Below are 72,089 nucleotides of genomic sequence, written 5' to 3' on the forward strand. Positions count from 1 at the left end.
GAATGTCTGCTTGGGATAGCTCAATTGGCAATGACTGTGAAAATGAAGTCTCACCGAACCTGAAGTCTTGGGTTCAAATCTTGTGCTATCCCTCGATCAAGGTGAGAAGTTGGACATGATGAAGATGTAGTCTTACCAAGCTTACAAAAAAAATAACCAAGGGAATAACATTAAACCCTAGGATTAATATTAAATCCTAAGAACATAGATCCCAAGATTAATAAACCCAGGGGATTAATGTTATAAACCCAAAGGATTATAAACTATAGGGATTAATATTAAACCCTAACATTAATATTATAAACCCCTTTAAAATCACCTGAATACATGGAGTGAAATAGCTTAAACATGCAATTCAAACAAATATTTCTCCATTCAAAATTAACCCTTAATAAAAGGGTCAAAATGTAAAATAATGATACCTTAAACGAGTAGTTGTTAAGTTTGACTTTTTGGAAAGTTTTCCAGTTTATTTTACGATCTAATTTGTCTAGAATTCGGTAGAGATTCATTGAAATCTATCTCACAAGGTTCATCGAACTTTGACCTTGAGGTTTGAATGAATATATATATATATATATATATATATATATAATATATATATATATATATATATATATATATATATATGAACCTATTGGCAAATCTCATCTGAACCTCAATAAAAAATTCGAACTCAAACCAAACCTAATCATTGTCGAACCCGAACTCAAACTCGAACCATGTGACATTGATGGAAATCATAAGTTTGACAGATTAACTCTTCAAATTGAAGTGCCTCAGGGTTTTTGAGGGTGTTGAATCCATATATGTAGTAAAAAAAACTAGTTTAAACAACACAAATCAAGATTTATATATATATGAACCTATTGGCAAATCTCATCCGAACCTCAATAAAAAAATTCGAACTCAAACCAAACCTAATCATTGTCGAACCCGAACTCAAACTCGAACCATGTGACATTGATGGAAATCATAAGTTTGACAGATTAACTCTTCAAGTTGAAGTGCCTTAGGGTTTTTGAGGGTGTTGAATCCATATATGTAGTAAAAAAAACTAGTTTAAACAACACAAATCAAGATTTGGCCACAATTTTGTTCCCTAGATTATGGCCAGAAATCCGTTGAAAACCGCAAAAAGTGGCACTTAAAGCCTACTCCTGCTTATAATGATACAATAATATGAATTTAATTTTTTCAATTACTTTAGACATATTATTATTATTATTATTATTATTTTAAACCATATATAATATGTAAATTGTTCATATTGGAATAATTTAGTTAACATGAATATTGATATATTTTATTTGTGGACTACATTGTCCACATTAATTTTTTTAAAGATATTTTTAAATACATTTCAATACTAATTAATCTTATATATTGAAATATTTGATCTATAATGCACTTTAATTTTTTTAATTACTATTAATATTTTTTAAGTACCACATATTAATTTTATAGTAAGAATTGAATTAATTACACAAAGAATTAAATCTTTTTACTTTCATTTATGTATTCTCTTTGCACATTGCACTATTTTATTGCGGTTCATATATATATATATATATATATATATATATTCTAAAGTTAATATTAAAATAAAGAGATATTAAAGGATTTATTTACATATCCGATTGAAATATGAAAATATAAATAATGAGTTGTCTTTAGTGAGAATTTTTGGGAGCTTTTCCGGTCTAATTTCTCTAAAATCCAATAAAAATTTATTGTAATCATAAGCCTGATGAGTAACCCCTGCACAATCAAAGTGCCCTAGGGGTTTCTGAGGATGCTTAATCCATATATACAGTCAAAAAACCAGTTTAAATAACACAAATCGAGATTTCACCTCAATTTTTTTCACTAGAATCTGGTACCGGAAAGTCCAAAAAGTTGTACTAAAGACAACTCCTATAAATAAGATCAACTTTATTTGTTTTTTGTTTTAATTAGGTGAGTTTTTTTTGGGATTTATTTTCTTTGTTTGTTTATCTATATATGTATTGGCGTCATTTTTATAATATCTGTTGTTGATTTATTCTTCATTATAGTTTATTTTCTTGATCTTTCGTGTTTTTATGTATTTTATCATCGTATTCGTTCTTAACTCCTTTTAGTATTTTTGTTATTTGTTTAGTGAGCCCAACCCCATATTTTATTGTTGACCCTATTTTATTTATTGATTACTTTTCTTTGAATATATATATATATATATATATATATATATTTCTTTTGACTTGTGTAATTTTTGTTTTATTTTATTTATTTTCCATTAATTATTTTTAATTTAGTTTATTTTATTTCCATGATTTATTTTATTTATTAAATGATGTTGTCTTGATTATCATAATTTAAATATTATTGTTCAAATATAGTCGTTACTTGAAATTATGTCTCTACATTTCTCTCTATTTAAGCCTTTGCCATGGTCTGCCTCTTCATCTGGTGATAATGATGAACCACACTTGTTGGTTCGAAACGCGTCGGCCAAAAATTTCTCTTATGTGATTTCTACTGAAAGACTTTGCTTAATTCATTATGGATCAAAGAACCCTAAATACAAAAAATAAAATTATCTTATTTCATAGCAGTGTGAAATGAAAGGAAAAGGGCACGTTGGTACGATGGTAAAACAATTATTGTAGTGTTTGGGCCTCCATGCAAAACAGAGCAGCAAGCTGACAGTAAAGAAAAAATGGAGAACTCGATGATAGGGAGGAAAACAACAAGATCAACATGGATGAATAGTGGTGAAGACTCAAATTTGAGTCTTTTGTGCCAAACTGCATAACAGTCAAATCCTACCCAGGTCTACCTAAGTTTAGTTTGTTGGAATTGTAGAGGTTACTCTTGGAGGAGGGGACCTGGGTTAGGGCCTATTGCGGAAGGTAGAGACACAATTTGTCTCACAGAAACTCATGAACATGATGGTTGCAAAACTCCTGTGTTTGACGATTATTTGAAGTTAGCAGTTTGGAACAAGGTAGCAGAAAACGGCAAAGGGTATGGGGGAATACTAGTTTTAGTGAAAGAAAAAGAAGGTCGTCGCATTCAGTTAATTAAAGAAGATGCAAATAAAAAATATTTATGGTTCAAAATATCAAAGAATGAGAATCACATAAGAATTGTAGCATGTTATTTTGCCCCTCAAGTCTCAAAAACTTACAAAAATAAGGGGCTAGACAACAAGGATCCTTATGCAGCTTTAAAGCAGGATATTGTCGTGTACTCTCAGCAGGGAGAAGTTCTTTTAGTGAGAGATTTCAATGCTAGAACATCAAATCATCAAGCTAGTATTCTTTGCTGTAAAGAGGATCAAAATCCTATTTGGCTCACTGAAGAGGAGAATCCCAAATGGATGAGGTGTTCAAAAGATGAAAAAGTTAGCAATCATTTTGGAGAGGAGTTACTTACACTGTGTTGGACTTTCAACTTAATTATTTGCAATGGTATAAATAGATGGAAAAGGTTTGGGAACTTCATTTGCAACACATACAATGGGGCAAGTGTCATTGACTATGTGATGTGTTCACAGAGCTTGATAGAAAAGGTAGATGAATTTAAGATTGGAAAGCATATTTGGGACTTAAAATCAGACCATGACCTAATTTATATAAAGTTATCATGGTTAGAAGAAAGACAGAATGGGAGAAAAACCCAATTCTCTCGGCAATCATTATCAAGGGGCAAAATTCTTCTAACACAAGAAAATTGTACTATCTTCAAGAAAATGTTAGAGAGATTAATTCAGAAGGAGAAAACTGGTTTCAAAAGCTTCAATAGTGATGAGTTAACAAATATAATCCAAAGTGCACTTGAGAAGTGAAAAAGAGCAAAAAATAGGAATTCGGAATCAAATTGTTTTCCTGTAAATGCTTGGTTTGGTGAGGAATGCAAAATGGAAAGGAGAACCTTGAAAAAGGTAGACAAGGAGAAGATGAATGTAAAAGTTATATAAGCAGATACTAAAAAGGAAAAAAGATGAGTTCACGCAAACATGGTGAGAAGAGTTAATATATCTAAGTAAGAATAACCCAAAGCTTTTATTGCAGGAAATTCAACCAAGGAAGAAGCAAATCGAAAATAATATTACAGCCAATCAATGTTTTGAATATGCAAAGCAACTCTATGAGAAAGAATCAGAGGCAGAGCCTCCCTCCAATATTAACACAACTACAAAGCTCTTCACGTTACAGGAGGCGAAGATTGGAATTAAGAAGCTGAAAACAGGAAAGGAAAAGGACTTGGTTGAGCTTCAAGCAGAGTATCTAAAATGGGTAATGAACACTCTTGCACCGCAAATCATGGAAATATTTAACAACATCATTCAGCAAGGATTCCCAAGGCACTGGACAACTAGCCTAGCAATACCCCTTTTTAAAAGTGGAGACATTAATAATCCTTATAGAACCATTATGATCAATCATTTGTTTGCAAAGCTTTTCAGCAGCATGGTAGAAAATAGAATCAGTAAATGGGCAAAAGTAAAAGAAAAGAGGGCAAGAGGACAAGCAGGTTTTAGGCCGAATCATTCTACAATGGATCATGGTATCACGTTGAGACACATTGTTGAAAAGGTTTGGGAGGACAAAGAAGAAGCATTCTGCTACTTTGTTGACTTCAAAAGGGCATTTGACACAGTCCCTAGAGATAAGTTGTGGTGTGGAATGGAAGAACTTGAAATTCCTTTGCATTATAGAGCCATTGTCCATAGACTTTATTAAGAGGTGAAATTAAAAATTAGAACCTCAACAGGTATTTCAGAAAGCTTTAGAAGTGACATTGGAGTCAAGCAAGGTTTCCCTCTATCTCCTACTCTTTTTGGCTTATATATTGATAAACTGGAAGAGTGGATAAATCTACAAGGTGGAGATGGTGTTCGGTTGGGGGAGTTTGTGATAAAGATTCTTTTATATGCGGATGATCTTGTATTGATTTCTAAATCGGCCCATGGATTGCAAATGCACCTATATTCCCTTGAGCATTTTTGTAGAAAAATGGGGATGCAAGTCAATACTAGCAAGACCAAAATAATGATTTTCTCTAATAAAAGGAAGCAGAGCCAACATGCGTTCTTCTTTGAAGGCGACATTCTTGAAGAAGTAAATGAGTACAAGTACCTCAGTATTGATTTCAACAACAAACTTAATTGGGAGGACTGCAGAAAGAATAGAATTTTAGGAGGGTGGAAAGCATTATATGCTCTTCAAAACAGACGTAGAGAGGCAGAGTTATGGGATTGGAAAATGACTAAAATTCTTTTTGGACTCCTAGTTTGTCCAGTGATGCTATATGGGTGTGAATTGTGGGCTAGCAACACTCCTGTCTCAAAATGGAAACAAATTGAGAAAATCCAAAAACGCTTGATCATGAGCAAGTTCAAAATAAAAAATTCAGTATCTTATGAGATAATGTTGAGTGAAACAGGAGCAACTCCCATCGAAGCAATTGCTATGGTGCGGCTCATAAGATATCTAAAAAGAATTGAGAAAATGGGAGTAGGTAGATGACCTAATGTTATCTTCAATGAAGGCATGAGTGAAAGAAAGAAAACATGGATGAAACAAAACTACATATGGATGCAAAAATGGAATATCTACCTCAATTCTTGTCCCACAAATAAAAAGGAGCTAAAGGATTTTGTTATGAAGAAGTTTCGTAAACAGGTATGGGGAAAAGAGTTGGGTAGAAAGAAGAAGTGCTACATTGAGGAATTCAACCCTATGTGTGATTTACAACAAAAAGAGTTCATTGGAGCTAGCATTCCATGGAGGGAAAAGGTTCTTATTTCTCAATTAAGAACCAACTCACATCAACTTTGGTGCAAAACAGGATGGTGGAAAAGGCCTAAAGAAACTTGGGAAGAACGGGTGTGTACATTTTGCACGTCTGGGGAAGTGGAATCGGAAAAACATTTCATTTTGGAATGTGATGTATTCAAAGACATAAGAGAAAGTTATGGGAATATGTTAGCATCAGTTTATTGACATTGCCTTTTCAGTGAGGGGATTGTTGGAAATTTGCACCAGCTCTTCATCAATTTGAACAAGAAAATGATTGAATTGCAAAAGATGAAAAGCAGGGAACTAATAGTCCCATATAATATTTTAGTCTCGTGGACGTTAAAATATCATTTCATTTCATTTATGGACATGGAAATATTTTATTTATAAGTGAGAGTGAGTGAAATATTTTGACCACATCTCCTTTGTATTGGGTTGTGATATTAACAACCAATAAAGCAAGCACAACTACAAGGGGGACTAAGTTTTATAATTCTTTTAAGTAAAACTACGAAATAAGTATATTTGTTTTTTACTTGGATAATAACCAACATTATTTTTTAATTTAAAGAATTTTTTGTTTTTATTTTGAAAGGGACATGTGTAAACTCCAAGTTGAGCACCGACGAAATTACACATCGCCCTCATACTGGTTTGTAGAATGAGCCTCTCGGCTCAATTAAAAAATTATAACAAACTATTGTTTATAAATATTGTTAAGGTTGTTTTGGTAAAATTGAGGTCATAGAGTCAATTTACCATTGGCGATTTTTGGGCTCTAGGTTTTGACAACCCATAGTTTTTCTAATGATATTCTTATTTAATATAGCTTATTTTTGTTTTGGGTTTTTGGGCTCTAGGTTTTGACAACCCATAGTTTTTCCAACGATATTCTTATTTAATAGCTTATTTTTATTTTTTATAAGCTTTGTGGGACTACATCTTCATCATGTCCAACTTCTCACCCCGATCAGGGGGATAACATAATATTTGAACCCAAGACTTTCAGTTCAGTGAGACTTCATTTCCACAACCATTGCCAATCGAGCTACCCCAAGCAGACTATTTAATATAGCTTATTTAAAGATAAATTATAATTTAAAACTTTAATAAAAATAAGGTAAATTATCATTTTATATGTTATCAGCCTAGATCCATCTTAACTCAGGATCTATCAAGTAGTAAGAGGGATCAAATCTCTTAAGGTGCATTTTTTTCTTCAAGTTTTGCACTCAACAAAGAGGTTTGCACCTTGAGAAATCTGATCCTCCTCAATGCTCAATAGATCCAGAGTTAAGATTTGCACATTGAGAGATTTGATCCCTCTCAATGCTTGATAGATCTAGAGTTAAGATGGATCTAGACTGGTAGATTTTTAAAAGTAGAGTTTTCATTTGATTTAGTTATAATTTACTAAATAAAAATAGCTTTGGATTAAACAAAATTGTTAATTTTATAAAAAGTTATATTTCTATTTCTTTGATAAGAATTTCAATGTTATTGATAAAAATTTTGACCATGAAACTTTGTATTTAGGGATTTTGTTCCATTTTAAAGTAACTTAGATTATTAAAATTGTGAAAAACATAAGTTGATCAAGGAAGAGTTTTGCCTCGTTGCAAAAAAAAAAAATTGTTAGGAAATGTTGAGTTTGCCCACTTGTTAAATCACTCTATGGGGTGGCAAGGGAGGGCGGGTGGGAGGGGGGCATTGCTTCATTTACAATATCAAGGAGTTATTTAATTTGACTTATAATTGGGGGTTGGAAGTAAACACCTATAAGCACATGGAAGTATTAGCCCTATATCAAGGGATAAAAATTCCCAAAGCCAAATAGATCAAGCAGATTTGAGTGATTAGGAACTCAAGGATTATCACACATCACATGAAAAACTTGATATCATTTATTTAATCACGCCTTTCTAGAATGATCTCTAGAATTCAAATATTAATGAAGTATTTTGATTTAGTGGAGCACTCCCGGATCCTCTAATATTTTAATAAAGAAGTCAATTCAATGGAAAATACAAGAATAATCTTGAACCAAAGAATTTTATAACAAAATGGGAAAGCTCTTATTATTAATTTTCTCCCATGAACATTCACATCTTGATCATTAGACATTACATGCACTGTGAATTGCAAGACAAGTGGTGAAACTCATTATGCCATACGAGTTGTTTAAGTTCTCATAGCTCCCTTGTACTACTTTGATGTTTGCATGTTTGGGCAATGCTCTAAATGTATGGTTTTTGAAATGAGTTTTCATGGTGAAGGTGAGATAACTTGGCTTGCCTAAGGTATCCCAACATTTTGGTGATTCTTCCTTGAGCTAAAGTGGTTGTGTTGAGGTCTGTAGATTGTTATCTTGCTTAACATATAAGGGAAACTTTGGTTGTATTTGCATTATGGAGGATTTATTAGATGAGGCTATGTAATCTAGTTTTAAAGATAACAACTAAATTTAGATTTGGTTGTCATCTATTTAGACTTCTCTTCATTCAAAGGTTTCTTGAGAAATCTAAGGAAATAATGATTAAGAGATTTCTCTTCTTGATAATTGTTTGTGATATGCTTTTATTTCTTGTATTATGATCTTATCTTTGTTATATTATCAATGTGTTCTTTTCTTCAAGACAATTACCAAATAAACAATAGAAGACAAGAGACACAACATGTAGGCTTTTCAGCCAGGGCCAAAACCTTTCACTCTTTGAGAGGAAAACCCAATCATAAATTCTTCTTATAGTTCTTTAATTGATGAATACCAAGACCATGACAAAGACCCTTGACTCTAGAATCCTCCAAGACCATTGTCACTAACTCTTGATGTTCTACCTCTTCCCTTTCTCGGCTTCCTTCTACTCTTGAATTTCTCATCTCGGCTTACTCTAGAGAATTTTGGTCTCTATCCTACCACACTGCTCTTCTCAGTTCCCTCTAGAGAATCTTGGTATCTACTGCTCTTCTTGTTGAAGAATCTAGGGCAAATCAAGTTAATATGATTCTTCTTACCATGATAACTATTTGTGAGGTACTTTAACTTTTTTCTTATTAGCACAATCTTCTCTTGATATTATTAGAGTGTGTCTTTCTAGTTCATCAAATAGCTACCAAAACAAAAGAGACAAGGACAAAAGATATTGGCCTTCTGCCAGAGCCAAAACCTCTCACTCTTTGAGAGGAAAACCCTCATAAAATTATCCTTATATAAATTTCAATTGACAAATACCAATACCATGACCCTTGACCTATTAGGCCACTCCAAGACCAAGACACCAATACTCTTCTTTGTCACTGCTGAGTTCATCATCATCACTGCTGCTTCACGGAGGTCATCATTATTGCACCACGGTTGCACCATTGTTGTACCTTCACCTAGATCATTGATGCATTCTCACTGAGATCATCATCATGTCAACGAGGTGTCTATACTAGCCTTGTCTTCATTGAGATCTTCATCATGACCTTGACTCCATGTCTCCATCAATGCACTGAGATCTTCATCATGGCCTTGTCTTCATTAAGATTATGATCGAGACCATGATTTCCATTATGCCGAGATCATGACTCTTTGTAGTATGCCGAGATTGTATTACTGGGGGATCACAATTATGTCGAGATAGTGATCAATGCCTAGAGGGTATGCCAAGAGTGTGTCACCTCAATTTTCTTCATCACACATAAGCTGCGACAATGATCAACACTGAGATCTTCACCATCAATACTATACCGAGACAGTGACTGCTTTATTTTCTTGCACCAAGATCATCATCATAGATATTTTGAGATTGTCACCACCGAGGAGATTGAGACTGTAATTACTTGTTGTAATTTACACATGAAATTGTAGAGGCATCCGAGATTGTACCCTGTTGTGCCCATCCGAAAGTTACAAAGATGTCTGAGATTTGTACTCATCCGAAGTTGCAGAGATGTCCGAATTGTATGCTCCTATAATGCGGATCTTACATGCCTATTTATAGTGGTTAGTCACCATAATAAGATGACATGAGATAGTGAATTGTCGTGTCTCCTTATATGAACCGACATGGCTACTCTTTATTCATTTTGGAGGCCGATATGATGAAGAGGATTGTGCTTGTCATTTGGAGGCCGATATGATGAAGAGGATTGTGCTTGTCATTTGGAGGCCGATATGATGCAGAGGATTGTGCTTGTTATTTGGAGGGCTTCTTGACGTTTATATAGACTTGTATACATTAAACATAGGCTCAAGAAGAGATTCTTCATACATGACATTGACTCTTTGACTTAATAATAAATCATAAGGCTCTCAATGGGAGCCATCTATGCATAAACTTTCTTGCTCATGAAACCCATGAAGCAAACAAAATAATAAATTCATTTTCTTATTTACAAAATCATAATTACAATGTCTTTATGAAGACCGAACCTAGTTACCCTTTCTTAAACACTCCCTCTTAACTAGGGAGATATTCATAATGGTACTTGGTCATTCTCAATCTGAAGAATTTCTCCTAAGAAGAATCAGACTAGTAATCCATATGTATAACATCCTAGTAACAAACATTGTTTCCACAACAAGGCCTTGAATGGAAACTCTATCTCTCATCATATCAGAGCACAATGTTGGTGAGACCAATGATTATAGACACCTTCATCATTGTCTCTCAAGGTACATACCCACCCGGGTATTCATTGAGTATGACCCTCTAGGACTATTCTTATCTTGGGTTCCCAACCCTCAAATAATATCGGTCCTCTAACCTAATCTTGTCTTAGATGCCCTGCACATTCTAAAAGAGCATCAGATGCTACATGATTACCCAATCCTCCATTCTTTCTTCCTAAGTGAAGACAAGAATGTTGTGTCTATCTCTCCCTCTCAATTAGGGAAGATATGCCCATTCCTGTAAAGGAATGTACACAAGTTCCTTCTGAGTAGGAACTTGCCCAAGATCCCTCTCAATTAGGGACTTGTCAGAGCTCCCTCGTAACTAGGGACTCTCCTTTTCATCAACAACTTCTTCTTCATGGGTCCTTCATCTACTTGATCAAATTATTTCCTTGATGTCATGAAATTCAGTTGAGCTTCTTCCTTGTAGGGAATTAACCATCCATCACTTTCCTTCTTGGTTTGTCATCCCATTCCTTTCTTCATGGAAAGTGGCCTTCTTGATACATATATGGAACCTTCATCACATGGCTACTTCTTTCTCGTTATGTTTCTTTTAGGAATTTCCATCCACCACATGAATGCTAGTTGTACTTGTACTTACAACTCTTGTTCCAGTAGCCTTGCATGAACTCATCCAGATATTATTCAAGAAATCAAAACATAACATTAGATCAAATTGTACCTTTCGAGATAACTCTTCATCATGAAATATTCCTGTAGGTATCAACATCTCGCATACATGTTGACACATTTCCCAAAGATATCCATTGTCAACGGTCTCCATCTTTTTCAGACTTTCATCAGAGCCTTCATATCTTTCCGAGAGATTTCCTAGTCAAATATTCTTGGTCCTTTGGATGTTGATTGCCTTCATCATGGTTGCATATCTCACGATCTCTTCCTTCCTCACACATTCCTTTCCCAGGAGCTTCCAATTAGAGTATATTAATTGTAGTCAACCACCTCATACTTCATATGAGGACATATTATGTTGATTTCATCTAGTGTGACTTATGCCTTCCTGCATCCTTTCAGAGGAGGGGATTTTTTTTTCTATTGATCATGCTTCTCACGATAGAAGTAATGATCCTTGTTACCTGCAACCATACAACATGACATTATAATATTAAACACAAGCATACATACCTCATTTTACCTTTAGGTTATCTAGGCTTCTTCCAACAACTTCCTTGATTGAAAATATCTTCAATCCATTAATCTGCTTCATGTCATCATACCATCATCCCATGAATTCCATAAGTTGGAGTTCCTGATGAAACACTTGCTTCCTCTCTAGATTAGTGAACCCTCCGATGAGGATTCCATCAGAGAACCTTGAGGATCTTGTATATCCCCATCAGGCAGATGTTTCCTTTTTGCCTTGATGTATGATGAGCCTTGTCCTAGATGACATTTTCCTTCAATGTTCAATGAGGCTCCCAAGAGCTATATCCTTCTTGTTTGTCTGCCATGGATTTTTTGTTTCTTCTATCCTTCATGATTCCCATGGTGATGTCACGAGCTCTTGTTTCTAATGATTCCATGATGCCACGATGCATCTTATTATCATGGTCATATCTATAACAAAATATTTATGAGCTTATGATATGACCCTTTTGTGAGGGATACCATCTCAATCATAGTGGAGATCCATTACTCCCTCTTTCCTTTGTCCTTTTCTTCAACTTCATCCATCTTTCAGACGATATGAGATTTCTTTTCATAATCTTTCCATAGAATTGTTCTGTCTTGTTTGAGGACCCTTTCCTTTCCTTTATACACCTATTTGAGTCCTTTAACCTTCAACACTTTTGGCTTCTAGTTAACATAGATATCACAAGTTTTCGAATGAGGTAACCTTCTTTTTCATGGACATTTGTTACCTTGTTTCTCAGTTATATTAATGATGATTATGTGCTTATCATCTTTCCCAGATCTCCCAATTGAGATCCCATGAATATATTCCTTCATTATCTGATACCTTCAATTAGGTCTAAGTGATATGACCTTCTTCACTTCATTTTAGAGAGTATATCTTCTAGCAGTTCATATATCTCTTGATGTCTCCTTTCTTGCTACATAGGGATGAGAGGACCTTTGATTGATGTCATAAGAATCCTATGAGTCCCTTGATCTTTTTTCATGCATTCAAACAATTCTTGATCTTCAGAGACTTTTCCATATACATCAATGACTTCTTTTTTGGGGACCATATCTATCCTCCTTTCTCATGCAAGGAATTTCAATGACCCAACACATTTTTAGATCTCCTTGCAAACACAAAGTCATTTAACCAAACTTGATTATAAAATTAAATATACGTACTTGAAAAGTGAAGACGAAATATTCTACTTGATCACTTTGATGATGGTTGAAGAAGATGTATTAGGGCTTCTTCTTGGATGTTCTTTTTTCAAATGAGAGAGCCTTTTCTCAATAGAAAAGGTTGTTCCTTTTGATGAGGATGATTTGCTACTTCCTTGGATGATCTTCTTCTAAGGAAAGGAGATGATCCTTTGAAGAGGTCCATGCCTTATTTCCTTCAATATGCTTTGCCTTCTTTTGTAGTGTAGATCAAGGCTGCTTCTAGGGTTGCAACCTTTTCAAGATGATGTGATCTTTGATTTTGAGGTCCTTTCAGCTTCATTTCTTTGTAGACATCTTGGCCTTTTGATGATGACTATGGAGACAAAAGTTCTTGTAGTTGTAGACTGCTTCTTTGATCTAGGGCTTGATCCTTCAATGTAGATCTTGATCCTTTTTCTTTGATATCCTTCAACCTACTTTGATGTCCTTCTTGAAGCTTGATCTTTGAATGTCTCTTTGTTGCCCTTCCTTTGACTTCAACACTTTAGCTTTGATACCATGTTGAAGAATCAAGGAAAATCAATTTAATAAGGTTCTTCTTACCATGATAACTATTTGTGAGGTATTTTTAACTTTTTTCTTATTAGCACAATCTTATATTGATATTATTAGAGTGTGTCTTCATAGTTAATCAAATAGGTACCAAAACAAAAGAGACAAGGACACAAGATATTGGCTTTCTGCCAGGGCCAAAACCTTTCACTCTTTTACAAGAAAATCGGCACAAAATTCTTCTTATAAAGATTCCAATTGATGAATACCATGACCATGACCCTTGAACTATTAGGCCACTCCAAGACCAAGACACCAATCATCTTCTTTGTCACTATTGAGTTCATCATCATCACTGCTGCTTCACCGAGGTCATCATTATTGCACCACAATTGCACCATTGTTGTACCTTCACCTAGATCATTGTTGCACTCTCACTAAGATCATCATCATGTCAACGAGGTCTCTATACTGACCTTGTCTTCATTTAGATCTTCATCAATGTACCGAGATCTTGATTCCATGTCTTCATCAATGCACCAAGATCTTCATCATGGCCTTGCCTTCATTAATATTATGACCGAGACCATGATTTCCATTATGCCAAGATCATAACTGTGTAGTATGCCAAGAGTGTATTACCGGGGGATCAAAATTATGCCGAGACATTGATCAATGTCTAGAGAGTATGCCGAGAGTGTATCACCTCAATTTTCTTCATCACAAATAAGTCGAGGCAATGATCAACATTGAGATCTTCATCATCAATAATATACCGAAATAATGACTGCATTATTTTCTTGCACCGAGATCACCATCATAGATATGCTGAGACTGTCACCACCGAGGAGATTGAGACTATAATTACCCACAAAATTACAGAGGCATCCGAGATTGTACCCTGTTGTACCCATCTGAAAGTTACAGAGGTGTCTGAGATGTATACTCATCCGAAGTTGCAGAGATGTCTGAATTGTATGCTCATGTAATGCGGATATTACATGCCTATTTATAGTGGTTAGTCACCATAATAAGCCGAAATGAGATAGTGAACTGCTGTGTCTCATTATTTGAGCTGACATGACTGCTTTTTATCCATTTTGCAAGCCGACATGGCGAAGAGGATTGTGCTTGTCGTTTAGAGGGATTCTTGACATTTCTATAGACTTGTATACATTAAACATAGGCTTAAGAAGAGCTTCTTCATACATGACATTGACTCTTTGACTTAATAATAAATCTAAGGCTCTCAATGGGAGCCATCTATACATAAACAATCTTGCTCATGAAACCCATGAAGCAAGAAAAATAATAAATTCATTTTCTTGTTTACAAAAATCATAATTACAATGTCTTTATGAAGATCGAACCTAGTTACCCTTTCTTCAACACTTCTTGGCTTACCCATAGAAATTCGGTCTCCTAGATCATAAACCCTAGAATAGTGTTGCTTCTTGGCTTCCCTATTGCGAGATCTATGCCCAAACAAGGTCACAACAACAAGCTCTTCTTCGGTCTTCTCTTGATGCCTTCAGTCCTTTTGTGTTCACACGTGGGAGAGTATATGACCCAAGAAAAGAACCCTAGAAGAATCTTTCCTTTGCTATCCATTCTTCACACTTTTGCTTGTAGGCTCTTCTTCACACTTCTCTTGTAGGCTCTTCTTCGCACTTCTCTTCACCAAATTGATTTCTCCTAAGTGAGGCCGAGTGTGGATATTTATACACACTGTCTCATGTCCCATGGGCCGACATGATCATTATGAGGAAGGCCGGCATCTTCTAGCAAGTTCTCCATTCATTGTAGGTCGTCTTGAAGAGGATAAGTGACAAGGTCTTGGAGGAATAATTTTCATAGACAAATGTGACACGACTTCATTACATGATAATGACTATTTTTTCCTTTATGAATAGATGACAAAATTCTTAGAGGCTCTCAATGGGAGCCTTGACTCAAAAATAAAATCTCTTGCTCATGAAACCCGTGATGTAAGCATTACAATATTTTATTTTTCTTCTTTACATCTCTTTACATAAAATCACAATTACATGTCATTATGAAGACCGAACCTAGTTACACTTTTCGACAAGGTCCAACCTATTAATTTGAGGTGTTTTCAAAATAGTTTTTCTAGTTTGATTTTCAAGTTGCTTGTCTTGTTGGGTAGAAATTATGAGTTCATGGGCCCCACATTCTAGTTGGATAATCTACACTCTAATGGATAGTCACATGTATGCTAGTCATGTACAAGGGGAAACTACATAAATTCATTGAAAAGTAAGAAAAATGGTGACCAAAATTAATGCTCTACAAATAATTGAGCCGAGAGGCTCATTCTACAACCCAGTGTAATGTGTAAGGATGTTCGTTTGTCATCAAAGTTGAAATTTTGCTTATGTCGGCTAAAACAAAAAATCTAAAAAATTAAAAAATTAAATAACTATACAAAACATTTAAATAATATCGGCTCATAAAAAAAATTACACAAAAAAATTGGATCCTTCTCGGATCAAGTTAGATCTATATTTAAAATAAATCTATACTAGTAATAAAACATCTCAATAATAACTTGCTTTTACAATTAAAAATTCACCATACTCAAAATGAAAAAATAGAAACTAAATTACTAATTCAAAGTAAACCACTTAAGAAACTTACTGCAACTTTAGAATTATCCAAGTGTACAAGTTCAAGGATTTCTCCTCATTGACCTTTAGTTGGCTTCACAAGGAAAATGGCTATGGAGGAGGACCTAATAAAAAAATGCTAGAGATAAAAATAATAATAAGCAACAACTCCACAATTCAAAGGAAAGGAATAGTTGGAAGTATGCGATGGAAAAGATTTCGAGTGCTTTTCCAGGTTTTATGTATTGCCACTTAATAATATTGCTAGGATAGTTTGTTAAAATATAAAGCAATAGAACATACAAGTTTGTGGAGAAAAGTGTATAGGTAATGTTGGTTGTAGTTGAAGATATGCCAAGTTTAGAAATATTGTATTTTTGGTATTATATTCTTAAGAAAACTATATTAAATCATTGTAAAATGAAATCACAACTGTCTTTTAATACAAACTCTACATTCTGTTTTTTTTTAATAATTTAAGAAGCTTACTCTTACATGTATGCACAAGTAGTGTTGTTATACGCGAGTCACGTTGACCACCACCTTTGTATGTTCTCATGACTACATTATTATGGTTGGTACATATACTAGCATTTGCACCAGATGTTGCAAAGGAAACGCCGTAAGGCATAAGTTCGAGAAGCATTCTGACATATAAAGAATCATTGAAGATGATAATTAGTAGGTGAAGGGTAAAGAGCTAGTACACAATTCACATTGAATTAAATAGGTCTTGTTTCTTTTGGAAACTTTTTGGCAATGACATATGACCAAAAAAACTTCCCATTTTTAGCAGGCTATGGAATGACTTCAACTAGAAGGAGAAAATACTAGATACTATTGCAGGTATTGAGGAGGAGCATAATGTTGATCTCGTTAGTAAGATGAATAAGGGAAACAAGAAAAGAGGAACTAAGAAGGGTTATCTACAGTCCTCCATTGTGGCCTTTTCCGGTAATCTTTTTGCTTCTCAATGTGTATGGTAAGTCTTCAACACTCTATCTTTGCTTCCAATGACTTCAATCTGTATATTCTTAAATGGAGTTTCTACTATTGTTTAAGCTAACATCCTCTTTTTGGTTGGATTTATTTCTATGAGCATGGTGGTATTCATTCTTTTGGCTCTCTTTAGTTCCCTTAGTTGTAAGTGCACAAAAATCTTGGACTAATATGACACTGAAATATTGATAATGGGAGTTAATAATCATGACAAATTTTTTGATGGAATTATTTGGGTTTTAATCATGACAATTCTTTTGGTTGAATTCTTTGGGTTTTATGTCATTTTATCTCCAAAATACACAAATAGTTTTGTTGGTTGGAACAAAGCTACAAGTTATAACAAGGAGCCACTGCCGTGGCGGTAGTCCCTGCCGGGGTCTGGAGGGACAAGTGCAAGTTAGCTAACAACAAATGGATTGCATGAAGTAGGAGCTGGACTGAATTGCAGAATTTGTATTAGGAAAAGTATTATGTATAAATTAGGTGATAAGATGAAATAATAATGATTTTTTATTTTTAATATTTAATTTACATAATAATGGTTAATAAAGATTAAAGTTGTTTTATAAGATTAGGAAAAGTATTATGTATAAATTAGGTGATAAGATGAAATTCAAACACATTTAAAAAAGAGTTTAATATTTTCAAGTTTAATATTTTTTTGAAAAGTATCACCATAATAAGATGGAGAGCAATGAAGAAACTAATGGGATTGTCATGCTGTCATTCATTGCGCTTTCACACTGTCATCATAATGCATAATGTGAACTAGATGTTCTGTACATATCATACCCACCAAAAGCATTTAGCGGATAATAAATATGTTTTTCTGTATTTATTGCGCGTTGAGATAAGTCTAACAATCAATTTGTGAAAGCATAAAACACGAGAATTATTTTTATTTTTTAACCTGGATTAAGTGCAGTCCAGGCAACCAAACCACGAACGAAAACCCATCAATTAAGAACATGAATTTCCGAATACTATGAAAGAGCCGATGAATCTGTTCATAAGTTTTATAAAAATAAAGGGAAAGTAATCTGAGTGTAATTTTATTGTATATTCTAAAATATTTTATAAAATTGAAGAAAATGAATCAAATTCTATTAACCCAGATTTCCTAAATATTCCATAATCTGAAATCTAAAGATGACAGGGAATTTTGAGCTTCTCTCCACGAGAGTTTTAGTCATTTAGCCAAAAAATAATGCGATTTAATTAAAAATTTGGTCGGATGTAATAGTTTCTGGATTATATGACTATGTATATTCTATGGTTAATTGTTTTGAACATCTAACTCATGCATACAAATTAAATAAACAACTAAAGTAGAAATACGTGATGCTTTATTCTTTTCTTTTCCCATACGTGTCTATAATAATTGTCGATAGGTATGTTGTATTTGGCTTGAAACCATTATCGAATTATTAACCATATTATTTCTTAAACCAAGATATAAACTAACTCTAACCTAAATTCAACTTAATGTTTTAAACATAAACATCATAACTTTATGAAAGCCCTATACTTCAAAACACTTCACAAAAATAGAATCTATCTAACTTGGATTTATTTTCAGATCTTCCCCGCAGGAAAGTGAGGTCAGTGCTAGTGCCAAGAGTAATAAAGTGATACAGTCTTACTATTAGAAAAAGTAACTAAATGGATAGTAAATTTGGATCATTCTCAGACCTGTGTGCAAAGCAAACCATGGATTTTATTGCCCAGTCTACAACATGTAGCTCATTGCAGTCAACTCGCTGAAAGCACCAGGCCTGTGTTTATACTAACGGAAAAGTAAACATACATACTGAAAACCAAAACTTGAATTAATAAATCCTGGTAGCAATAAAAAAGAGCCACTGCTAAAGAGATTATTGAAAATAAAACTCTCAGAGATAATTCTGATACGATAGGACATAATAACTAACTTGTGACAACAGAAGTCACTGCTATTTTGGATTCTTTGGGGTTATCGTACAAGGAATCCCTGGGGAGCTGAGTATGATTATACCATTTTCATACTCAGTTGTTGAAGGCGGAGTTGCTTCCAGGCGAAAATAGTTTGGAATACACTCAAAATTAACAGGATACATCCTATGATCAAAGTCAAGACTAGCCATCTCCTGGGCAAATACTTTTCCTTGACAACACCGTACATTATTCTGTAATCGTAACTGACGTAGAAGGTTGCAACCTCGTCAATAACGTTGTGGATTGCTTCATATTCACCTCTGTCCAGTCCTTCCCCAATTCCTTTCCAGACACTCGCCACTTCGTAGGGGCACGAGCCTTCGTCGATGATCACTATCTATGAGCACATCAACGTCCGCAGATGTGGTTATCAAGCATTCCATCAGGTCCATATAAGTCTTTAGCGGTTTTGTTTCCTCTTTCCGGGCCAGTGCCTCGAAAGCCACCAGATTCTCCATTAAAACCACTGTTCTCTTGTTTATTTCAGCTTTGGGCAAGTGAAACGTGCCAGTTCTGCTATCAAAACGAATTCTGTTGAGAAGCTTTACGTCTGCAACGAACGTCACTCCTTTCTTTTTGAGTTCTCCCGCCGATGGGAGAGTGATGCCGCAATTCATCTTCTTCTTCCTTCGATCGCATTTAGTACGATCTGTGGAATGAAAAGAGCAGATGATATTTTCATACAGAAATTCCAATAGATGTGAATTCTTTTTCAATGTTCCCCGGCTGATACATGCGAATCAGGGCTGTCACGCATATTTGGAAAAGGGCAGAGATTGTGCCAAGCCAGTCTTAGAGTTGAGTTGAGGTCTTGACCTGCACCTAAAACCCATTGCAGGAGATAGCATCGATTGATCTTGATGACTAGATATCGACTATTAAAGGTCTGGCTTTCAAGATCTTTTATGATTTCTTAATATAAATCTGAAAGTATAGCTAGCTCCCATTGAAGGATCCTCCATAGCGCAAATACAGGTATTTGATTTTCTAGCTTAATAATATCTTCCCGAACTGCAAATGCAAATAACTCTTGCAATTGCACATATTTTGGATCTGTATACCTGATAGCCAAGAACGTCAAGCGAGAGCCATACGCCCTGGAGAATTCCCTTAAAATGAACCAAAAAAAAATAAAGTTCTGGTGTTAACAGAGTTATGCTTTAAAAAAACAATTACAAGTAGATCTTCATGGTTGAAAAAAATAGAAAAGTATACATTGAATATGTAGCTACAGCAATTCTATCCTTGTAACACTAAATCAGAAATCAGAGATATAATGGATATATGTTACTTGTAATTTTTTAAAAGGGGGCTTGTTTGGCCTAACTTTAAAATTCCAGTGAAATTTCTACTGAAAAGAAGAACATACCTCAAGAATTACGGAAGAAATAAGTACTTTCTACTGAAAAGGAAACCATACCTTAAGAATTGCAGAAGAAAGAAGCCATCTGCAGCCATCATTTCACATAATAATTTGACTCCGGGAGATAGTGTAAGGTTCCAGGTTCCTTCTGCGAGAGCGAATTATTATTGAACCATGCGTTTATCTCATTGTTTATCTCGCCATTTCTTTCTCTGGACAGGCAACGACTGGCTCAACTATTGCAGAGAACAATGGGCTAACATGAGCATGGAGGGGCAAGAGGAATGAGCATGTATTGTTTATTGCGTGGAACGAATACAGGACAGGAGATATAGGAGGTGACAAGTGGCCCGAAGAACATGCAGGTGGCCGGCATGCAGCCAGTGGAGACTTAAAAAATTTGCATAAAAGATTTCAAACGCTGCGATATAAATAAATTGCAAAAACTTTGATGTAAAGAAATTGGCAACAGTATATAAAATGATAGAACTTTGGATAAAATGGTATTGCTTCTTGCAAAATGAAGGCACGAAAAAATCACTGCTGCAGGATGCCAGAAAACTTTTTATAAAACAAAGTTACCACAATATTTTTGTCTCGGGCCACGTGAAGGCCGCAATAAGAGGTACAATATTTTTCAAAGGAAAAATTTGTTTAAAATTTCAGTGAATCACATTGTCAGCATTAAACTTTGGTTAAAATATGTTTAGACGGAAAAAAAATCTGTCAAAATATGAATTAATGCGGAGTCAACGATCAATCGATCGCTATAGTCCAGGCAGGGACTAATAACAGAGTTCAACGTAGACATGTTGTAGATAAATGAACCCCAATTGTGTAGCCAACAAATAAACTTTTTTGGTTCAATCACCCTCTACTTATCCTTTTTTTATTCATTTCACTCTTTTCCAGGTATCAAAATGATTTGCATTCTAAATTTCAATTAAAAATTGTATTTCTAATTTCAATTAACAAATTGTATTTCTAAATCATATTCACTGAGTATTTATGGGAATACCAATTGTTTAAGTTCTTGTTTATAGAATCATAGGAATTACTATGGTAATGATGGTAAAAGTTGTAGTCTCACGTACCCAACTATCAAAGCGTATTTAAAAGAAAAAATAATATTAAATAATGTTTAGTTGAGAAACATTATAGAAGGAGACTTGAACGATGAATTCTCCTCCAAGGACTTCATGAAAGTTTATTCGAACACTTACCCAACTATGAAAGCACATTTAAAAGAAAGAATAATATTAAAGAATGTTTAGTTGAGAAACATTGTAGAACGAGACTTGAACGATGAATGAATTCTCCTCCGAGGACTTCATGAAAGTTTATTCAACACGTACCTAAATATCAAAGTACATTTAAAAGAAAGAATAATATTAAAGAATGTTTAACTTAGAAACATTGTCGAGACTTGAACTATGAACGAATTCTCCTCCGAGGACTTCATGAAAGTTTATTCAACTACCTCCGACCTGTGTTTCTAAAGACCCCCTCATGACTACCAACAACAACTCTATGAAATGTACAATAGGTCCTTTGATGAATACATAAATTTGATAGTTTTACAACCTTTAACAAAACAACAAGGTGAGTTCGTTTTAAGAGAACAAATATTAACAAATATTCTAGAATATTCATAGTAATATACACAAATCAAAGGTTAAGATTTATTTCCAAAGTAGTTATGTCATTTTTTCCTTTTTAATTAAAATGGTTAATTACAAGAATTCCATATCAATAAATGTTATATAAAGTGGTGAGTTTTAGTTTTTTTGGCACATGGTATTGATAAGCTATGGTATTGGCTCATGGTATTCTAACAAATCTTATTTACAAATTAAGAATCTCGATAATAAAATAGGGTAAATCTCTATAATTAAAAATCATGTTCCATGTTTTCATATATATATATATATATATATAATTTCTTAATAACAATAATTTTAAAATAACGCTATAATTTAATGATTTTAATGATTTTTATTTTAATAATGTGAAATAAATCGTTTAACAAATATACCTTAATATTTATTATGAATTAATGTCTATATATATATAACAAAATTATTACTTTTATTACTATTTTATTATTTATATTTTAATATTAGTTTTTAATATAATAATTCACCACGACATGTTCATAGTATATAATCTAAATGGAATTGATATTAATTTTTCTAAAACATGTCATTTAATAATCGTAAAGCATTTCCATATACAAAAAATTTACAACGTTGAAAAAAAATGAATCTACTCCATTTTAAATAAATCTAAATTTAAAATGAATACTAACCTATTAAATACCTAAAAATTACTAGACAAAACATATAAAAAAATTTGATCATTGAAATGAATACTAACATATTAAATACCTAAAAATTATTAGACAGAAAAACATTAAACAAAAATTCTAATCATTGAAACATCATCAATTAATTTAAGTTTATATATTATTGAGTACTTTTCCACTTGAAGCTTCCTTATATGTCTCAGAAGTACAAGTGCATATATGCCTCGTTTTTGTTGTTGGCCTTGTAATTTTCTTTCTTTTCCTGATTGTTTACCATTTTGTCTGTCAACTCATTTGTTTCTGTCAACTCAGTGTTCCTGTAAGGTATGCTGGGAAGTTCTGAACTCTTCATAGCAAAACAAATTAAAGGCAAAAAATTCAACCAAAAACACACTATTTATTTGTAAGTCTTTTCCTGATTGTTCTGAACTCTTCATAGCAAAACAAATTAAAGGCAAAAAATTCAACCAAAAACACATTATTTATATGTAAGTCTTTTCCTGATTGTTTACCATTTGTGTTTGTAAACTCATTATTCCTGTAAGGTATGTTGGGAAGTTCTGAACTCCTTAGAGAAAAACAAATTAAAGGAAAAAAATTCAACCAAAAACACATTATTTATATGTAAGCTCTCGATTAGCAATGATCGCGGAAGCAGAAATAGGACATAGGAGGGGCCATATACTTGAATTAACATGAGCTTGATCCAAAATCAATCCCTTGTTGATAATTTTGATCAAACTGGAACTCGAAACCATATCAACTATTGACATATTCCCTCAGATGACAAAGACCAGATCAGGGCCTTCTGCAAGAGATCCATGTCATTATTTTTCTGGTTTTGGACAAAGTGATAGAGATTTCAGTGAGATTTTGAAGATTCCGAGGACAACAATTGAAGAACAGAGGTGGAAAAGTAGTGCATTTGATATTTGTTGTACACAAGTGTAGCAAATGTAAGGGAGATGTATAACTCTGGTGCATTTGGTCCTTCAATCATATACTTGCATGGACAAAAGCAAGGACTGACTAAATGCATACTTTCTAGTGGCCCTAAGCCTCCAACCACATTCATATATTTTGCATCCTTCCAAATTGATTATGCTCGCTCTTTGAAGTATATTGTAAACAACCTGGATCCCTTAGAAGAGCTTGGAGCTAGATTAGGATGCTTGAGCAACTGCATTCACATTCATTCATGAGTATGATTTAATCCAAAATATTGACTAGCATAAATCCCTCTTAACCCCTAATTTATTAAGAGCCATAAAAAAAAGGTGCAAAACTCAGAGTGATTCACCAAAAATACTGAAAATTTCCTAGAAAAACAACATTTCCAACTTTAGAATTGAGGAAAGCCTAGTTTTCAGCTATCCAGCAAGCATAGCTATGACTGGTAACTTAGAGAAGTGCTTATGTTTGCTGATGTCCTTCTCTGCTTTTGATGATAGTAAGCGTGCCATATCCTAGAAGGATATATCATCCTTCACTCGGGTTCCCTGAAGTATTCTTTTTGTGTAGTTTCCCAGGACAGTTTCTCGTAGTGGAGACTAAAAGTGAGGTCCACAGTCCAGTGCTGTCATGTACACAAAAGATTTAGTCCATGCAATGGGTATTCACGTTGTGGAAATAAGATGTACAGGATTCAAAGTGCCCAAAAGAAGGGTGTGGTTGTGATGTTACCCTGTGAAGAAAAAGTGGTTCAGTTTCTTGTCTTCCATTTCCTGGATGTTAGTAGTTATTTGTAAGTATGCAGAAGAAAGGGCAGCAGCATGTGATGTATTCTCTCACTTGCATGCAGCAAAAGAAAGCACCATTTCCTATCATGGAGAGGCAATTCATCCTCGTTGAGTGCAAAATCAAGAATAGAAGGTGCAATAGAACTTCAAAGTTCACACGTGATAGAAAAAATACTCAAAATTTTAATATGGTAATGGAAGGCAAAGTTTCCAGCCAGCCAGGGGCCTTTTTTGGTATGGATTGCTCCTGAATACACCATTTTCTTTGTTACCTAAACTGAAAGAAATCCTTTGTGGGGACAAGTTGATGGTTTTGCAGGTATGAACTCATCAAATTGAAAGGAAATGCAAGTATGAACTCATCAGATTGAAAGGAAATGCATGGTTGATCCGTCACACTCCAAATTTTCTTTCAGAATGAATTAAATCCCATGCTAAAAAATTATCCTTGAACATGTTAATTTATTCTTGTTCCAACAAATCTTTATAGATATGATGCAATTTACATTTTCTAGATCTCATTCATTGCTCATTCATTTGATACTATCAATTAGTAGAAATTTTGAGGAAATTTGTAAACCTCATTTATTGCAGGTTTGGGAAGAGGACGTCAGAAGATACCTGTTAGAAGCATATTTAAACCTAAACAAATCCTCAAATTGACAAGCCAAGTAAGATGGAACCATTCGATTTGAACCATTGTTAGACAATTGGATTGTCTAGGTCCATTGATTTAATTACACCAATAGAAATATTTTTTATGTTTCCTTTGCGTAGATGTCATTGTCTTATACAAAGATGGGTTTCTAACTGATTTTAACAGCTTCTGGTGAAACAATGTGCAGAAGGAAGAGTCTTTATTTTTTCGCGAGAGTTTTGTTTCTTCTTTAGGGCCATGGATAATTGTTGTGATCAGAATTCACAGTAGTGCATGTGATAAGCACTCTTGTTCTGTTCTGTTATAGTGAAGCATTTTTTTAGTGCCCTGAATGCAGTTGTCAAAGGAAGAGAGCCAAAGTTTCCTGATGGCCCTAGAAGGCATGAAATTTTGTGTCCAATAGACGATATGATACCTAAAGGAAAAGCAGACAAGGGTTTTTTTCAAAAGGCCTTAATGCTTTAGGTTATGCTCTGGACTCTAGAAAGTACTCTCAGCTACCATTCAGTCTAAATTTCACCAAAATACCCATCAAGGCTTGGTACATGTTTGACTCTCTTACATACAAACTTGGAAAAGAAGGTAATCAATCCGTAACAATTTTCCTGCTTATTGTGTTCATCGCTTCTGTAACCAAGAGCCAGGGTTGAAGGCGGATTAATAGAATATTTTTCCTTAAGAATTAATGTAATTACCTATGGGAAAACATGGAATGGTGTGGCCCTCAATAATAGGTTGTTAGTTAAGGTTCGTTTCAACTGATGGAACCAAGACTTTAGAACCTTGGAAAATTGATGAAATCATAGAGTCAAGATCTCACAACTCTATGACCATGTCAATGTACTTTATCAAACCACTGACTAAGGTTAGTTTCAAATGATGAAACCAAGACTTTAAAACCTTTGAAAATTGATGAAATCATAGTGTCAAGATCTCACAACTCTATGACCATGTCAATGTACTTTATCAAACCACTAACATGACTATAACAAATCACTGACTATTAATCACATATTTCTTGACAATGTCTATAGATGAAGTCAATATTTATGTCCAACAATACATGTATAAAAGGATTTACTTTATTAACTAATATCCTATTACCATTTCAATTTATTGATGCATGTGAATCTGTGATACTTATGGTAAAATTTATGTTAATAACTTATACCATTTTAATTTATTCATAGATGTGAATCATATGATACTTATAGATAGGCATTTCCAAATAATTAGTTTTTAAATAATTCATATAATTAATTTTTATATATTTTTTGATATTGAAAGGCTATTTCATATAATTAGTTTTATATATGTTTTGATATTAAAAGACTATTTAAAAAATCACCATCTTTTGGAAATTTATAAATATTTACTTTTTCTTGTAAAATTATAATTATTTATTTTTTCTTCTAAAATAATTAGTAAATTTACAAAAATTTAGAAAACAGAAAAAAGATTGAATTTCAATAACTCACCTCGAAGAAATGAAATATTTTTATGACATTGGGTTGTAATGTAAAAGACAAATTTATTCACCCTAATATCACACTTCTCAACTCCAACTTTAGCATACAACATACTGTGGTGTAGAGGCATAAATGAAAATTAATGAAAATTAAAGAGAGCCAAAGTTTCCTGATGGCCCTAGAAGGCATGAAATTTTGTGTCCAATAGACGATATGATACCTAAAGGAAAAGCAGACAAGGGTTTTTTTCAAAAGGCCTTAATGCTCTGGACTCTAGAAAGTACTCTCAGCTACCATTCAGTCTAAATTTCACCAAAATACCCATCAAGGCTTGGTACATGTTTGACTCTCTTACATACAAACTTGGAAAAGAATGTAATCAATCCGTAACAATTTTCCTGCTTATTGTGTTCATCGCTTCTGTAACCAAGAGCCAGGGTTGAACGCAGATTAATAGAATATTTTTCCTTAAGAATTAATGTAACTACCTATGGGAAAACATGGAATGGTGTGGCCCTCAATAATAGGTTGTTAGTTAAGGTTCGTTTCAATTTATGGAACCAAGACTTTAGAACCTTGGAAAATTGATGAAATGATAGAGTCAAGATCTCACAACTCTATGACCATGTCAATGTACTTTATCAAACCACTGACTAAGGTTAGTTTCAAATGATGAAACCAAGACTTTAAAACCTTTGAAAATTGATGAAATCATACTGTCAAGATCTCACAACTCTATGACCATGTCAATGTACTTTATCAAACCACTAACATGACTATAACAAATCACTGACTATTAGTCACATATTTCTTGACAATGTCTATAGATGAAGTCAATATTTATGTCCAACAATACATGTATAAAAGGATTTACTTTATTAACTAATATCCTATTACCATTTCAATTTATTGATGCATGTGAATCTGTGATACTTATGGTAAAATTTATGTTAATAACTTATACCATTTTAATTTATTCATAGATGTGAATCATATGATACTTATAGATAGGCATTTCCAAATAATTAGTTTTTAAATAATTCATATAATTAATTTTTATATATTTTTTGATATTGAAAGGCTATTTCATATAATTAGTTTTATATATGTTTTGATATTAAAAGACTATTTAAAAAATCACCATCTTTTGGAAATTTATAAATATTTACTTTTTCTTGTAAAATTATAATTATTTATTTTTTCTTCTAAAATAATTAGTAAATTTACAAAAATTTAGAAAACAGAAGAAAGATTGAATTTCAATAACTCACCTAGAAGAAATGAAATATTTTTATGACATTGGGTTGTAATGTAAAGAACAAATTTATTCACCCTAATATTACACTTCTCAACTCCAACTTTAGCATACAACATAGTGTGGTGTAGAGGCATAAATGAAAATTAAATTGAGATAGAGATATTAACATGATCGATCCAAACCAATTAATCCAATTACTAAAATTTGGTTTCTCAATTATTATAGCGAAATGTGTCAGTTATTTAAAACATCACTAGGATAATTCGAATTCTAATAGGATCCTGTTAAAAGTTGTTTGTTTTAACTAAATCTTCCTCGAATTCAGATGGACTCCTTTTGATCCACCAGTTCCTTCCCTGCCTCATATGAATAATGTGCTGCATCTGATTAGGACGTGTTTGTAAAATCTGTGTTCAATAATCTGCAAAATACACTGTTTCTTTTTTGCCCAAGAAAAAAAGCTTTCTTTGTATTGATACAAAAAGTAGTATTATCATGGTTACAAAGAAGATCAAGAAATTCAACAAAGAAGATCAAATTCAACAAAGAAGATCAAAATGCTTTAACTAGTCTGCTATCTATCTATCTCTGGTATATTATAATATCAAAGAGAGTAGAAAGAGAGTAAACCATCAGTGCTGTCACCTACAGTTCGCTATAAAAAACCGCTAAAGCCTTGTTCCAGAAACTGTATCTTAAATCCTCCGCCCACCAAAGTGCTGCTATCTATTATCTCTGGTATATTATAATATCAAAGAGAGTAGAAAGAGAGTAAACCATCAGTGTTGTCACCTACAGTTCGCTATAAAAAACCGCTAAAAAAATGCCTTGTTCCAGAGACTGTATCTTAAATCCTCCGCCCACCAAAGTGCTGCATCTGATTAGGACGTGTTTGTAAAATGTTTGTTCAATTATTTGCAAAATACATTTTTTCTTTTTTGCCGAAGAAAAAAAAGGCTTTCTTTTTATTGATATAAAAAGTGGTATAATGGTTACATCATAATATTGATCAAGAAATTCAACAAAGAGATCAACATGTGTAGCAACATCAAAATGAAATGGAATTTGAAGTGGGGGATTGGATATATTTTAGGCTATAATTGTATAAGCAGATGTCCCTTAAACAACAAAGAAATGACAATAAAGTAACACCCACTTATCACGCCGTATAAAATTTACAAAAGATTGGAAGTATGGCTTACAAGTTGGAATAGCCTTCATCTTGATATGTACATCTATTTTTCCATATTTCTTGCTTGAAGAAGGTAATTGATAACAAGATCCTAGCCCAAACAATTTTACTAGAGAAAACGATGCCAGAAAAGGAAACAATCCTTGAGACCAGGATTAAGCAACTACAAAATAAGAAATTATTGAATATCTCATCAACTTGAGGAACCTAATAGTAGAATAAACAATATGGAAAGATAAATTATTCATGCAAAGCCTAATACTTAACATGAGGAATTGATTTTTTTACACAAAATCATAAACAATTAAGTGATTATTAGAAAAACACTTATTTAAAAGAAAAAAACATATTAAACACATTTAAGCTTTATATATTAACTTATTAAATTTATATGGTATCATTTCATTATAATTGTGCATATCTCACATACTTGATCTTAAAATCATCTCATTTTTTAAATTAAATTAATAATAATAAAAAAAATTCAACCACTTGTATTGTATTGATATCCACAGACTTAATACAATACACCAGGGCCTCCCAACGCTTATATCATTGCAACACAAATATAGTAATTAAGTAACTATTAATGGAAATCATATAACTATTTGATGTCAGCTTGAAGTGCTGATGATAGATTGAGGCCTCCTTATTCACCAAGAACAGAAAATCAGAAGCCTCCACAGCATTCCTTGCTCTATCCTCCATAATTGAAAAACAAGTATGGCAAATAACTAGTGGTTAATACAAATCCAATGTCAATATTGATGTTAGACTAGATGCAAGCCACTAACATCATCAGGGGGAATGGTGGTGCCATGCTTTTTACAAACTTGGAATCTAGCAACGACCACGTCTCCCTTTCCTGCATCTGAGTACACCAGCGTCCCGAGTCATGAGTTCTACAAGGGTCCCAGGCTTCGGTTTTACACTCTGTGCTCTTGAAGCTACAGAAACTGATCCCGATTGTTCGAAGACTGCACCGTTCAGAAGCAAGTCATCTTTTGATATCCAGCTCCATCTCAATTTTTCATAACCATTGGTAGTTAACCGCTTCGTTACCTGAAACCTCAAGATTCTAATTCCAATCAAATTACAATATATGTTTTTATGTTTACTAAATGTATTAAAATATAAATTTGAGGAATATTCTAAAATCAGATAATAAAAAAAAATCAAACAATTAACTTCTTTTCATTAAATTCTAAAATATTCTTAAAATTCACTTCACTAATGTTTTTAACTTATACATAATAATACATTACTATAAACTCCATCCAAACAATAATTTCATCCAAATGAACTTCCTTCTTCAACTCCTTTCCTAATTAGATTTGTTATTAAACCCTACATAGCAATAAACATAGACCTCTTAAATCAATATTAATATTACCTGTTTATGAGTCGATGCCAAGAATCTATTTCCTTTACTCAATAAACCCTACATAGCAATAAAAATAGACCTCTTAAATCAATATTAATATTACCTGTTTATGTGTCGATGCCAAGAATCTATTTCCTTCACTCAATATAGTGGAGTTTGCACTTCCACCAATAGCATACATTTGCCAATAAATGTAGTTATTGTTGGCTATATGGAACTGCCCAAGTCGACATCTGCATGAATTCATTCAGATCATAAATAGCGATATTAATCTGGTTATCAATGATATGTTAATAATCAATAGCGATATTAATCTGGTTCTCAATGAAATGTTAATAATCTAACAGTTTGTTCATATTCCAGGTAAATAATGAAATTATTAATATTTAAAATAGATGACAACTTTTGAAAATATTTAAGAATCTGGCTAACTAAAATGAATAAAGTTAATAAATCTTGCATAATATTTTCAAAATCTAGGATCAAAATAACTTCAGTAATTATTTACCTTGGCAATCGTTGTCCCAGATCTTTCCCGAAATGGTTGTAGGCTATCGTTACTTGCATGATTTTGTCCAGATCGTCATGGTCATCATTACCTGTGGTGCAATAAAGAATGAGAGTGAAAAATGGTGTAGAGACTGTTTTTTCAATATTTAGAATAGCTAAATAAATTATAGTGAAAATATCCATAATAAATGATGAATGATTGAAATAGAAATAGACTAAATTAAAGTAAAACTGAATTATAATATCATGATACTTAACCGACAAAAGAATCAAATGTGATAACATTCAGCATAACAAAAGAATACATCACACTTAACCTACAGTGAGACACTAAAAAACACATAAAGTTATGAATGTAGAACCTTGTCGTGGTCAGTGAAAAGGTTATTTGAAATTGTGATTTGTGTAGATCCTCTCACAGCATCAATGAGACCGTCTTGGCATCTGGATAAGGAGCAATGGTCGATCCAAATGTTGGATGCTGAAATGATGGAAATCCCATCGCCATCTGGTCTCCATCTCAACGAATACTCATATGGAGAAATCCTCACAGGAACCCTTCCTCCTCTATTCGGTGGCCTACAATCATGAATGTGAATGCCGTGAATGATGATATTGCTCACCTGCTGAATGGTGATACAGGGACCGTTTGCTATGTGGACGTTGACCCCTCGTCCATCTAGGGTTTTGAAACTGTTCATCACCAGCTCCTCCTTCAGCTGGATCACCATACTGCTCTTGAAAATAATCCACAGGGGCTCTGTCTGAATGACTCCGTAACGTAAAGTGCCGCGCCATGGATTCATCGGATCATCACGGGAATCATCGGATCATCAGTGCTGTCACTTAAATGCCTTGTTCCAGAGACTATATCTTAATTCCTCCGCCCACCAAAAAGAAACATGCAGAAGATCAAAAAGCATTAATCAGTCTGCTATCTATTTATCTATCTCGTATAATATAACATCAAGGAGAGTAAACTGCTGTCACCTATAGTTTGCTATAAAAAAAAATCGCTAGAATATCTTAAATCCTACACCAAAAAGAAACATGCATAAACAAGATAGGGCAATAATAAAAAAGTGAAGTAAAATATGAAACCTATCCATAGTTTATGAAATTGGAGTCGCAGTAAAGAAAATCCTCCCGTTACTTCATGATCCTTCTCTTTGATAAGAGATCCTCGGAATTGGATTCGTGTTACACCTGAAGTTGTTAAAATAACCCGTCTTATTCAAATCAGTTAGTAACCCGTCTCTGAATAAGACGCCTACAAAGAAACAGAAAACCGTTTGGTGCGTTTAAATCAATGGACCTAGATAATCCAATCGTCTAACAGATGTATCAAACGGGACAGAGCGATGACAGGTGTGCACCGAGGGGAGCGAAGGCGCAGTCGACCGAATGGGGGAAAACGCAGAGATGAAAATTGTCGATTCATTCTCCCTCCATCACAGCCACCTATCTCAAACTTAATGTTTTTTAAGGTTTTTTTAATGGACGGCAGATTTTCGTTCAATCGTCTAACAAGTGATCTAATGGCTAAGATTATGACAGAAAAGCATTTGAGGGAGTCGATTTCAGAGGGAAACGCCTTACGGCGTAATTATCTAGAAAAGAAAGGGCACGATATGGTATATATATATATATATATATATATATATATATATATGCGTAAGAAGCATTAGCGTACAATTGACCACAATGTTTCGATGCTTCATAATTCCCTTAAAATACTCCATTAATATCATTTTTTATTTTCTTCACACCTTTAAACAATGGCATCCAACAATCAATCAATCATCTTTCATTATGCTAACCAAATCATATTAAATATTGTTGGTGTAATTGCTCATAATTATGCTAGTGTTGTTTGGTGTTTTGTTTTTGTTTGTTTGTTTTTTTGATTATTAACTTTTAGCTAATATTATTTGGTTATGGGCGTTTTTAGCTTAAGATGGCTCATATTTTTAAGTTTTTTTGAGCTTTTACTTGTATCTATAAAGGTTACATTGATAACTTCGTTTTCTATTAAAATTTTGTAAATGTTTATATTAAAAAGGAATTTTAATTTGAAAAAAAAACAATGTAAATGTTTTTTCACTAAGTAAAGAAATAATGTAGGGGTGTCAAGATCATTGGGGGTGGTTAGTTTCTTCTCTAAGAATTATGAAGAACATAGGCATGTTTTGGGTTTACATCACACTTTCAACAATGTGCTAAAGCATGTGCTTTATATCAAGGTTTAAGACAAATTGTGATTCTGGGAATTCAAGAGGTGATTGTTTTTTGTGATTCTATTGTATCAGACTATCCCCAGAGGAAACGTCTCCATGTTCTCAGATCAAACAATTCCAAGGTTGATCACATGGCTAATTTGGGGTTAAGGCTAAATCAAGGTGAACTTTGGTGGCAGGGGAAAAAGGGGAGTGGGGTGTTAGTTTTTTCCCCTAAGAATCAAGAAGAACATTGGTATGCTTTGGGTTTAGGCCACAATTCCAACAATGTTGCTAAAGCCAATGTATTATATTAAGGTTTAAGACAAATTGTGAATCTCATAATTTAGGAGGTGATTCCATGAATATAATTCACCATTTATATTCAGGATATTTCCACTCAGATACAAAGCTAAGTCATCTTTTCAAGCGGATTTATTAGTGGTATCAGACTATCCCCAAGAAGAAATGTCTCCATATTATCAGATCAAACAACTCCAAGGATGATCACATGGTTGATTTGGGGTCAAGACTAAATCAAGGTGAAATTTGGTGGCAAGGGAAAAAGGGGTATGTCCCTCTTCTTTAATTGTTAATTAAGAGACTCAAAAATCAAAGCGGAAGAATAATTCCTCATGGTTGAATGTAACATTTTGATTCTTTGTTTTATTTGGTAGAATTTTTACTGGGTTTGTAGGGTTTTTTCAAAATGGAGGAGTCATAAATGATTGACTATCCCCTGTCACATGGAAATTTTCATCTTGGATCCGGATTTTAGATAGTTCAGGGCAGTCACAAACTAGTTAGGTGCTCCCTCAGAATGGGGTATGGTTACACCAGGAGGGCATATATCAGAGGAGATCCAGTCTTTTGGCTAGGTGATTGGTGGCCATCAATATAATTTCATTATTTTTTTACCATAGGTTACTCAAGGTTTTACCCCTCCGTAGGTCAATGGTAGTGTTTCGGTATTGGTGGAGTCATAAGTTTTTAACTTACTGGAACCCCCTTTTTTCTGGAGGGTTTAGTATTTCTTCTTAGGGGGTGCTTCTAGATGGGATTCAGGAACTTGGGTTTGAAAACCATCTGGTTTTTTCTATGAGAGAGGTGACCTTACCATTTTCGCCTATGAAATGAGATTTTCACTCATTGGGCTTGGGTCAGGTCTCAGTGCAGAACAAGTGGCATAAGCCTTTAAACTAACCTCAAGTAGTTTTTTGAAGACATTTCAGTAGGAAGGGGTTGGAGGTGAACGATTAGTAGGGTTTGAAGAATGTGGAGAGAAAGCTAAGGAAGGTGATGGTGAAGAATAATCTCACTTGCCAACTAAAGGAATGTTTGTCTTAGGGCTTAAATCAAAGAAGAATAGGGTTCTGAAGAGTGTGAAAATCCTTGTTGCTTACAAACTCAACAAGGGGAATGACATGGAAATCACGCAAACTAAGTCTTTGAAAAAGAAATTTCTATTTGGAAGGACTAGAGGGCGCAAATTCAACATCAGGACGTTGCAAGAGTGGCTTAGGGTCGATATAACCCAAAAGGTAAAAAAAAACCCTCTGAAGATTTTCATTTTGGCAAAAGGTTGAATTCAAATTAATTTTGGCTCTCACGAGGAGGCAAAACAAATTATCAAATATGTATGATCCATTGATTCGACTCTAATAATGTTGAAATTCTGGACCCCACTCTTTGATGCAAGTTGAGAACGGCTTGACATGGTCCCCATTTGGGTTCGATTGTCTGGCTTACCTTCCCATATGTGGAATGAGACGAGTTTTAGAGACTTCAAATATAGTATTGGGATTTTCCAAGAAGTTAATTACTAGTTCAAAGGGACCAAGGACATGTTAATGGCCAAAATCCTTATGAGCTTGGCCTTGCACAACAGTCTTCATGAAAACATCAACATTGGCAGAGGAGTTGAGTGCCTTCAAGTGCTCGATTATGAAGGGGTGTTGTTTTGGTGTAAGTGTTGTCACAAATATGGGCACAATGTTAGCCATTGAAATCCCCCATTTAAAAAAGGCTTGGCTCGGGGGGGTCAAGAAAAAGTTGAAGGTAGATCCTCTGTCAGATCTAGGGGCGAGCTCAAAGGAATGGGAAGTGGAAGATAAGGTGGGGGATCTTAAAATTTTCAGATTGTTCTATGTTGTATCAATTACTTTAGTCCAATTCAATACTTCAATTAGCAATCTTTTCAATAACAAATATTCTTTTCAAGACTAAGACTAGGGAAAAAAACCCACAAGGGGGAAAACCCTTTGAAATTATTCTTCTACTAAATTGTAATAAAATGTTCAGCAGAGAGTACAATGAGCCCAATACAATATCATCCAACAAAACAACCCAATAACATTCAAAAATATGTTTCCAACATTATAATATATCAGAGACAACTTTTCTTATTTGTGGTCAACTTTGGTCAATGGTTGATTTCAGTCAAACTTCTCAGTCACATGGAGGAGGAGCTATGCAAGTGACTGAAGGCTTCTAGATGCTCCCTTGAGCCTACAAACCAACGACTATAACCCAAAAACTCTAAAATAGATGCGAGCCTTGGACCTTGCAATTTCAGACCTTTGCGAATTTCTTTTGTCGTCTCAGCCTCAGACTTGTGCAAACTAATCAATGAAGAAGAGAAGAAGTAGATGTGTGGTGATATCCAAATGAGATTGAGGTCACTTGTATTTATAGGCTTCCAAGGGTGACCAATTTACCATTAGGATCAACCTGTCCAAATGTGCATATGTGGTATTTTCTTCATAAGTATACTTTCCCTTGTCCAAATTTGATGATCTTTACGTCGATTTCGGTCCTCTCGAAAAGAGGAATTCAATGCAATCATAATATATATAAAATAAGTTTTCCAAAGTGGAATTTGATTGTATTTGCATAATTTAACACTCCCTCTCAACTAGGGAGAATTCCACCTGTCAATATCTGACCATCGATCAACATGTCATGTATATCCTATCGTCATATCATGTCCCATCTCTGCTTAACTATATTTGCTGAAATATTCTCAAATCTAAATAAGAAGAATCATAGGGGAGATAAAGCTACCGCCCTCTACATCATCGAATAGCATATCTCAATCTGAAACCACATCGGGGAGTACATCTCAACCAAGAATCTCACGGGGGAGCTAAATATCTTCGAACCCATATCATGCAATAGGTGATATAGGGGAGCACATCTCAACCCATACTATTTCATGTCGATATTCCCAATAATGACCCTCAAAAGTCATGTGGTAGAACACCTGCATCATAATTCAACCTTGGGCTAGATACCCAAATTACCAAAAGGTAAGGATCACATGCCTCAAGCCTTCTTAACCCATTGGCTAGATGGGGAGGGACAATCCCAACAAGCCTGACTTGTGGGTATGATTCCAACTGGGGTATACTCTGCAAAGACTAAGATAGGGGAGAAACATATCCAACCCTATGGGTAACAGATAGGGGTGATACCCTATTGTTGAGAGGCTCCTCAACCCCAGGAGCTCTCTATCTCAATTCCACACACTGGGAGCTCAAACAGGGGGGAAGAGCTGGCTCAGTGTCCTCGATAAATGATGCCCCTTATCAGGAGGGGTCACATCCATTAGTCTGAGCTGCTCTCTGAAGGCTGAGAACTTCCCTTTCAGCAAAGCCTTGGTGAGAATATCCGCAATCTACTCATTTGTCGATATGTGATGGATTCTAATGGCTCCTCTATGCACCATGTCTCGAATGAAGTGATATTGGATCTCTATGTGCTTGGACTTGTCATGAAATATGGGATTCTATGCCAGGTAGATCCCACTCTTATTGTCACAATATATCATTGTAGTGTCTAAGACCTGCTCAAATAGCTCTCCAAAGAGTTCCCTCAACCAAACTGCTTTGTAGCTAGCCATGTTAGCAGAAATATATTCTGCCTCGGTGGTACTCAATGCTACAGACTTCTGATTCCTCCTCATCCAAGATATCATGGAAGATCCAAGGTTAAAACAACATCTAGATACTCTTCCTATTAACAATTTTACGTGTCTAGTCAACATCGGTGTATCCATGAATTCGAACATCTCCAACATAATATCTCAGACCAAGAGTGATCATCCCATGCAAATATCTCAAAATGTGTTTGGAATCGATCCAATGTGCATGGAGAGACTTAGTCATGAATTGACTCAATGTATTTATTGCGTAGCATATGTCCGGACGGGTGTTCACTAGGAACATCAAAGCCCCAATCAACTATTTATACTTGAGTGGATTTTCCAAATCGGGTCCTGCAATCTCTCCACATAACTTGAAGTTGATTTCCATCAGTGTGGGTAGGGACTTGCATTACGTCATTCCAAATCTTTCCAACAACTTCACAACATATTTTCCTTGTGAAAGGAAAAGCTCATTATGCCTTTGCCACACCTCAAGGCCTTGAAAGTAGTGCATGAGTCCAAGGTCATTTATCTCGAATTCAGATCCTAGCTCCCTTTTACACTCGATCATCAGGGGCTCACTAACTGTCAAGAATAGATCTTCAACATATAAAACCAAAATCAAAGACATAACTTGGACTACCTTGAAGTAGATGTTGGGATCAACATTGCTTCTTGTGAATCCATCTTCACCAAATAACTGTATATGTGGGCGTACCATTCTTTGGGGACTTGCTTCAAACCATACAATTCCTTCTTTAGCTTGCAAACATGTGTCTTTCGATCCTTTAATTCAAATCTATGTGGCTACTCAACACACACTTCTTCTTATAACATGCCATGAAGGAATGCAATCTTCACATCCATATGATGAAGGGTCCATTCTTGAATTGTGGAAAGGGAAACTATCAAATGAATGTTTGTGTATCGAGCCATAGGTGGAAATATATCATCATAATCTTCTCCCTTTTTCTGGGAGAATCCTCAAGCAACGAACCTTGCCTTGTATTTCTCAATGCTACCATCAACTCCATGCTTGATCTTGAATAACCACTTTGAAGTCACCACAAATTTTCCTTTCGATCTTGGTACAATATCCCATACATCATTCTTCATAATCGATTCATATTATTCGGCCATATCATCTTTCCAATTTTTTTTTATTTTTATTTTTTATTTTTTAATTTTTTAATTTTTTAATTTTTTAATTTTTTTTTTTTTTTTAAATTTTATTTTTATTTTTATTTTTGCGGCTTCTTCGAATGTGGGCGGTTTGACTTGAATCATAGTTCTCATGGATGCAACATATCCTTGGTACTTGCATGGTTTCTTCCTTTCTCTAAATGATCTTTGAACGAGAGCTTGTATCTCATCATCCCGTAATGTATCTCGAAGCCAAAGTGGCCTCTTCCTGGCAAGAGGATCACATGGGGGAGAATCTAAGGGATCCATCTGCTCCATGGGATCATCAATTATATATGTCTTAGATTCGAGCACGAAAGGACCATCTAAAATATATATATCATCATTATTCTTAGGAGGAGGAGGCGGAGGAAGGTACCTTGCTTTTCCAAGGGTGACATCTTCATAAAATGTAACATCCCTGCTAATTTCAACCTTCCTTTGACCAGGAATATGTATTCTAAATTCTTTAGAATTTTCACAATATCCAAAAAGCGTACCTTTTCTTCTCGAGGCTTCCAACTTGTTTCTTTTGTCCTTCGACACATGAAAGTATACGAGGTAGCCAAATATACGGAGATGACTAACACTGGGCTTGACACCTATGAATACTTATTTGGGGGTCTTGTTGTCCAATGCTTGATGAGGTACCCTATTTTGAACATATACGACGAAATTCGTTGCTTCTCCCCAAAGGAAATTCGACAACTTTTGATCACGGAGCATGGCACAAGAAGCTTCTATAATGGACCCATTATTTCTTTCAGCCACTCCATTTTTTTTGGAGTATTGTGCAAACTTGCATTTCTCTTGATACCTTCCTTCTTGCAAAAATCAATGAACTCCTTTGATTTGTACTCTCCACCATTGTCAACCTCAATGTTTTGAATTTCTTCCCTGTTTGATTTTTTATCAAAGCTTTGAACTATTTGAACATTTCGAAGGCTTCATCCTTGTGCTTCAAATAATATATCAATGTATTTATTGAGAAGTTATTAATGAAGGTGATATAGTAGATATGGCCACCAATATAATGCAAGGGCATTGGACCACATATATCAAAATGAATGAGATGAAGGATGTCATTTGTCTTGTTCTCGCTAGAGGGGAATGGTCCCCTTGTCTTATTTCCACTGGCACAAGCTGGACATACTCCATCATGATGGGCTTGAACCTTGGGAATCCCTCAGACCAATTTCTTCAATTTTCGAAGAGCATCATAATGTAGATGGGCCAATCTTTGGTGCCATAGATCGCTTAGATGATTAGTTTCATGAAAAATGCTAGGAGAGGACTTCCAGTATCCCTGTAGCATCCTTCATATCTTGATCCCAATGTGAATGCATCTCTTATAGGTGATCCAACATGCCAAGTAAGAACCTTTCCCTGGATGAAGGAAACCCTCATCCTTATGTCTTCCAAAGTGGATATTGACACCAAATTCTTCTTCAATCTTAGCACATACATCACATCATGGAGAAAAATAGATTCCCCATAATTGAAATGAAATTTTACGGACCCAAAACCTTTAATGGGATGAGTGAAGTTGTCTCTAAGAATTATTTTCAAATTTGACTCCCTCTCTACCAAATTAGAGAGAACTTCCTTATAACTTGAAAAGTGATGAGTATCCCCACTATCAACCAACCAAATAACCCACGAATTTGGAGGAGATGAACTAGTAAGGGCAAAAGTAAGAATATATTAAGATTGATTCACAACATTACTTTCATACATGGAGAATCTTGACTTATTTTGTGGACGACGACCTTCTTCATGATCACTTGGAGCATATTTTCTTCTTCTTCTTTCATCTCTTCCATTGCAATCATTTCTTTGGCCATCTGTCCTTCTTTTATCATTGAATCTGTTGTTGTTGCTTCTAGTATTGTACCGTGGTCCATTGTTCTTCTCAGGGAAATCTCGAGGATAGTGGCCTTTCTTATGATAATTGTAGCATTCAATATGCAATAATCCCTTCCTTCTATTTGGATTTCAAGGAGGAGACTTTCTTGAATTTCATGGACCTCCTTTTCCTTTCTTCTTCTTCTTGTCATGAGTGATGAATGCAGTGGGCTCTCCTTCTTCCTGATTTTGAATCCCTCCTCTTGATATCATCATTGATTCTTCTCGAGTGAGATTTCCAACAAGTTCATCAAATGATGGGAGGACATTATTGTTGCTTATAGTAGTAATAAAGGTTTCCCAAATAGGAAGGATACCTCTTAGAGTCATAATCACCAATTCCCTATCAGGCACAGATTCCCCAACTCTTTGCAATTGATCTCTAAGATGAGATATCCTCATTATGTAGGATTGCACAAACTCTCCTTTGTTCATATTAATGTCTATGAGTTTATATTTCAAGGAGACAACTTCGTTCAAATTGTTGACTTGAGACATGCCAACTATCTTATCATACATGTCCTTAGACTTCCTAAAATTTCCAACATATGCAAGTAAATTATCTTGCAAATCATCAACTATAATTTTCTTTGCTTTTAACTCACCTTTCTTATACTTGTTCTTGGTAGCAGCGGAAGCATTCTTCAGAGGCTCAGGTACTTTTCCTTGAATGTATTTCGAAACATTATTGTTATCAGCTATGATCTCCAACCTGACATTCCATGCAACAAAATTGGATGAGTCCCAAATTCTCATTTTCCATGAAGAAGGAAGACATCTTGACTTGACTAGATTGGCTCCTTTAACTTTCCCAAAGATGATTTCTTTAATGCTCGTCTCCGTTTGGGCTTGTCATTTACCTTAGCTTTGATACCAAGTTAAATTTTTAGATTGTTCTATGTTGTATCAATTACTTTAGCTCAATTCGATACTAAAATTAGAAATATTTTCAATAACAATTAGTCTTTCCATTCATCAACAATAATTGAATATAAAACAATAAATGAAATGACAAAGGAGACAATCAACACATCAACAAGAGACACCAGGTTTGGTCAAAGGCCAGGGAAAAACCCTTTGAAATTCTTATTCTATTATATTGTCATAAAATGTTCAACATAAAGAAAAATAAGCCCAATACAATATCATCTAGCAAAACAACCCAATAAAATTCAAAAATATGTTTCCAGCATCAGAATATATTAGAGACAACTTTTCTTGTCTGTGGTCAATTGCAGTCAACTTCGGTTAATGGTCAATTTTAGTCAAAATTCCTGGCCACATGGAGGAGGAGCTATGCGAGCGACTTAAGGCTTCTAGTCACTCCCTTGAGCCTGCAAGCCAGCAACTGCGGTCTAATTTATCCTGGGAAAATCCAACGTTTGTAACCCAAAAACCCAAAAACAGATGCAAGCCATGGACCCTATAATTTCAGACCTTTGCAAACTTCTTTTGTCGTCGCAACCTCAGACCTGTGCGAACCAATCAATGAAGAAGAGAAGAAGAATATTCTTGGTGATATCCATATGAGCTTGAGGTCACTTGTATTTATAGGCTTCCAAGGGTGACCAATTTACCATTAGGGCTGACTTGTCCAAATGTACATATGTGGGATTTTATTCATAAGTATATTTTCCCTTGTCCAAATTTGATGATATTTAGGTCGATTTTGGTCCTCTTGAAAAGAGGAATTCAATTCAATCTTAATATCCATCAAATAATTTTCCAAAGTGGAATTTGAACGTAGTTGCATAATAAAAGAGGGGGAAATGTTGTAGGATCCGTCGAGCTCAATTTAGATGGAAGCATGGATGCACTCTCAAGATCAACTTATTGGTGACATGCTATCTCCTCTAGCCACTAGTGGGATGTAAACCACAGTTTCACATCCTCCAAGGTTTCTTTCATCCATTCCTAATGTTACTTTACTTGCAAATTCTTTTTCGAGTTTGGGAAATGATTGGGGTCCCGCTTCTGGGGGTCTGGGGTCTGAAGTATCACATCCAGTTTCTAGGTGTGTTTCTACCCAGGTTAATTGTCATGTCCCCTCCTTGCCAATGGCCCTTTTCTCATTGAGAGCCTCTATATCTTCTAGTTTTTTTGGGGAACAAGAAGTAGGGGATATCCTTTCTAACTTGCAATCTAAATAAAATTCCCCCTTACTGAAGGTCAATTAGGAGGTATTGGACAAATTGTGCTCTACTCTCTTAGTTCCAAGACGCGTGAGAGGAAATAAATTTTGTCTAAATCCAAAGAGAAATCCAAAGAAGATATTGTTGCAGGTAGACAATTATCCATTACTAGGGCACTTAGAGATTTGAACACCAAGGGGTTGGTTTCCTAATGAAAATTTATCTTTCAACTGTAGAGGTTTGGAAAGTTCCTCCAAAAAACCTTTGCTCAAGAGGTTGGTTAGGGTTGGGTTCTTGGATATTATTTTTCTCCAGGAAACCCTGGGAGTTGGGGAGAAAGTCTCAAAAACGTTGGAGTGTTTGTTGGAAGGTTGGTGTTTTATTTCCTAGGATGCCCATGGTGGTTTAGGGGGTCTTGCTGTTGGATGGGAAATTCACGAAGTTCTTCCACATAATTTCTAGAGTATTAGTTATAGGACGGGGATCAGATTTTTCTCTTAAGAGCTGGGAGATCCACTTAATTACATAAATCTATATGGTCCTTATGAAGGAAGATTGGATTTAGGAACGAATTTTTTGGGTTGAAGGTGATGGAAGTTGATAATTTGATTATTGGGGAACTTCTCCTTAGGCATTTCTTAGTCTCGAGGGTCGAGGGCCCGAGTTGATAACCTTTCTGATTTATTTATCAATAAGATAGTGGAAAAGAAGTTGACAGATGTATATCTTGTAAAGATGAAACCTCCTTGAAGAAACCATCGTATTAGGGAGGATAGGATTGCAAAAAAGATTGACATATTTTTGGTTGCAGAAGCATTGGTGGAATGTTTCAATCACCTTTGATAATGGGTAGGCTCTGGGGTATAGTCATATCACTTTCCCATTCTGTTGGAGCTTACAACTCATGTCCCTATGCCTGGTAGCCCATTTAAATTAAATTATACTTGGATAAAATATGAAAAGTTTGTAAAATTGTTCAATGAAGGTTGGAACCCTTATGATCCAAATAATGGATCTTCGACTACTCAACAGTTTAAAGAGAACCTCAAGCTAGTCAAGAGTATTGTTGTGGATTGGGCTAAGAATAAACGTCGAAGAGAGGAGGAGGATCTCATTGACATAGAAAGGGAGATTCTTGTTGTCTCTAATTCCAGGGAAGGGAGCTTTTTGAATTTAGAATCTAGAGAACATTGGTTCATTTGGAATCTCATAGGAAGGTCATCCTAGAGGTGCAAGAATATTTTTGGAGATCGAAACGCAAAGCCATTTGGAATAAAGGTGGGGATGAGAATACAAAATTCTCCCAAGTTTATGCTAAGGGAAGGATGTTGTGCAATACAATATGGAATCTTCAAGATGGGGAAAGTACGAAGGGCTCTAATTTTGAAGGCCTCGCTTCCTTAACTCAAGATCATTTTTAGGATTTATTTAAGGAGCCTATAAGGGCTAGTATCACTGAAGTCATCAAGGTTTCCAAATTATTTCCCAAGTTTGTGGATGATGAAAACAATAGAGATTTGTTGGAGGAGGTCTCTAAAGAGGAATTGAAGGTTGTTTTTCCCAACTTTCAGAAAGAATAAAGTCCAGGTCCCAATCGGTGGGGGACAGAGTTTTTTGAGCTTATTGGAAAATATCTGTTGGGAGTTGTAAATGAATCAAGAAGGGAAGGTAGAGTATTGGAAACCTTCAACTCTAATTTCATAGTCGTTATTCCCAAAGTGGATAAGCCTACCTCTTTTGAAGAATTTCATCCTATTTCTCTTCGCAATTGTATCTACATTGTCATTTCCAGATTCAGATTAAAGCCTGTTTTGTCAAAATTATTATCAAAAGGAAAATTTAGTTTCCTTGAAGGGAGACAAATTCATGAAGCCATTGGGGTGGCCCAAGAAGGCCTTCATAGTATCAAAACGCTTAGATTAAAAGGAGTTGTGATTAAAATTGATCTCTCAAAAGCCTATGATCGTGTGAGATGGATGTTTATTAGAATCCTACTAACTCACTTGGGTTTTGGTATTAATTTAATTAACTAGTTTGTGTGTTGCATTCGATCGATCTCTTCTGTAGTTTGATAAATGGGTCAACCTCCCTTTTTTTCCATGCCTAGATAGGTTTGAGACATGTTTTTCCCCTGTCTCCTTTATTTTTTATGTTTGTGGTTGAAGGACTTAGTCAATTGTTGAAAGATGCTAAACATATAGGTGATTTCCATGGTACATTTATTGCTAATGCTCTTGCAGTCACCCAATTATTGTTTGTTGATGACATTCTAATTTTCTGTAATTGTTCTATTAGACATGTTGCTAAATTATATGAGATTATTGACCTATTTGGGAGATTCACCAGCATGGTTGTAAATGATAGGAGATATTCCATCTCTGCACAAAACCTAGAAGACCATGAATAGCAGAATCTTAGGAACGTTTTCCCTTTTCACATGTTAGAGATGGCATAAGGTTTAAAATACTTGGAATTTCATTTGAAACCTAATTGCTACAAGAAGGAAGATTGGTATTGGTTTATTGAAAAATAAATAAAATATTAAAAGGATGAAGCTTAAGGTGGTTGTCAATAGAAGGGATGTTATTTGTGGTCAAATTGATGTTGGAATCCATTCATGTGTTTTGGATGTCAACAACATGGATCCCACGAGGGGTCTTAAAAAAATCTAGAAGAATCCATTTCAAATTTTTGTGGGATAGAACTCAAGAAATTTTTGTTCTCCCTTGGGTTAAATGGGACCATATTGATTTTCCTAAAATGCTTGGTGGTTGGGGTCTCAAAAGTATTTTTATGTTCTCAAAAGGCCTAGAAACAAAATTTGGATGGAGAATTTTGTCCACTCATAACTTGTGGACATTGGTGGTATATTAGAAGTACATTCATCCTTTCTCCCTAGAAGATTGGATAAGGCGAAGGGATAAGCCATGCATCAATATTACAATGATTTGGTGAGTTGTTCTTAATTCTTTTGATCTTACTGGCTTGGGTCTTTCTTGGAAGGTTGGAAATGGTTTGAAGGTGAGATTAGGCCAAGACCCTTGGCTAGGTAGCAGGTCAAACCACTGACTATCTTAGGATCTCCTAGATCTATTTAGAGACAAAGGTATTTCACAACTTTCCTGTATCGATAATCTAGTTCATACTTCTATTTGGCAATAAGGATGGTTATTAGATTAAGCCTTGCATATTAATCAAGAATTCTGAGAGATTTGGAATGATTACTAAGATCCTCTTATTGTTGCACATATTAGAATTTCCCATAATGATGACGAGCTAGTATGAGCTCACTCTCCGATGGGCATATATACTCCTAAGTTAGGGTATCTTCATCGAAATGTGGTTGTTGTTGAAGTTGAGGGGGATTTTGGAAGGTAAAGTGCCCGACAAAATGTCTCCTTTTCATGTTTTGCCTACTAGCTAAGAAAGTACCTACCTAGGATTTATTGTAGAAGTGTCATAATACTGGCCTTGTTTGGTGCTCCTTATGTAAGTCGAATGGTGAATCAATAGAGCATATTTTTTTTGAATTCCCTTTCTTTTTTCAAGTATGGAATACATGCATCTCTGTTTCAGGGCAAAGTTATGTCTTGCAAGGGCTTGGTTTTGAGGAGAAGTGGAGGTTATGAGTTGAAAAAAAGAATACCAAACCATTTAGAGCTCTTTCCCTGCTCATATGCTGGGGTGTCTGGATAGAAAAAAATAAATAAATATTTCAAAATAAACCTTCATTTTTGGATCGAGTGGCTGCTGGAGTTATGCCTATTTTTTCACATTTTCCCTAGCCCATAACTACTCCACGGAAGAGATTTGTGATCCCAAAGGAACTTGAACATTATTGTCTGTGGGGTTACTTTGATGGGTTCTGTTAGCGGTTGAAATTTCACCTCAGGCTGAGAAAGGTAAACCTCAAGGCAACATCAAACCATTTAGCCTCGTAGCTAGCCCTACGGGGCAGGAGAAGGCTCTCTTCGGTCTATCTCGGTAAAATCTTCAATAGGTGAGATGACCAATAAGGTAACACTGATATTAGGCTAGTAAACTGATCAAAGAGTTTGATTTGGGGTTTTTTGGTGGCAAATTGAGGAGAGGGCAATTTTGGGTGCGAGGATTGGACATAGTTTCTGCAGAGGGTTCCTTGGGGCGAGGTAGGAGATAGTGTTGATGCCTTTAATTGAGGTGGATGGTCAGGAATGAAAGGTGAAGAGCTAAAGAGAGCAAACAATAACTTTGAATTCTCTTTAGACAATAGAAAACATTGAAATTAAACAAACTTAAAAGCAGAGCATGGCAAGCATGAATTCTTACTTTAACACTTCATTTGTTTAATGTGCAGAAGTAAAAGAAAGGAAATGAGTCACATAACAAGCATACAAGTACATTGAGAAACACACCATCAACACATGAGTCCATAAGAATCCCAAAGAGGACTACAAAACCCTGGTCTTCCTTAGCTAAAAATTGCAGAGATACAGTGAATAATACAATGATAGCTTCTCCCTCAAGAGTCCAACCATGAAAATGAGCAAGAAAGTACATAATATAGATGATCTAACCTCTTTCCCTGCCTCCATGGGTCGAGCTCACTATCTTAGGAGCTGTTTCAACCACTTCTAAACTAAGCACTACAAACTAGGCAGTGAAAACAACTTGCCTCTATAAGCTAGGAAACCAATTCATTCATTTAATATTTACCCTTTTCATGAATGAATCTTCTAGAAGTGTTACATAAGAGTAAAAGTGTCTCAAAAGTACAATAATTACATCAAAGAGAATCATAATTCACCCCAAAAAGTCAAACTGAGTCAAATCTGCGTTTTCTGAGCTGTACATCGCATTTTTGAAAAAATCTGCCTGACGGGTCGCGCGCCCCTGCCTGACGGGTCGCACACCTTTGGAGCCACTTTTGGGGCACTTGCAGGTGGCCAAATGTCACACGGAATCAGTCAATAGTGTGGACACAACCGACCTTCCTAGAAGTCTAAGACATTCTAATGACAAACAAAACAAACTAGAGCTATCCTTCTCTAAACATGCATTATGATATGAGAAATCAAGTGTTTTGTTCTTACCTTTGTCCAAACGCTGTTGTAGAAGCCCAAGCTTTGTTGATCTGGATGAGATCCTCCTTTTCTCCAAAACCTGCAATCACCAACAGTCAAACCATTAAATAGCACCTGATTATAACATAAAACAAAGCATATTCAACATATAGACCAAGGAGTACATGAAATAACTCATAAACAACAAGTTATTGAGAAGAATGGACTAATTTGCATTAAAGGTAACAAAAGGAACCATTACAACCTGAGCCTTGGTGTTGTGAAAGCTCCTTCCAGGGTCCACAAGAGTTCTCCTTTACTTTGACAAAGCTCACCCACTTCCAAATAGAACAAGCAAAGATGACAATCTCTCCTCACAAGCTTCTAAATGGGAGTCCTAATTCCTGCAGCATTTACCCTTAGAAATGTGTAGCTTTCAACCTCCCCTCCTTCTGGCCCAATGCCTATACTTATAGTGTTCAAGAGGAAGTTAATCAGGTCCACCATCAATGGGATAATTCCCTCTTTGGATGGGATAGCTCCCCTATTGATGGGATAAGTTCCTCTTTGGTAGGAGTGCATGAACCATCTGGAGGCGCTCAATACACGTCGAACAACCTTCTAGAATGCTCTAGAAATGACCACAAGTGACTTTTTAAAGATGAAACTTGCGCATTTTAACCTTTTCAGGGGGACGCACCTGCACCTTTACATACAGAGCGTCCAAAGACGCATCTTTTGTGAACATTGGGTGCATCCCCGCAAGTAAGGTTGAGAGAACCTGCGTCCCCAGAGATAAATACATTTAGAAAGACTTTCTCTCTTTTTTGGAGTTTGACATGGAAAGCAGAGGCATAAGACTTGACTAAGAGGGTAGCATGACTGTTGATAGAGCCATCCTAACTGTGAATAGTCATGGTGACATTTTTTAGTGTAACAGATTGCCCCCTAAAGTGCGAAGCCTGAAATAGATTAGGGTTTTGTATTATCTAGGAAGGGTGAAGCGCTTTATCATTTCAAGGATTATCTCGTGGAGAGCCTGGTCAGAACCTGCAATTTTCAACACAAAATACATGTATAAGATTATATCATCACTGAGGTAGGCATTCCCATACTCAGATTAAAACTTTAACTAACAGACTAACTACTCTGATACAGGAATGATCTTGCAGTACATCATAATCATAGACTTTTGTGGACACAGTATGGGCGCAACCATCTGTTTATGATTAGTCTACTTAGATAATGAATACAAAACTCCTCGCAGCCTGGATGGTGGAAACTAGAGCCAGGGTCTTCATTTCTACTTCTCGAATTGGTACGATTCTAGCCATGCGAATAAATGAGTTTATGTCGAACATGGTAGAAACCACTTGATTACCAGTCGATGATGTAAATCGTTAACAAGCGTGAGAGAGACCACCAGTAATGTCAATGGTTCTCAAAGTACCCAGTACAATCCATGAGATGTGAATAAATGAGTTGATGTCGAACATTTCATGGAATCCTTTGATCGAAAGTCAATGATGTAAACTGACGTCAAAGGCGAGAAACCTGCCATTGATGCATGCAAACTTCAAGGTACTGACGATTTCTAAGTCATCTCTCTAGATAATGTGCTGATGTCGATAGAAAGCGACCCGTTGCAGGCAAGCCCACAACACGAAATCATTGTTCAAGTTGAAGAAATGTTGCTGTAAGGACTGACTCAGGGATGGTCAAATGGATGACAAGTATTTTGCAGATGAAAGTTTTGTTTGCAGACCTCTTGAACACATAATGACACGACAGATGGCTTGGTGCTGAATGACTCAAAGTTAATCCCTGGAACCCGGCTGAAAACTTACAAAGTGGTTTGATCAACTGTGAGGTAAAGGATTTCCCAACCCAGGTGAATGCAAAGTGTCGTGTTCAAGAGTGGTAATAAAGTTTCTTCTGAGACAAAAGGTAACAAATAGGCTCATTCTTCTCTCTTTTCCCCCACCATTTCTGGCAAGTACCTCTTTATTTTTAACAAGCTTGAGGAGGATAACATATGCTTGATTATAAGCTCATCCTTCGGATGAATCCAACCTAGTTTTGATTCGAACCCTAGGAAGGAGTGGTTCGTTCCTGTTTTTAATTGAACAGGTCCTTTACTGTGAAATGTTTAACGAGCCCAATATAGGAGAAACTCGACGTTTTTCAATTTTAGAGAGTCTGAAAAACTTAAGAAGACTCCAAGTTGAACTTTTTCGTAGATTTGTGTCCCTCAAGCCCAAAAAAGTATAAAATAATACCTGGGGGAACCGCTTGATCTTGCGACCAAGGAGTACTTTCATAACTAGTGTCACAAACCTGAAAAGTAAAAAGCGATCAAGGACACGTCGTTTTATTTCCGTATCGAGTTTGAAACGACAAAAATCCGGCAATCTTTTCCTGATTTTACGGTCAGAAAAGAGCTATAAGGGGACCGTCTTTTAATTTCGTTTTAACGAGTGTAAAAGAAACGCTCGGCAATCTTTTCATTTTTTAGGAGTCAGAAAAGGGCTTAAAAGATGACTCTGATATTTTGGTTCGTGAAAAATGACAATTTTCCCTCTAAGTCCCTTTGTCCTGCACAAAAGCAATACATTACTCATACCTGTTTAAGATAGGCAAAAATACATCGAAAAACATCTTTCCATGGTGAAAAATGAACAAATTCATCCAAAAAACCTATAAAAAGACTTTTTACCATGTCATTTTTACCGTTTGACTGTTGAGGTTGAAAAAAGAGTTTTTGGCAAGAAACTTCCTGTGGTCGCTGCGGAAAATCCGACCGTCAGAATCGAACGCCGTCTCTTCCAGGTATTTTACAACATCCTACTCTTCAATTTCATCCGATTAAAGTTGATTTTTAGGTTTTAGTTTTGTTTTTTGGGGAGGTTTAGGTTTCAAAATGCGCCCCTCGGTGGACGCAGGTGCCCTTCGGGTGACCTGCGTCTCCCGACTTTTTCCTATACAGGAAAATGGTCGGGGGACGCAGCCCGCCTTCAGGCCAGCTGCGTCCGGACGCCCTGTGTTGTAAACGCGGGGTGCGTCCTCCGTGAAAGGTGGATTTTAAAACCCCAATCTCCACAAATAACCATTCAAATTTCCCCAAATCAGTTCTAATCATTGTTTCTTGGTGTGTAGGGAACTCACCATGCTGGATTGGAGAGAAAGAGAGCACGAGGACGTTGATTTAGCTGCAATTGAACATCAACCTTCCATTGATGCCCTAAAAGAATGCGGGCTATATAAATACTGGGCCATACCTGGCATGAGGGCTCAGGTAAGATTCTTAGAATGGCTGGTTGAGAGATGGAACGTTCAAGAGAAATGCTTTTACATAGGAGGGCACCAGCTCGAGATAGAGCCCTCTGATGTATACTTTCTCACTGGATTTCCAAATAGAGGCGAGCAACTCAATCTAGCCGGGACTAGGCCGGGTGGCCAATCCCTTGTTAGTCTCCGGGAAGATTGGTGCACACCTGGTGCACACCATTCGAAAGGCATGGAGATCAAACACATCTCTCTGCGTGAACTCAAAGTTATAGCGTTCACGGTTACCAGAATTTGCGGCGCAGCCGCTTTACACATTGCTTCCGGGTCCCAAATGCGGATGGCAATTGACTGTTACCAAGGCACCATTTTCAACTGGTGTGATGCTGTGTCGGCTAATGTGAAGAGCCAACTGACTAAGGCAAAGAACGGACGACTGAAAACTTTTGGATATGGGCCTTTAGTTGTGAGCTTTGCCTTAGAGAGAGTTCCGATGCTGATCCCTCAGCAACTCACTGTTGATATCTTGGGTCCTCGGGAGCCAAAGCTGGTACGATGGGTTGCGGTGATGGCCCGGCATCCTGACGAGGGCGCGGCAGTTGTTCGATTTTCTGATAGTTATTTTCACTGGTTGGAGGACCAGGTTTTCTCGATCCAGGACTTTCCGTATGCCGGAGTAGATTTTCGAGGTGATCCGGACATGGTTCTTCCACAGGGAGAACAATGGGATGACAGAGGTACTTTATTTTTCACAAATTTTCAAATTATGTATTTTTTTTTTTGTTTTTTATATATATCGTCTCAAAACTGACAGTAAAATTTTCAAAATGCAGATGTTGGTCCACAGCGTCCAGCCAACCTCGGGCCTTTTGAGAGGAGACATCCAGTTGCACCGGTACAGGCCCCACAGGACGCGGCTGCAGAGGTACTAGCTGAGTTGGAGCATGATCTAGAGCGTCTGACGGCGGATATGCCTGAGACTACTATGGATGATATTCCTATCAAACTTCAGCGCTATGTAGTCGCAGTCCCTGGACCGTTTAGGAGATTTTTGCGTAAGGTAGCCCGTGCAGTGGTGTCGTATAGGGAGCACCACCAGTGATTGGCTAGTCACTTTGTAGACACATGTGACATTTTTGACTTTTTGTACTTTATCATTTTTGCCGATCATAAGGTGTTTTTCAACCTATGATCGAAGACGATGTATATTTTTTGACACACTCCTATCTATATATATATCAATATTACCGGCTTATCTTGTTTAACATATGTGATGAAATGTTTTTAAATTTACTTGCATGATTATCGTAAATGTCTGTCCAACACTCGAGAAGCAATTGCATCTGCTAATGTATTTAAAGACCTTGGAATATGCTGATATTCAATGTAATCAAATTCACGTTCCAAGAGACGCACTCTCAAAAACAACCTTAATAACACAGAATTCCTAATGGTATACACTCTATTAAGCTGTAATACAACAAGTTCAGAATCTAACCTCACTATCAAACGTCGAATTCCAAATGAAATAGATTCGGATAATAATTCAACCACTGCACTGTATTCTGCAATGTTGTTCGTTGTTTGACCGAGGCTTACCCCATGCATAGAAACTAACTCGTCAGAGGGTGAATAGATAACCCAAGCTGCGGAAGAGATATTCCGTGTACTACGACAAGCACCATCAGCAAATCCAATGTATGTTTGGAGAGGCGTCGACATCTGCAATATCAAGAGTAAAACCAAGATAAGCCAGAATAACGACGAAAAACACACTCGCTAAGCTAAGCACACTGACTAAATAACAAACATACTAGCTAGAAAGAAAACCTAACCTAACTAAAACTTCTCCATACCCACCATTTAAGCATAATACCTCTTTAGGTAAAGTCCATTTCTGGGTTTACCCAAAGAGTCCCCATCAAAATCTACCAGCTCATAAGCCCCTTTTGCTAGCTTTCGCTTTACAATATAGGGTCCATGCCACATAGGAACGAATTTTCCAGCACCTAGCTTATCGTTAGCTTGATCATATAATAGCACTAGGTCTCCTTCCGAAAAACTTCGAGGGGTCACATTTCTATCATACTGAGCTTTCATTCGTTTTGCGTGAGTCTCGATTGCCAATGTAGCGTCACGTCGAGTCTCATCTAATTTAGCTAAGTACAATAAACGTTTCTCCTCTTCGGAAGTAGCTGGGAGTAATTCGACAGCCATTTGAAGTGATGGGATTTCGCATTCAATGGGTAACACAGCTTCCAAGCCATAAACTAGCTGGAAAGGAGTGAACCCTGTTGAAGTTTTCACTGAGGTTCGTTATGCCCATAGCGCCGAAAATAACATGTTGTGCCAATTCGACCGATGAATACCAATGGTTCGTCGGATCATGATAACCAGAACTTTGTTGATAGACTCAACCAAACCGTTGGCTTGCGGATAATAAGGAGTAGAGCTATCGTGGCGCAAACCAAGCTGGCTTGTAAGCTCAGTCATCATGATGTTTCGAAAATGGCTCCCATGGTCAGTAATGATTGCTTGTGGGACACCAAACCTAGTTATAATATGATTGAATACGAAAACTGCAGCTGTTTTGCCGCTTGCGTCGAATGTAGGCATCGCCTCGGCCCATTTAGTGAAATAATCAACCGCGAGGATGATATACGCATGCCCCCCGGCCGAGTGAGGGTTACAAGTAATAAAGTCGATACCCCATTTGGCGAATGGACCAACGGAAATTATAGGGTGGAGAGGAGCAGGTGGTGCGCGCATCTTTCGATCAAACACTTGGCAGTTGTGGCACTTCCGGACTGCAATGATACAATCTTTAAACATAGATGGCCAGAAGTAACCAGCGCGCAACACCTTCTGAGCTGTGGCATACCCAGACATATGACCGCCACATGCTCCAGAGTGACAATCATTCAAAACCCTCTCAGCCTCTTCGTGAGTTAAACAACGTCGAAAAACTAAGTCTGCCCCCGGCGATAAAGTGTATCTCCAATAATTTTGTATTGCTGGGATTGAAACCGAATTTTTCGACGTTCCGCCTTTGAAGCTTCAGGCCGAAAGGTTTGGGTTTGGAGATAGATGATTATATACCCGTACCACGGATCTAAAGTACTGATAAGAAACAAAGATTCGTCCGCAATGGACTCCTCTGCCACAGTCTCTGTGTCAGTACGCGGGAAATCACACATCAATTCCGCAAAAACTAAGGATTTCTTAGACTTGGACTTCTCGAACTCCAAGTCGAACTCTTGCAGGATAACGATCCATTTAGAGTACTTGCCCCCTAGCAGTTGTTTTTTCAAAATGTAAATCATAGGGTTGCAATCCGAAATAACTGTAGTTTTACGGAGAAGAATGTAGTGACGAAAACGCTGGACAGCTTGAACGGCTGCCAGGGCCAATTTCTCCACATGCGAATATTTTAGCTCAGTGGGATTTAAGGTCCTACTGAGATAATATATCACATGTTCCGCTCCGAATTCATCTTCTTGAACTAACACCATTCCAATGGTGGAATGCGAAGCTGCGAGGTATAAGAAGTAGTCCTGGTTGTAGTTGGGAGGATGCAACAACGGTGCATGGGTCAACGCGTGTTTAAGTGCATCAAAAGATTGTTGGGCAATCTCGTCCCAAAAGAATTGAACGTTCTGTTTCAACAACCGTGTAAAACCTTTAGTGACCTCGGCGTAGTTTGGGATGAATCGGCGTAAAAAGTTCGCTTTCCCTTGCAAACTTTGGAGTTGGCGCAAACTCGAAGGAGGAGGCAATTTGATGATAGCTTCGACTTTCGAGGGATCGACGCGAATGCCGGCTTTTGAAACAACAAATCCCAGCAATCGACCTGTTTCTATACAGAAAACACACTTGTGGGGATTCAACCGAATTCGATAATGCCTACACCTCATAAAGATTGCTCGTAAGTGGACAAGGTGATCAGCTCGATGTAATGAATGAGCAGGAAAATCATCGAGATATGGTTGCACAATGTGCTTGATGTCATGAAATGCGTAAGACATCGCCCGTTGAAAAGTGGCCCTGGCATTCTTAAGCCCAAAAGGTAATTTGCAATAAGCAAATGTCCCCCATGGACAAATGAATGCCGTTTTTGGTTGGTCGGCAGGTAGAATATTGATTTGATTATAGCCCGAAAAACCATCCATGAAGGAAAACATTTCACTTCCGGCACAATCATCAATAATTTGATCGATATAAGGCGTAGGATAGTTGTCTTTTGGACAAGCTCGATTGATATCCCTATAGTCGATACAGATTCTTATTGTTCCTTGTTTCTTATTGACCGGAACAATATTCGATACCCAATCCGTTAACGGGATTGGATAAATGAAACCTGCTTTCAACAGCTTTTCGACTTCTGCTTTAATCGCAGCCGCTTTTTGAGGGTGAATCTGACGCAACCGTTGCCGGACGGGTTTAGCATCCGGGTAGGTCTTTATTTCATGAACAACAATGGCAGGATCGATTCCCGGCATTTCCTCGTAAGACCAGGCAAACACATCGCGGAATTCTTGGAATAGGGCCTTGTAAGTTTGGATTTCATCTTCTGTACATGCGGCACCTATATGAATGTTCTCCTCAATTCCGGGCTTCACTGAAATATCAATGGGAATAGTACGAGAAATATTCCCTAAATTCAACTCTGAATCAGAATGTTTCGTTGGATCCTGAGCGTCTTTGACATATTCAGCGGTAAAGATAGATGAAAAATCATTTTCAAATGCATCATCCTTAGGTAAAAACGAAGATCTGTGATGGAGATCCTCCCATGGTAGATCGTCTACACTTAGGATTTCGCGAAGTTGTTCGTCAGATGACACGACTTCGGGAAAAGCTATCCGTTCTAAGGTTGAGGTGAAAAGTGATTCTTCACTGACCACATTCATTTGGTCGATCTCGGTTGAACGAGAGTCGGTAAAAGACATGACAGCTTCATAAGCAATTTCATATGGACTCAAAGGCATAGCATCACCGAATGAGTCTATCTCAGAGTCAGATGGGACAATCCAAGGATCATCATAAATAATGTTTTCTGATGTAATCATATGAATTGTTGCAAATGAAGGTTCTACGCTGAGTGGAGGGAGAGGAAAAGTTCCCAGTAAACCGGAATCCTTAACTAAACCTACACCAACGTCCCTATAAGGGATTGTCGTCTTACCGACATGCTGGATACTCTCTGAAGAGGCTGGGTCGGATGAAAAGTATGTCAGCTGATCAATAGTCACGATCTTACCGTTATGTGGAAACTTAATTACTCTGAAGACCGATGAAACGACCGCCGTCATAGCATATGACCAACTTCGACCCAAAAGAAGGTTGTAGTCTAGAGGGGCATCAACCACTTCCACATCCAGACTAACGGTTTTACCTTCTACCCCTATAGGCAATTCCTGTAGAATACCAAACGGACGGAACCCACGGCCATCAAAGGCCTTAAGGATGGTGGGGGATTGGTTCAACGAAGGAGAACCAAGGGATCTCCAACATTGAATCGACATAATACACGTAGAAGCTCCCTCATCAATCACAGTCCTATGAATAGGCCTGTTTTTGACTATCACTGGAATTTGGAAAGCCATTTGATGGGGGAGACGCGGTGTACTATTTTCTAGATCGAAGATTATTAGATTTGGGTCCTGAACATCAACAGCTCCTATAGCCGACAAAAGCAATTTTCGTTGTGCTGGGCATGATTGCAGCACTTCTAATGCCGACATTGCTGAGGGTGAAACAGCTAAGTCCTCAACAATTTTGTAATTCTGGGCTGCTCTCGCATGTGGATTGAAAGCAGACCTTCGAAGTACACCCTTGGCGGGCGGTTTAATTACTAAGTCCGGGTTAGGTTTCTCGATCTGTAGTGGATCGGAACCAGGAGCTGAGGTTGATGGGTTAGAGTGAGAAGATTCTGCTTCCTTACCATCAACAGGATTCTTACTACCATAATCTTGCGATCGAGTCGCAATCCTCACATGAGACATCATCAAAATGGGTTCTTCACTGGCATTCGAGGAAGAACCTATCATCTTATTCTCCTGCTCCGGAAATGGATTTTTTAACACAGCAGGAGTGGGAGAACCTTTGACTATTTTCACTACCTCGGCCCGATGAGGGCAATCTCTCGTAAAATGATCCTCTTCACAAATAAGACAAGGATATCGAGGTTTGCGCTTTTCGTCATTGGTTTCCGACTTTTCTGTTTTCTCCTTCGGAGCCTTGTCTGTTTTAGTCTTCTTCTTTCCTTTCTTCTTTCCACCGCTTTTTGATTTGGCCGTAGATGACTCTACAGCGTGAATATCGGCGGTAAGTTCAGGAGAAGACTCTCCTGTCGGGGAATCAGGCAAAGTGATAATAGGAGTAGTTGAAGCCTTGGAAGACTTCTTCTTGCTCTTTGTATTCACGATACCAATCATACCATCAGCGGCATGAGATCCCGAAGGAGCAGCAGCGATTTGATTCGACTTTGGAAGATCTGGAATCTTCTCGTGTAATGTACCCGACTGAGTGTAAACTAAGTCAAGGTATTGCGCCTGAGCAATGACTTGCTCCTCAGTAACTACTCCGGCCTTAGCTACATCTTCAGTAATCCTCGGTAATAATGATTTAACAAACCATTCAGCTAAGATTTGGTCCGGGATAAAAACTTTCACTAGCCTTCTTCGACGTCTCCACTCATGAATGTGATCAGAAATATACGTGGACGTTGATTGTTTTAGTGAAGTTAATAACTCCGTGCCGTTATCGTATCTGACCGGCAACTGAAAGTGAGTTAAGAACGAGGTAGCTAACTGGCTAAAATTGTAAAAAGAGGCCCGTGGTAACTCAATGTACCACTTGGCCGCGAGACCAATGAGTGTACGCTGGAAAAGACGTAAGCGGATCGAATCATCTGAGATAGAATTTGAAGCACACCAGAGGTGGTAAGTCATCAAGTGATTGGACGGATCCTCTCCAGACTTACCTTCGAACTTGGGTATATCGCTGGGCAACTTATTTGGCATTGGCGGCCAGAACGGAAGATATTGAATTGGATCGTTCGTTAGGCGCGTCAAGTCTGGTAAATCCAAAGTTGCGATAAACGGTAACTGCCGGTTAGGATCTCTAAAACTCTGGGTCACAATACCGGCCCCAGGAGGAGGATATCCAGAATAACTAGGAACAGGAGTTGCATTTGGGATATTATATCCTCCTGGAAAACCAGGATTAACCGGACCGTACTGGGGTTGTTGAGGTTGTTGATAAGTGTACCCAGGATACGGTTGATACTGGTAAACCGGTTGTTGGACAGCTTGCCCAGGTTGGTACTGTCCCTGGTACGGTTGGTGAACAAATTGAGGTTGAGTAGTGACAACCGTACTTATACCAGGTTGGCCTGCAAGCATCTGGACCGTGGTTTGAATTGTAGATCCAGACAACGGTAAAGATGTCTGAGGAGTGGTTACAGAGACAGTAGAAACCGGAGCCGTCGATACTCCAGAAGTAAGTATGGTAGATGTGGCGGTAGTTGCAGCAGCCGTTTGAGATGGAGTACTAGGTGCAATTGGCGGCTGAGTAACTACCAAAGTTACAGAAGTTTGAACACTTGACTGGACAGGTTGCGGTTGCTGGGGTGGACCAGAAACTACGGGTTGTCCAGCTTGAGGTACCAACTGTATACTTGGCTGCAACACCTGTTGACCCTGTGACGGATCCCACACTAACATTCCAGGGTATTGACCCGTAACAGGTTGAGGATACTGAGATCCATAGCCGGATTGAGGATAGGATTGATAATTGTAAGGTGCAGTTCCCATACCTTGACCATATGATTGACCTTGAGGTGGTTGATAACTTTGACCTGAGTATTGACCTTGAGGTTGATAACCTTGAGGTAAATACGGATACTGGGGTTGACCTTGACCTTGAGGTTGGTACCCTTGAGGTTGATACCCTTGGGGTTGATACCCCTGGGGTTGCCATCCTTGAGGTTGATATTGATACTGAGGTTGACCTTGGGGTACATATTGAGGCTGGGGTTGACCTTGAGGTATGTATTGCCCCATAGGCGTGTACTGACCTTGAGGTTGCCCCCCCGACACAAATGATGTACCTTGAGGTTGCCCCCCAGGCATTAATTGAGGCTGCCCCCCAGGCGGTAATTGGCCACCTTGAGGTTGGGAAACGGGAACTGAACCTGACATCATGTAAATGTCTCCTACACCCAATGGTACATTACCACTGTTTCCAACTAATAACCCATGATCAACGGGTTGAGGAGATGCCCTCGCAAAGGTACCAGAAAGAGATTGATACCCAGTGGGAACAGAAGGACCGCCATGTAAGAAAGATTCAGGATTTTGAGAAAACACGGACGACGAACCTGCCATATTTACAGGAGTGTGAATACCTCCAGGTGGAAAAGGAGTACGAGGTGTAGAAAAACCTAGCCCAAAGTTGTCTAAATAATTGGTTAACGAAAGGTACCAAGTAGTACTTCTAGGAGGACTGTAAAAGATAGATTCACGCTCCCTTAGATCAATAGTAAGTTGATCTTCAAGATTAGAGACGCCTATTTCTTCCTCTGGAGCAAGTTCTTCGATAGCAATCAAACCAGTAGGAATATTTTCGGTGATAATTCTTTCTATTCTCGGTGAATCAGGAACACTAGAAGTTGGAGTAACAGGTTCAGATATTTCTGGTTCTTCGCCTGTATCACTAGCAGACGAAAAACTACCAACAAGCTCAGAAACTGTAACAGCTTCGGGATTATAACCTGTCTCTAAACGTTGGTAATCTGGATGGACTACCAAGGAAGATTCTCCTTCTTCAGGTGAACCTACTCTACTGCCACTAGGAGGAGTTACAAGGACCTTCAACCCTTCGTACTGACCCGGAACGTCTTCAGGAGATCCACCCCGCGATCTACGGAGTTTTCTTAACAAATTTGTTCCGGTAACAATTTCAGGTGACTTGCCCCGAAGTCTACGGGACTGTCTCGGTAATTCCGCCACAGCTAAAATCTTTTAACTACTACACACGAAAACAAAATAAAATTTCAAATCAAACCACCTAAAGTCTCTAAAGAACCAAACAAATTTGAATCACACGCCTAAAGAATCTAGAGCGTAAAACCAAGCACAAACAGTAGCCTTCCAGACCGAAAGCGCTAGTTGGTGATGAAGCCCAACATCGCTGGATTCAGTACAGAAGTGGCAGGTGGAACAGTTACCCCGGCAACCTGCTTAATGAATAGACTGGACCAAGTTCCTCCACTTTAACCGTCTCGAGTGAAGTGAACCCCCCAGAAAATCCAAGTGAGTCTAGCCGACGTCTGCTCCAGGTACAGTGGGATCTTCCCTCCACCGTCACCTCGGTAGAATCCTAAAGATAATGGTCACTAAGGTTACCAACCGCAACAAATGCACCTGGGGGAACAGTCTAAACTCCGACAGCACGCAAGGGCAGAGTAGCAAGCTCAATCCCCTTGCCGGCTCCTTGACAATAATCCAAGGTTTACCGACAAGTGACCCCTGGCTCCTCGACAATGGTTAATCCGAGGTTTACCATTTGTAATACGTGCGTGTCTGGCGTCGTTCCCAACGAGGGGGAATTGATACCCTCACTGGTTCGGACACGAGCTCGTGCTTCTCCTTTAAGAGGAGTTTTCCCAGAGTACAAGTGAGACAACTGGATTTATTCTATCACAAGATAAGCTACTTGTTTGGTTTTTTTGTCTTGGAGAGTTAATTACTCACCTACTCCAAGACACTAGCCTGATATAAATTGGTGTTTCAGAGCCTAGTAAATAAAAGTTACTACGTCGATTTTACTTTATAAGTTAATTTTATGGTTTTTCTTTAAAGACAAAAGGTAGCGGAAGTGAAACCAATGGTGTGTAGACTCGACTCAAACCACTACAAAGATGCACCTAAGATGATTTACGCTACTTTGCTTTTTCAATGAAATTCTTAACTAAGAGAGTTGAGAGATGCAAATTTTATAGAAAACCACTTCCTTAGAAAAGACAATCAAAGAAACAATTCTCTTTATCTTTTCAAGCATACAAACATGACCACTCCTTACATGCACGAAAACTCTTTTTCTTTCAAAACTTTTCAAAGCTACTTGAAACAAAACTTTTCAAAGGAGATGTTTTTGTATTTTCTCTTTTTAATAAAGCATATAAACCTATCTTTAACAAAAAATGATTTCAAAAGCTACAAAATCTATGAAAACTTGACTCACAAGCAAATCAAAAGGGAAATTACTCTAAGAAAACCTAACAAGGCAAAAGCTCACAAAGATGATTCTAGGTTGTTTTACTTGATCAAAATCAAATCAAGGACCAACTAATGCAGAATCAAAAGACTAGTCAAAACAAAACTCAAATCTTTTTGTTCTTTTTGTAAAATGGAATTCAAGACTCAATCAACGAGCACTTCGAAATTTTCCCAAAGAGAAAATTCAATGGTAAGTTGCTCTCACAGGTAGACTTTAGGACAGGTCTGACTTCTTAGAATGCTGACAAAACCAGAGAGATCTAAGGTTTGACAACTCCTACCGCCAAAGTCACTACAAGACCTACTCAAAAATTAAACCCTAGGGCTTACACTTCGATGAAATCCACTAAAACACTCAATGCTATCGAAACAAGTTCAGGTGAAGATTTTTGACAAGGGACTAATGAATCTGGGCAGTAAAAACTAAGAAAAAACAAAATCTAAGAGCAAAAAATGCAAAAAATAGGATTTTCTCAAATTTTAGCAGGGGACGCAGGCGACCCGTTAGCACAGGTGCGGGCCCGCTCTGTGCACACAGCAACAGTGCGTCTAGGGACGCACTGTGCAACACTCAGAGGGTGCGTCCTACTGAAAAACTCAAGAAAAACCAAAATGAATCTAATCCTAAGCTAACCCACCCAAAGACAGAGTCACAGAGCCAAAATCAGAAAAATAAATCAATTTTCTCAGAGCAAAGTTCACACAAAGGAAAAGACTTTTCACATCAATGGAATCCCCAGTATGGTCGCCAATTTGTCACACAGAATCAGTCAATAGTGCGGACACAACCGACCTTCCTAGAAGTCTAAGACATTCTAATGACAAACAAAACAAACTAGAGCTATCCTTCTCTAAACATGCATTATGATATGAGAAATCAAGTGTTTTGTTCTTACCTTTGTCCAAACGTTGTTGTAGAAGTCCAAGCTTTGTTGATCTGGATGAGCTCCTCCTTTTCTCCAAAACCTGCAATCACCAACAGTCAAACCATTAAATAGCACCTGATTATAACATAAAACAAAGCATATTCAACATATAGACCAAGGAGTACATGAAATAACTCATAAACAACAAGTTATTGAGAAGAATGGACTAATTTGCATTAAAGGTAACAAAAGGAACCATTACAACCTGAGCCTTGGTGTTGTGCAAGCTCCTTCCAGGGTCCATAAGAGTTCTCCTTTACTTTGACAAAGCTCACCCACTTCCAAATAGAACAAGCAAAGATGACAATCTCTCCTCACAAGCTTCTAAATGGGAGTCCTAATTCCTGCAGCATTTACCCTTAGAAATGTGTAGCTTTCAACCTCCCCTCCTTCTGGCCCAATGCCTGTACTTATAGTGTTCAAGAGGAAGTTAATCAGGTCCACCATCAATGGGATAATTCCCTCTTTGGATGGGATAGCTCCCCTATTGATGGGATAAGTTCCTCTTTGGTAGGAGTGCATGAACCATCTGGAGGCGCTCAATACACGTCGAACAACCTTCTAGAATGCTCTAGAAATGACCACAAGTGACTTTTTAAAGATGAAACTTGCGCATTTTAACCTTTTCAGGGGGACGCACCTGCACCTTTACATACAGAGCGTCCAAAGACGCAGCTTTTGTGAACATTGGGTGCGTCCCCGCAGGTAAGGTTGAGAGAACCTGCGTCCCCAGAGATAAATACATTTAGAAAGACTTTCTCTCTTTTTTGGAGTTTGACATGGAAAGCAGAGGCATAAGACTTGCCTAAGAGGGTAGCATGACTGTTGATAGAGCCATCCTAACTGTGAATAGTCATGGTGACATTTTTTAGTGTAACACCAAATTGGGCAAAAGTAGGCTTGTTGGAAAGGTCTGTGAGTCTACTTTCCAACCCAACTGGAATTTTTGAAATTGGAGTTCATTTGCCCTGTCAAAAATCAAATCTCCCAAGACTGCTTTCTGCAGTTCAAAAAAGTGGCAGAAAGTCATTTTTTACTAGTTTTTTGACTTTTTGAAGGCCGAAAACTTCACCAAATCTCAAGTCCATCCATGAGCATATGTAACTTTGCATGAAAAATCTGGAAATGCTGAGTTTTTGTCAAAAGGAGTTGCCATGATGAAGGGTCGCGCGGGGGGTGAGACCTGTTAATGGGAAAAACCTGCAAATTGCCTGAAAATGCCAAAATTCACCCAAAATTCTCAAAATTTCTTGGGATTTGTGCTGTGGCTAGGCTATTTAGTGCCTTGATCCTTGAGTGAAGCCTCAGCCAAGATACGGAGGGGATTTGGCCTCTTTCTCCGTTTTAGTACCTTGGTCAACCGCATTTGAAACATTTTCATTTTTGCCTTGCACACATGCATTCTTGTCCAGTAATGGTTCTTCATGTTCCTCAACAATTTCTTCTCTTGGTTGGCCTTAGCCAACAGCCTCTCCAAGTGTGCATTTACCTGGATGAGCATGGACTCTCGGTTAGCGGGCAATGGGTCACCGGGTCTTCTTCGGTTCAAGATTCGGTCACTACGAATCTTCCACAGCTCATCAAGTGCTTTCTCATCCTCCAACTGTTTGTTGCGCTGCTCCAGGTATGAGATTGTCCATTGTGCACCTTCTAGTCTCTTTTGCAATACCTCATTTTCAGCTCTAAGGCGCTGAATGACCTCCTTTGCCTCTTGGCTCGGAGAAATGGCCTCAAGATCAACAAGCTCAATATCTCGAACTCCTGATGGCCCCTCATCAATCTTGGGCTTCTTGCCCCTCTGTGCTGCCTGTGCTGCTGAAAAGAGCGAGGCCCCTTCCACCTGATGTGGAGATAACACTCGTTGAGCTGATGATGAAGGCGAGACCCCTTCCACCTGCTGTGGAGATAGTACTCGCCGAGCTGCTGCAAATAAGGCCCTCGGGCCTTTCTGATAGGTAACCAGAGGTGAGGAGCTGACATGTCTAGTGACAGGGATGTCAGGCTGCTGGGATGGTCCTCCCTCCTCGTGAACAACCTCAAGATGTGGCGAGGGTGGTGCTGTGAAAAACTCACGAGAGATGAACTCCTCCCATGAGATGCCCTGCTGAGCCAACTGATGCAATACTACAAGCTGAATCAAATCATAATGGTACAGGCTCCTATACTGCTGTGCCAGGCTCTTCCTCTACAACATGGGCACCATCCTCTGAATGTTCCGATAGAAGAAAACAGGGATGTTCATCATCCTCACTCGGGTGAAGTGCATCAAGAGGCGAATATGATATGAATATACCTGTGAAAATCTGCCCTCACAGGTGAAATAGTGCATGATGAGCCTCATCATGGGAGCATACTCGCTCCTGAGAAACCTGAATGGAAACACACCTGCCAAATGTCTCATGAATGGTGGCCAGACAAAAGGCTCAAAGTGAACATTATCCAGCACCTTGCGCTTATTCCACACCTCCCCAACATTAGGTATCCCTGTGGCATGTGAGATCACCTCGGGTGTCAATGTAAAGTTCACCCCTGCAAGGTTGACATGTCCATCATGCAAGTGTAAAACAAATAGGCGAGCCAACTCTCTGTGGTGTTGAATCCGAGAGATCCTCTCACAAAACTCATAGCAAGACATATACTGAAAACATGTGACTGCCATAGGACAAGCCTGTAACTCTGCTAAAGAGGTGGGCTCCTCTCGCTTATGATGTCCACCCTTACCACCCTTATGAGGCCTCCTCTGTACCTCAATCTCTGAAGCTGATGACTGGTCATCACTTTGCTCATAGGTTTCGGTTTCTGACATTGTTTAAAGAGCAAAGTGGACAAACTGTGCTGCTGTTTCTGCTTGTAAAAAGCTAATTTATATGTTGTTTCAAGGGGACAAGGAACATGAGGGAACTGTTAGGGGAGGGACATTTTTACAAGGAAAATGGGAATACATGTATACACCAGGGAATTTAGGGAAATACACTTCAAACATCATTGCATATACATCATCAAATTCATATGTTTACATGGGCAAAAGGAGAGATAGGGTTAGGATGTCATTTTTTATTTTTAAAGGGAAAAGGTGTAGGGTTTATTTTCTTTACAAATTTAAAAGGGAAATTTACATGGAAATACAAGGAAAATGAAATGGGAATAAGGAAAAATGATTACAAGGGAAAAACCATTGAAACAGCAACAAACCCTAGCAAATTTTTACAAATTTAACATACAGCCATATGGAGCTTTTCTCTTACACAATTTGATCATTAAAAACACACTCATGATGTCCTTCAACATAACCAACAACCATTTCCAAGTTTAGAGAACCTACCTCAAGCAATTTGATGATTTAGAGGGTACTTGAGCAATTTGAAATGAGTTGGGAGGGAGGTTGCTTGACGGGTCGCGCGGGCCTGATGGGTCGCGCCCGTTGTGAAAATACACTGCAAGTTAAGCTCTGACGGGTCACGCGCCTAGCCTGACGGGTCGCGCGCCTATCCTGCTCCTAATTTCGACCAGTCTTCACTCAAATCGCTTGGATGTTCACCCAATCTCTCTTGCAAGTGTCTTGGATGCACAATGAGAGTAAAAGGAGGGAGATTGGGTTTTTATAGGTTTCATTTGAATACATTTCATGTTCAAACCCACTTTCTAATGTTTCTCTTTGACACTTTATAAAACTGACTTTTTTGGTTTCCTTTGTCCTGAAATTGACTCATTTAGTGCTTTTGCTTGATTCTTTTTGCAGGTAGATCATCTGAGTGATCTTGGCAAGGGGACCAGGGTTACATGTTGTCCGCTGAAGTCTTTTGAAATTTCATCACTGTTTACAAACATTTGAAAAATGACCTTGGCTTTAAAAACAAAGTTTTTAAATCCAAGGTGAAAATTAACTGTACAAGATAAAAAAATATCGAATAAACATCTTTACAATCATCCCTCTGGCTTGCTGAGCACTTATTGACCTTCAAAAACATGACCTTGTAAACATATTTGACCAAAACCCTAGACCTAGGAAATTGACCTCAAGACAAGACAAGACAAGCTTGAAAGAGCTTAATGACTGAAATGACCTGATCCAGCAATGCCAAGAGGGGTAAAATATACCAGCTCCTCCATCAGGGTTATGGCATGCCTAATGGGATGCAAAAATTGACACTGATGAGACACCTACCTATGCAAATGCAAAGAGTTTTGATCGCTGATGGAGGGCTCAAGACCGACTCTAACATTGGCTCCAATGGGGATGGTAGCTCCTTGGAGGTACCAAGAACCTTAGACCTCTGGGAGAGCAGACCAGTGCTTTATTAACATTGGGCAATGGAGTCAACTTTTACACATGTGACCAAATTTGGACAACTTTATTTGACTTGGACAATTGACTGAAATCTTAGACTAACTTTGACACTAACTGACTCACTTTATGTAGAAAATAGACTGACTAAAACAATTTGAAAAACTCACACCAACTAATCATCATCTTCAGAATTATAGCCTTCACCGCGGGCCCCAAACTAAAGATGGGAGATCAGTTCACACTTGCTGTAGAATGAAAATAAAATGGTAATTACAATGAGAGTGATTAGTGCAGAAAATGCTCAAGCATGATATCTTTTGAGGAGCCGGCCATTCATCGACCCACCAAGACATTCCTCACCGTTCATTTCTTTGAGAAGAAAAGCATTTGGACCACGGTACGCTGCAATTTTGTAGGGACCTTTCCATAAGTTGTCGAATTTTCCATGTTTCCCTTTGTCTTCATTTCGGGCATCCCATCTCAAAACAACATCATCTATCTGAAAATCATCTGATTTGGCCTTTTTGTCATAGATTTTCTTTATGCGCTCCTGCAACTTAAGGGAATTTTGATGAACCTCCTCTCGTGTCTGCTGTAAATGAATCATTTGACTGATCCGCCGTTGCATAGGATCTTCCTCGCCACCAGCTTCCTGAAACAACTTAGCCACTGGAACACTAAGTGAAGTAGGAAACACTGCATCTACTCCATAAACCAGTTCAAAAGGTGACATACCAATTGACCTCTTTTGACTTACCTGATCAGCCCATAATGCATTTACTAACTTTTTTATGCCAGCTCTTCTTATTTATTTCCAACAATTTCTTTATGATGTTCACTAGAGATTTGTTCGAAGATTCAGCCAGCCCATTACCTTGTGGATGGTAGGCGGTCGAATGCCCCAAGCTGATGTTATATTTATAGCAAAAATCAACCATTTTCTTTGATTTGAATGCTGCTGCATTATCTGTAATCAACTTATGTGGACAGCCGAAATGTGACAATATGTTACTTTCAAGAAAAGAGATAATTACCGAGTCCGTGGCTTGCCGGGTGGGAATGGCTTCAATCCACTTCGTGAAGTAATCTGTGGCGGTCAAGATCCATCGATGCTGCCCGGAAGATGCTGGGTGGATTTCGCCAATAAAATCCAAGCTCCATTGCTGAAATGGTGCGCTGATTTCAATGGGCTTGAGAGGCAACGACTGTAACTTTTGCTTTCCTTGAAAAATTTGGCATTCATGACAACTCTTTACCGCTTTATACACATCAGAAAATAAAGAAGGCCAATAGAAACCAGCTCTCAAAATCTTATTAGCCGTGGTCTTCCAAAACAAGTGACCCCCACAGTCACCTTTATGAAAGTCTTCTACTGTTGTCTTAGCTTCTTCTTTGACCAAACAGTTCAGCAATATACCACCGGGATCTTTCCAATAAAGTGCTGATTTGATAATGCAAAATTTGGCAGCCTTTAGCTTCAATGTTCTAGCTTTGTTTCTAGGCATCCTAGGGGGTGAAGACAAATTTTGAAGCACATAAACTATATCAGCATACCAAGGAGAAGACACAAAGATATCGGATACCTGTAGAGCTGAATTTTCTTCGTCTTCATCGGACAAGGTAGCAATCAAATTAATGTCAAGGACGTGGAGATTCGTTTCAGCCATCAACTTAGCAAGACCTTGACCTTTAATCAACTTGGTAGGCTTAATTTCTACATCATACTCTAATAGTGCAGCAATCCACTTACCCCTTCTTCCTTCCGGTTCCGTTTGTACTAAAACATCCTTAACAGCTGCATTGGGAACATATGCTAAAATATGAGAATTGAATATGTATACCAGGAAATCTTTCAAGGCTTTGATCAGCGCCAATGCTTGCTTCTCAATAATATTATAATTCAGCGCTCCGTCCCTTATGATACGGCTGAAAAAAGCGATGGGCCTCTCAACCCCATCTCTCTTTTGCATCAATACGACTGCCAATGTATGCTCAGAAGCAAATGAAAATAAAATAAAATCCTGTGTATAATCTGGGCTGATCAAAGTTGGGGTTGAAGATAAGATTACCTTTATCAAATTAAAAGACTTTACCGCCTCTTCGGTCCATTTGAGCTCGCTGTCCTTCTTGAGCATGTTGGTTATCTCTCTAAGATGTTCGACAAGATTGGGAATGAAGCGACGGAGAAAATTCAATTTGCCATTGAAGGACTGAATTTCTTTCTTGCTTTGGGGTTGCTCTAATTGCTGAATTGCTTCCACCCGTGTAGGATCTATACGAATTCCATCTTTAAAAATGATATGGCCCAGCAGCTTGCCTTCGCTCATAGCAAAAAGACTCTTCTTCGGATTCAATGAGATACCATACTTTCTGCACTTTTGGAACACCTTAGTCAAATGAAACAAATGCTCTTCATCTGATTTAGAAAACACGGTCAGATCATCAAGATAAACAACCAAAAAGACATCTTTCTCATTTGCAAAGGCCATGTCCATTGCCCGCTGAAATGTGGCACCCGCATTCTTCAATCCAAACGGCATCTTGGCATAATGAAATGTACCCCATGGAGTAGTAAATGCTGTCTTGTCACGGTCATCTTCGTGCACCAAAATCTGATTATACCCGGAATAACCATCAAGCAATGACATCCTTGATGCCCCCACTACCCGCTGCAATATATGGTCCATTTTGGGCAGCGGATAATTGTCCTTTAATGACACCTTGTTCAGATTTCTGAAGTCTATACACAATCGAATCTCGCCGGTCTTCTTTCTTACGGGCACCAAGTTGGAAATCCAATCAGAAAACCGGATTGGCACTATGATTCCAGACTTATACAACCTGTTGACTTCCTTCTCAATCAATGGCAACAATTTAGGATTAATTCTTCTCAACTTTTGTCGGAAAGGATTTTGATTTGGCTTTATGGGAATGGTATGCTGAATGATACTTGTGTCATAAGTTTTCAAATCTGAATAGTCCCATGCAAAAACATTAGAAAACGAAGACAATAATCTGATATACTCTTTCTTTACCTTTGGCGGCAATGCTTTCGAAAGCTTCACCATCTTTGGATTTTCGGCTGTCCCAAGATTCACATCTTCAACTCCTTCGTCCGTTGGCCTCAAAGTTGGCTTGCGGGCCACATCATCTTGATCGAACAATTCTTCTAAAGGAATTAATCCTTTAGGAATGTAATTGTCCTTGAGCTACAACACATCTATATGATTTACTCCTTCAGCTTCCGTGTCTATTGAAATTTCTTCGAATTTACCCTCAATTTGCAGAAAATCTTTGATTTCTTCATCATCTAGGAAAAATTGCCAACACCTTTGGTTATTTGGAACTGTAGGACGATGCTTCACATATATCTCAAACTTATTGCTGGAATTCATGGGTATTTTCAGATTACTTGCTGCCTTTGCCAATGCATCCACAACACCATTTTGAATTTGGGGCACACATGCCAAAGTATGTTCTGAAAATCGCTTTAAGATATCTAGGACAACATTCCGATATGCTCGCATATGAGGATGTTTGGCCTGAAATTCACCTTTCACTTGCTTGATAACCAACTCGGAGTCGCCATATACTGCTATCTTCTTTGCCTTCAACTTCGGAAGGATTTTCAGACCAGCAATAAGAGCTTCGTATTCCGCCTCATTATTTGAACAATCAAATGCTAATTTATAAGAACATACCCGCACCTTACTTGGAACTTGGTTTTGGACCGAAAATGGGCTTCGAATCCACACACCTATACCAGCACCATCGCTGCCCACTGCGCCATCAAAATCCATGGTCCAAAGACCATGCTCATCATCTTCTAAATGCTGAAAATGTGATGTTGATGCATGCTCTGTTTGCTGTTCATTTGTTTCAACAATTGGCCTTATGACAGCAGACCTTTCTTCAATTTCCTTTCTCAAAACTTCTCTGAAATTTTCTGAAATGTCTGGTATATCTTCTACTTGAACTAACTGACTATCTACCTCATTGAAATTATCCGCAAACAAAACAAAAGATTCTAAATCTGTTTGTACATAATTTACAGGATGATTGACGGGCTTTTCCTTACTAGTGATCATGTATTTCATCTTTTGTTCCCGATATAACTTCCTCATTTGACCGAAAACTGGAATTGTGGCATATGAAAAATCAAGCTGAAGTGTACCTTTGAGCTTGGCTCCCCATGATCTTGAAAACAACATGCCAAACCGCGGAGGAATATCCGCCACCACCACATCCATCAAAACATTCTTCGCTGGAATTTGATCTAGACTCACTACCAAGTCTTTGATCAAACCAATACATCTTACCCGGCTGGAATCAAACGAATACAAATCATGATACTTCCTTGTGATGTCAAGTCCCAGCTTTTCCATGATCGTTTTCGGCATCAAATTATGCGAAGCTCCCGAGTCAAACATGGCATTGTGCAACACAAACTCATGCAATCGCAAACTGATATAAAATGGAGGAACATCACTTTCAGGAGACTCACCATTTAAAGCTGGCCCAAAAATCAACTCCGGCTGATCATCTTGTACATTCACCGTGTCTAGCATTGGATCAAAATTCAACATTTTGGAGAGCTGGCCTCGGTAGGTGCTATTCTTCATGATTTCTGTCAAAGGAATGGGCACTTTCAACTTTGCAATCTCATTCTCCAAACTGAAAACTGAAACCTTCTCACCTTCTTTAGCCGGATTATCTCTTTTTTCAGCTTTGCCTTTTGGTGCATTTGATGGCTGATCCGTCTTAGCTGCTGGTGATGATTGACTTGTTGTAGGACCGACTATGTCTTTTCCTTTTGCGTGTGAAGAAACCAAATCATTCTTTGTTGATGTATCTTTCCTTTTCTGAATGGGATTTATGGGAATAGCTCGGTTTCTCAATTGCCTTTGCTGGCCTTGCTGGGCTGATAAAGCATGTAAATACCCTCTTTGATATTCTTCGGATTCTTCTTCAAGTATTGCATCGTTTGACAAAATATAATGCTCATCTTGGGGAATGATGGAATTACTTACCAACTCATCTTCTTCCGTAATATAAGTGGGCATGTCATCAGGAGTGAAGAAGTGATTTTCCTCTCCAAAATTATCACCTTCATCCTCTGATTCTTGGCTAACAAAATTCTGCTGAAAAGGACGTTTCATTTGCTGCTGAACTGCTCCCTCTTGTGCCTTTGTTTCACGCTGCTTGATCCTATATTGTTGCTGCTGTTGACCTCTGAAATTTGGATTATGAATTTGAGGCTCCGGCTTGTCAATACTAACCTTTTCAAATACCCTTTTAAGCTGTTCAAGTTCACGGAGAACCTGATTTGATGTGGATGCTTCCTCCTTGATTGTGACTCGCTTTTCAGCCTTCATTCTTGCTCTTTTGTCATTTAAGTTTGCCTCAACGCTGACAGCAATCTTCTGCATATCCTCCAAGGTAGGAGGGTCTCTATCTCTCAATGAGTAGGCCATCTCCGGATCAAAACCATCCGGGAACTTAAGAAGTGCTGATTTCCTTGATGGTCTCAAATCATCGGGAATAGCATTGTAAACTGTATTGAATCTGATTATGTAATCTTGAACTGACTCACCCGGATTACGCTTGAGGTTGTTGTATTCGACATTAATCTGAAGCGGATCCTTTCTGATTTCCCACCGATCTAAAAACTGATTCTGAAGTGCTTCCAAAGTGGCAATGTTGTTAGCTGTCAACCCTCTGAACCATTTTCTAACTTCTCCTGCAAATGTTTGCACGAACAACCGCATGGTAACATCTTCTTCATCTAACTCATATAGACCAAAGAAAGTGGTCATTTTGTCGATATGTTGCTGAGCAGTCATACTTTGTGGAGTGCCATCAAACATGGGAATTTTACTTTGATAATCAGCTGGCATATCATGAAGATTTGCAGGCAAAGCAAGTGGGGCAAACCGAGCAGCCATTGCTATAGGAGGGGGGTAGGATGAGTATGAGGAGGAGGAGCTGTGATAGCAGGGACTATAATAAGAGGAGGCGTAGTTTGTGGAGTTGGAGGGGTAGGAGGGGTATGAGGTGTAGAAGGAGAACCGACTGTGGATTCGGGATAGGTGATTATAGGCGAAACTGAAACA

The 72,089-nt window shown here is 37.5% G+C and overlaps 1 protein-coding gene across 1 annotated transcript; it reads right to left on the reverse strand.

The window, feature by feature from the left end:
- Positions 1–29,736: 29,736 nt before the first annotated feature.
- LOC149154780 (putative pectate lyase 20) lies at positions 29,737–31,616 on the reverse strand. The gene is made up of 4 exons (XM_089441153.1): positions 31,144–31,616; positions 30,791–30,883; positions 30,386–30,515; positions 29,737–29,960 (listed from the first exon to the last, which is right to left on the reverse strand). Exons 1-4 carry the CDS (start codon positions 31,596–31,598, stop codon positions 29,739–29,741), a joined length of 900 nt encoding a protein of 299 aa, XP_089297279.1. The 5' UTR covers positions 31,599–31,616; the 3' UTR covers positions 29,737–29,738.
- Positions 31,617–72,089: the final 40,473 nt, after the last annotated feature.

The sequence above is a fragment of the Pinus tabuliformis genome, chromosome 9 (genome assembly GCF_031772625.1).
Source record: "Pinus tabuliformis cultivar Carrire ecotype Pingquan chromosome 9, CPIR1, whole genome shotgun sequence".
In the NCBI taxonomy this organism is placed as follows: Eukaryota; Viridiplantae; Streptophyta; class Pinopsida; order Pinales; family Pinaceae; genus Pinus; species Pinus tabuliformis.

Bases quoted from the DNA above. Each gene is read 5' to 3' on its own strand.
- LOC149154780 (XM_089441153.1), bottom strand. From the start codon at position 31,598: ATGAATCCATGGCGCGGCACTTTACGTTACGGAGTCATTCAGACAGAG. The intron at 30,516-30,790 runs GTAAATAATTAC...GAATTCATGCAG, and splicing joins CTGGGACAACGATTGCCAAG to ATGTCGACTTGGGCAGTTCC. The intron at 29,961-30,385 runs GTAATATTAATA...TTGAGGTTTCAG, and splicing joins TGGCATCGACACATAAACAG to GTAACGAAGCGGTTAACTAC.